Source organism: Pseudophryne corroboree, unplaced genomic scaffold, assembly GCF_028390025.1.
Source record: "Pseudophryne corroboree isolate aPseCor3 unplaced genomic scaffold, aPseCor3.hap2 scaffold_2316, whole genome shotgun sequence".
Taxonomy (NCBI): domain Eukaryota; kingdom Metazoa; phylum Chordata; class Amphibia; order Anura; family Myobatrachidae; genus Pseudophryne; species Pseudophryne corroboree.
Window position 1 is genome coordinate 1 of NW_026968969.1, and position 60,000 is coordinate 60,000.

Below are 60,000 nucleotides of genomic sequence, written 5' to 3' on the forward strand. Positions count from 1 at the left end.
AGGTTGTATCGGCTTTCCATATCAACCAACCTATTGTGGTGCCAGTGCCTACTGACTCAATTGCTTCAAAGGCCTTGGATGTTGTCAGGGCTTTGAAGATCTATATGAAGAGGACAGCTCGTCATAGAAAAACTGACTCTCTCTTTGTCCTCTACGATCCCAAGAAAATTGGGTTTCCTGCTTCTAAGCAGTCGATTTCGCGCTGGATAAGGTTCACTATCCAGCATGGGTATTCTACGGCAGAATTGCCGTGTCCGAAATCGGTTAAGACCCACTCTACTCGTAAAGTGGGTTCTTCCTGAGCGGCTGCCCTGGGTGTCTCAGCCTTACAGCTTTTCCGAGCTGCTACTTGGTCTGGTTCGAACACGTTTGCTAAGTTTTACCAGTTCGATACTTTGGCCTCTGATGACCTCAAGTTTGGTCAAGCAGTGTTGCAGGAGCCTGCACGCTCTCCCTCCTGTACTAACAGCTTTGGTACATCCCCATGGTACTAACATGGACCCCAGCATCCTCTAGGACAGGGGTGGGGAACTTCCGGCCCGCGAAGCCGTTTGGTCCGGCCCACCAGCTTGTGTCAGTGAGACAAGCTGCCGCTCAGTCGGGCGGCAGCGTGTCTCAGCTGTCAGAACAGGGAGACGGAGGAGAGCGCGGCTGTAGAATGGGAGCAGCGGCGTGTAGTACAAACCAGCCGCCGGTCCGTGAGCCAATCAGGAGCCGCGGCTGCCAGTCCGCGAGCTCTGATTGGCTCTCGAACCGGCGGCTGATTTGAAGTACTACACGACGACTCTTTCACCCGACAGCCGCGCTCTCCTCCGTCGCGTCCACGGTAAGCAGCACGGAGGGGAGGGCATTTGTTTACCTGGCACTGTGGGGGAATCTGTATACCTGGCACTATGGGGGCTGTATACCTGTCAATGTGAGGGGCATTTGTATACCTGGCACTGTGGGGGCATCTGTATACCTGGCACTGTGGGGGCATTTGTATACCTGTCACTGTGAGGGGCATCTGTATACCTGGCACTGTGGGGACATCTGTATACCTGGCACTGTGGGGGGCATTTGTATACCTGGCACTGTGGGGGCAATTGTGGATCTGGCACCGCACTATTGGGGGCATATGTGTATCACTTCCCATTTTAACTGGCCACACCCATTTTTTGGGGCGCGTGCACACACAGTAGCTCTAAGGGGCAGACCTACTGGGGGGCAGGGTAATTTTTTTACGTTTAAAATTTTTGTATGGCCCCCAAAGGATTTTATAAATATCCAAATGGCCCTCGGTAGAAAAAAGGTTCCCCACCCCTGCTCTAGGACGTAAGAGAAAATAGTATTTTAATTACCTACCGGTAAATACTTTTCTCGTAGTCCATAGAGGATGCTGGGCGCCCGCCCAGCGCTTCGTTTTCCTGCGTTGGTTTCATAGTTCAGTACTGTCTGGTTCCTAGGTAAGTTCTGCGTTATTTACTGTTTCAGCTGTTGTTGAGTTTTCCGGCATGTTGGCCAGATTTGTATGTTGTGTGAGCTGGTATGAATCTCACCACTATCTGTGTAATTCCTTCTCTCGAAGTATGTCGTCTCCTCGGGCACAGTTTCTAGACTGAGTCTGGTAGGAGGGGCATAGAGGGAGGAGCCAGCCCACACTCTTAAGCTCTTAGTGTCAATGGCTCCTGGTGGACCCGTCTATACTAATTATTAATTGTTACTAATATGGACCCCAGCATCCTCTACGGACTACGAGAAAAGGATTTACTGGTAGGTAATTAAAATACTATTATATAGGGGAGAAGGGACCGTACAGTGATATATGAGGGGGAATAACACAGCTCCCGGCACACACTGATATGTGATATTATTATTATATAGGGGAGAGGGGACCGTACAGTGATATATGAGGGGGAATAACACAGCTCCCGGCACACACTGATATGTGATATTATTATTATATATGGGAGAGGGGACCGTACAGTGATAAATGATGGGGAATAACACAGCCCCCGGCACACACTGATATGTGGTATTATTATTATATAGGGGAGAGGGGACTGTACAGTGATATTGAGGGGGAATAACACAGCTCCCGGCACACACTGATATGTGGTATTATTATTATATAGGGGAGAGGGGACCGTACAGTGATATATGAGGGGGAATAACACAGCTCCCGGCACACAATGATATGTGGTATTATTATATAGGGGAGAGGGGACCGTACAGTGATATATGAGGGGAATAACACAGCACCCGGCACACACTGATATGTGGTATTATTATATAGGGGAGAGGGGACTGTACAGTGAAATATGAGGAGGATTTACACAGCTTCCGACACACACTGATATGTGGTAGTAGTATTATATAGGGGAGAGGGGACCGCTATATGAGGGGGAATAACACAGCACCCGGCACACACTGATATGTGATATTATTATTTCTGCAGCGGGGCACACTGTGTTCCACAGGGAATTCATCGGGGTGTAGAGATGGCTCTTGATGCAGAGGCACCAACAGGCTAAAGCTTTAGACTGTCCCAGGATGTGTTGCGGTGCCTCCTCTATATAACCTAACAGGGGGCGCTAGGCAGCCTTGAAAAAGCTTTTTAGAAGACTTCATATGTCAGTGTGACATACTGTGCTACGGTTTCATCACGTCAGCGGCGTTGCATACTCCTGTTGGCTCTGTTCCTGGGTACTTGCTGCGAAGGTGCTACGGTTCCTAGGTATACCAACGCAGACGCTCTCCTGGATCGCGTGGCTGCTACTAAGGGAGGAGGTAAGAGGGTCCCCCAGGTGGGACCCGCCATTAAATCGTGTTCCGGTCTTGGCCTAAGGAGACGGATCGCGGCGCTGGCATGGATACTGTGGCCGTGCAGGGACCCCTCTATACCCGCCAGGGCATGGAAGCACAGGTTGGATAAGTAAAATATCCATTTTAATAAGGCTCCATAGTACCCGGTGGTGAGGACCAGCATAGGGGATAAGGTGCTTGACCTGTAGCCCCTCCCCCAGCTCCGGGTGCCATCTACTGCTAGTGATCCCGCCCTGGAGCTGCCTCACACTCTCCAACACATAACAGACCTTTGGGGATTACCCCAAATAGACATGATGGCCTCTCGTCTCAACAAGACGCTTTGACGTTATTGTTCCAGGTCGAAGGACCCACAGGCAGTGGCAGTGGACAGCGTGGTGTCTCCGTGGGTGTTCCAGTCGGTGTACGTGTTTCCACTACTCCCACTCATCCCAAGAATCTTAAAGCTCATAAGGAGAACAAGGGTTCCAGCGATCCTCATTGCTCCAGACTGGCCGAGAAGGGCTTGGTACGCGGACCTTCTGGATCTACTACAAGAAGAGCAGAGGCCCCTTCCTCTTCGAGAGGACCTGTTGCAGCAGGGGCTGTTCGATTATCAGGACTTACAACAGCTACGTCTGACGGCATGGAGGTTGAACTCCTGATACTAGCTTGGAAGGGCATTCCGAACAAAGTTATTCCTATTCTGATACATTACCATCGTATTTGGAAAAAATGTGTCTTGGTGTGAGTCCAAGAGGTTTCCTACGGTGGAGTTTCAACTGGGACGGTTTCTCCTCTTCCTGCAGGCCTGAGGTTGGGATCTGTGAAGGTCCAGATTTCAGCCCTATCCATTTTCTTCCAGTAACAATTGGCTGCCCTCCTTGAGGTTCAGACCTTTTTGAAGGGAGTTCTGCACATCCAGCCTCCCCTTGTACCGCCTGCGGCGCCACGGATCTTAACGTGATGTTGCAGTTTCTCCAGTCTAACTGGTTTGAGCCTCTGCAAGAGCTTGAGGTCAAGTTTCTTACGTGGAAGGCTGTCACTTTGTTGGCCTTAGCTTCTGCTAGACGTGTGTCGGAGTTGGGGGCTTTGTCTTGTAAGAGCCCCTACTTGATCTTTCATGCAGATAGAGCTGAGCTCCGGACGCGTCGGCAGTTTCTTCTGAAGGTTGTGTCGGCATTTCATATCAACCAACCTATTGTGGTGCCAGTTGCTGCTGACTCCTCAATTTCATCTAAGTCCTTAGATGTGCTAAGGGCTCTGAAGATATATGTGAAAAGGAGCTCATCACAGAAAATTTTACTCTCTTTTTGTCCTATATAATCCCCCAATAATTGGGTGTCCTGCTTCTAAGCAGACAATTTCTCGCTGGATCAGGGTCACTATCCAGCATGCATATTCTACGGCAGGATTGCCGTGTCCTAAGTCTGTTAAGGCCCACTCTACTCATAAGGTGGGGTTTTCCTGGGCGGCTGCCCGGGGTGTCTCGGCATTACAGCTTTGCCGAGCAGCAACTTGGTCTGGGACGAACACGTTTGCAAAGTTCTACAAGTTCGATACTTTGGCCTCTGATGATCTGAAGTTCAGTCAATCAGTTCTGCAGGAGCCTCCGCGCTCTCCCTCTCATTCTGGGAACTTTGATACATCCCCATGGTACTAATATGGACCCCAGCATCCTCTAGGACGTAAGAGAAAATAGGATTTTAATTACCTACCGGTAAATCCTTTTCTCGTAGTCCGTAGAGGATGCTGGGCGCCCGCCCAGCGCTTCGTTTTCCTGCAGTTGTTATCTGGTTCAGTACAACTTTGTTGTTAGTTATGTACGGCATTTTCTCATACGTCCTAGAGGATGCTGGGGACACTTCAAGAACCACAGGGTATAGACGGGATCCGCAGGAGACATGGGCACTTTTAGACTTTGAAGGGGTGTGAACTGGTTCCTCTCTCTATGCCCCTCCTCCAGACTCCAGTTTTAGAATTGTGCCCAGGGAGACTGGTCACATACAGGGGAGCTCTACTGAGTTTCTCTGAAAAGACTTTGTTAGGTTTTTTTATTTTCAGGGAGCGCTGCTGGCAACAGTCTCCCTCCATCGTGGGACTTAGGGGAGAGAAGTCAGACCTACTTCTAATGAGTTTAAAGGCTCTGCTTCTTGGTTACAGGACACCATTAGCTCCTGAGGGTTTGGAACATTAGGAACGCCTAGGGGTTCACTCCCAGAGCCCGCCGTCACCCGCCTTGCAGAGCCAGAAGTCAGAAGACAGGTGAGTAGAAGAAGACAGAAGACTTCAGTGACGGCTTTCTGAGGTACCGCACAGCGATCCCGCTGCGCGCCATGCTCCCACACACACAGCGGCACGACAGGGTGCAGGGCGCGGGCGCCCTGGGCAGCATAAAATCCTCATTTTCAGGCTGGCAAAAGTGGTATATAGTGCCTGGGCACAAAATCCGAACCCCCGCCAGTATATTATATTAAGAAAATAGCGGGGCTGAAGCGTGCCCCATTAAGGGGGCGGGGCTTAGCTCTCACAGCTCTCATCAGCGCCATTTTCTCTTCACAGAAGCTGCAGAGATGCTGGTCCTCTCCTCCAAACACTGCTATACAAGTAACAGGGTGCAAAACGGGGGGGGGGGGGGGGGTACATAATTTGGTGCAAATATAAAAGCTCTATTGGTCTGGGGCTTTATATTAAAGGTTCAGATCTGGGATTGAGCGCTGGGTTGTGAGCTGGCAAACTCCCTCTGTGTTTCTCTGACAGGCTTTACTGCGGGTCTGTCCCCTAGTTGCCCAGTGTGTCTGTGGGTGTCGGTACAAGTGTGTCGGCATGTCTGAGACGGAGTGCTCTTCCCAGGAGGAGACTGTGGTAGGGAGAGAAACGGCTGTGGGAGTGACCCTGTCAGCACCACCGACTCCTGATTGGGTAAATCTGTTGAATACCTTGAATGCTAATGTGGCTCTTATTAATAAGAGATTGGATAAATCTGAATCTCAGAACCAGGCATGGAAGAAATCTGTGGAGGATGTGTTATCACAGGTCCGGACCCCTCGGGGTCACACAAACGTTCATTTGCTCAGTTGGCAGACACAGATACCGACACGGACACTGACTCCGGTGTCGACTATAGTGATACCAGATTAGACCCAAAATTGTAAAAGAACATTCAGTACATGATTGTGGCAATAAAAGACATGTTACATATCACTGAGGACCCTGCTGTTCCTGATACTAGGGTCTGTATGTTTAAGGGAAAGAAACCTGAGGTAACATTTCCGCCCTCTCATGAACTGAATACCTTTTTTGAAAAAATGTAGGAAAATCCTGACAAAAAGTTTCTGATTCCCAAAAGGATTCAGGTGGCGTATCCGTTCCCCTCTGCGGATAGATATAAGTGGGAATCATCAGGTCAGGTGCTTCCCCATTGTGGACAAGGTCCTATCACGGTTGTCTAAAAGGGTGGCTTTACTGTCTCCTGACACTGCAGCCCTTAAGGATCCTGCGGATCGTAGACAGGAGAATACGTTAAAATCCATTTACGTCGCCACAGGTACGCTGCTCAGACCGGCCATTGCATCGGCGTGGGTGAGCACTGCTATTGAAAAGTGGGCAGATAACTTGTCATCTGATATAGATACCCTAGATAGGGATAGCATCCTGTTAACTTTTGGTTATATCAGGGACGCTGCGGCCTACCTAAAGGAGGCGGCGAGAGATATTGTCATTTTGGGATCAAGAGCCAATGCCTTGGCAATTTCAGCTAGGTGGGCATTATGGATTCATCAATGGAATGCTGATGCTGACTCTAAGAAAGCTATGGAGTCTCTCCCATATAACGGTAGTGTCTTGTTTGGTGAGGGTCTCACTGGTTTGGTATCTACTGCTACCGTGGGTAAGTCGTCATTTTTGCCTTATGTTCCTCCACAACAAAAGAAAGCTCACCACTTTCAGATACAGTACTTTCGGCCAAATAAATACAAAAAAGGCAGAGGTTATTCCTTCCTTGCCAATAGAGGAAGGGGAAAAGGTAAAAGATCTCCGGCCGTGGCAGGTTCCCAGGAGCAGAAGTCCTCCCCGGCTTCTGCCAAATCCACCGCATGACGCTGGGGCTCCTCTGCGGGAGTCCGCACCGGTGGGGGCACGTCTCAAGCTCTTTGTCACGATCCGGGTACTGAGACGCCATTTTCTGCCCGTTAGGTGCCTCCTGAGGTTGGCTCAGCAGGCTAGGGCCAGGCTTTAACCTTGGTTGTGGCCTGCAGCGCTGGTCTTAGCATCCACCCGGGTATGTGTACTCACGGAAGTGCGGTGCTCTCTGCCCCGCCGCGGCCGTCACCGCCGCATCCGAGGACCTATCCTGGATACACGTCCTCCATGTGTCTTTGCCATTCCTGTGGCCGCTGTGTGCATCTGGGTGCATGAAGCTCTGCTGTTGCGGCCTCCGCCGCCATTTTTACATGGCTAAAGTACTTTGTTCCCCTTCTGTGTGTGTGTGTTCATGGGCGCAGCCATGTTGGACTTCATCACATGACATTGTTCCTCCTATCCGCAGTGCTGACAGTGCTGGAGCCTAATTGCCCACCAATCCCTGCTAAGCTGTGGGTATAAATATCCTGGATTCACACCCAGAAGATTGTCAGTGCTTCTGTTTCCTTCAGCTACTCCAGTGTGCAGTTCTCTGTGGACTCTCTCTGCAGCTCAGCCTGACTCTCCAGTGGTTTCCTCCTGCGGTGCATTCCAGCTCTCCTGTATCCAGCTTGGTGAGCAGCCTGCTTCTCTGTGTTCCCGCATCCAGTGCTAAGTAGTGTGTATACTCCGGCTTCCCAGCAGCCACTCTTCATTTATACCCCTTTCACATCGCACAAATAACCCGGTATCGACACGGCAAATTGCCGTGTCGACACGGGTCAGTGTGCGATGTGAAAGCACTTTCTCTGAATTAGCGGGTCGCCTGACCCGGTAATTCAACCCGGTATAAAAGAAGGATTATACCCGGGTTGATTACCGGGTCAGGTGCGGTGTGAATGGGAGCCGTGTCGATGCGACACGGTTCCCATTCACAGCATAGGGAGAGGCGGCGCAGGAGATGAGCTCATCTCCCAGCGCCGCCTCCACCCCCGCCCCTGCTGCTGCTGCGTTCCCCCGCTGCTATGGCAACCGACCCGGTATATTGCCGGGTCGGAAAGCCAGCAGAAGGGAGCAAATGCCGGATCCCACCCGGTAAGGACACGTTTCTTTTACCGGGTGGGATCCGGCATTAGCGATGTGAAAGCGGTATTACATTTCTCAATTACCAGCGAACCCCAGCCTCACTTCTTATTTACCAGCGAACCCCAGCCTCATTTCTTATTTATCAGTGAACCCCAGCCTCATTTCTTATTTACCAGCGAACCCCAGCCTCATTTCTTATTTACCAGCGAACCCCAGCCTCATTTCTTATTTACCAGCGAACCCCAGCCTTATTTCTTATTTATCAGCGAACCCCAGTTTCATTTCCCATTTACCTGCAAACTTCAGCTTCATCTTCTGTTTACTCACGAACACTCACATTATTTACAGCTTCACAAATCATCCTCATCATCACGTTAATCCTCACCTGAGTCCTCAAGCTTTATACAGAACTTTTTATTCATTTCGGATTACTGGTCTCAACCAGCAGTATGTTCTTTATCCCTTGTGACAGTATTATTTCAATGCACCTTATTTGACTTTTTATTTAATAAAAACCTTCAAAGTTATTTCAGTTGTCGTGGTCACGCCTTCAGGCTTCTATTACTACTACTGTGCGCATGTCTAGGAGTCCACTCTCTCCTCCTACATTCCGGTACCAGTCAGCCCCTACAATTGAGGCTTCCAGTCACCGTCATCAGCCCTCAGTTGTGACACTCTTCAGTCAATTCTGGGCTCGTTCGGCCCTGGACCCATGGGTTTTAGAAATAGTGGCCCTCATTCCGAGTTGATCGGTCACAAGGAGAATGTAGCAGAGTTACACACGCTAAGCCTACGCCTACTGGGAGTGTATCTTAGCTTCTTAAAAGTGCGACTGAGGTAATCGCAATATTGCGATCACAAACCTCGTAGCAGTTTTAGAGTAGCTTCAGACTTACTCTGCCTGTGCGATCAGTTCAGTGCTTGTCGTTCCTGGTTGACGTCACAAACACACCCAGCGTTCGCCCAGACACTCCCACCGTTTCTCCGGCCACTCCTGCGTTTTTTCCGGAAACGGTAGCGTTTTCAGCCACACGCCCATAAAACGCCGTGCTTCCGCCCAGTAACACCCATTTCCTGTCAATCACACTACGATCGCCGGAGCGAAGAAAAAGCCGTGAGTAAAATTACTTTCTTCATAGCAAAGTTACTTGGCGCAGTCGCAGTGCGAACATTGCGCATGCGTACTAAGCGGATTTTCATTGCGATGCGATGAAAAATACAGAGCGAACAACTCGGAATGAGGGCCAGTGTCCCAGGGGAACAAACTGAAGTTTCAAGACGTTCCCCTCACCGATTTTTCAAATCGGCCTTACCAGTTTCTCTTCCGGACAGGAAGGCTGTATGCGATGCAATACAGAAGTTGTGACTAAATCAGGTCATTATCAGGGTTCCCCTGTCACAATAGGGAGAAGGCTTTTATTCAAGCCTGTTTGTGGTCCTGAAACCGGAGGGCTCGGTCAGACCAATTCTGAACCTAAAGTCCCTCAATCTTTACCTAAGAAAATTCAAATTCAAGATGGAATCTCCCTGAGCGGTGATCTCCAGTCTGGAGGAAGGCGTGTTGGTCGACATAAAGGATGCCTACTTACACGTCCCCATATATCCTCCGCATCAGGCTTACCCGAGGTTTGCTATTTAGGATTGTCATTACCAATTTCAGACGTTGCCATTTGGTCTGTCCACGGCTCCGAGGATTTTCACCAAGGTAATGGCGGAAATGATGGTTCTCCTTCGCAGACAAGGAGTCACAATTGTCCCTTACTTGGATGATCTCCTGATAATGGCGAGATCCAAAGACAAGCTGGAGCAGGACATTGCGCTCTCCCTGACAGTTCTGCAGCAACATGGTTGGCCCCTAAACTTGCCGAAGTCACAGTTGAATCCGACGAAACGGCTGTCGTTTTTGGGAATGATTCTGGACACAAAACTACAGAGTTTTTCTTCCAGAAGAGAAGGCTCTGGAAATTCAGGGTTTGGTCAAACAAATTCTGAAACCAGCGAGAGTATCAGTCCATCAATGCACTCGATTGCTGGGCGGCCTACGAGGCCATTCAATTTGGTAGATTCCATGCCAGAGTGTTTCAGTGGGACCTATTGGACAAGTGGTCCGGATCCCATCTGCACATGCACCGGAAAATAATCCTGTCCTCCAAGACCAGAATCTCACTCCTGTGGTGGCTGCACACCCCTCACCCCCTAGAGGGACGCAGGTTCAGAATCCAGGACTGAATCCTAGTAACCACGGATGCGAGTCACCGAGGCTGGGGAGCAGTCACACAGGGGGAAACCTTCCAGGGAAAATGGTCAAGCCAGGAAGTTTGTTTACACGTAAATGGCCCTTAAATCCTGAACGTTTATAACGGCCTTTTTCAAGCGGAACGTCTTCTTCGCAAGCTGCCCGTCCTAATACGTTCGGACAACATAACAGCAGTGGCGCACATAAACTGCCAGGGTGGAACGAAGAGCAGGGCGGCAATGGTAGAGGCCACAAAAGTTCTCCGCTGGGCGGAAAGACATACAAGCGCTCTGTCAGCAATCTTCATTCCAGGAGTGGACAACTGGGAAGCAGACTTCCTCAGCAGACACGATCTCCATCCAGGAGAGTGGGGTCTTCATCAAGAGGTCTTCACAGAGGTGACAATTCTTTGGGGAATTCCTCAAATAGTATGATGGCGTCTCGCCTCAACAAGAAACTTCAGAGATATTGTTCCAGGTCGAGGGATCCTCAAGCAATAGCAGTGGACGCGCTGGTGACACCATGGGTGTTTCAGTCGGTGTACGTGTTCCCTCCGCTTCCACTCATTCCAAAGGTGCTAAAGATCATAAGAAGAACAAAGGTTCAGGCGATCGTCATTGTTCTGGACTGGCCAAGGAGGGCTTGGTATCCAGATCTTCAGGAATTACTCTTAAGAGATCCCTGGCCTCTTCCGCTACGAGAGGATCTGTTACAGCAGGGGCCGTGCGTATATCACGTCTTACTGCGGCTACGTTTGATGGCTTGGCGGTTGAACGCCGGATCCTTGCCGAAAGGGTATTTCCAGTGAAGTCATTCCCACACTTCTTCAAGCTAGAAAAGTAGTAATGTCTAACCATTATCACCGTATTTGGAGAAAATATGTGTCTTGGTGTGAATCCAAGAAGGCTCCTACGGAAGAATTTCAGCTGGGGCGTTTTCTCCATTTCCTGCAAGCAGGTGTTGATGCGGGCCCAAAGTTAGGCTCGATTTAAAGTACAAATTTCGGCCTTATCGGTTTTCTTTCAAAAACAATTGGCCTTCCTTCCAGAAGTTCAGACTTTCGTGAAAGGAGTTTTGCACATCCAACCTCCATTTGTGCCCCTAGTGGCACCATGGGATCTTAACGTGGTGTTGCATTTTCTTCAGTCACATTGGTTTGAACCTTTACAGAAGGTTGAGTTGAAATTTCTCACTTGGAAAGTGGTCATGCTATTGGCCTTAGCATCCGCAAGGCGGTTGTCTGAGTTAGCGGCTTTGTCTCACAAGAGCCCTTATTTAATCTTCCATGAGGATAGAACGGAGTTGAGGATTCGTCAACAATTTCTGCTGTAGGTGGTTTCATCGTTCCACATGAACCAGCCTATTGTGGTGCCAGTGGCTACTGACGCCTTCGCGGAGTCAAAATCTCTCAATGTTGTCAGGGCCTTGAAGATTTATGTTGCCAGAACGGCACAACTTAGGAAAATGGAAACCTTGTTTATCCTGTATGCTGCCAACAAGATTGGAACGACTGCTTCAAAGCAGACTATTGCGCGCTGGATCTGCAATACGATTCAGCATGCTCATTCTACGGCTGGATTGCCGTTACCGAAATCAGTGAAGGCCCACTCTACCAGGAAAGTGGGCTCATCCTGGGCGGCTGCCCGTGGAGTCTCGGCATTACAACTCTGCCGAGCAGCTACTTGGTCGGGTTCAAACACTTTTGCAAAATTTTATAAGTTTGATACCCTGGCTGATGAGGACCTCATGTTTGGTCAATCGGTGCTGCAGAGTCATCCGCACTCTCCCGCCCGTTCTAGACCTTTGGTATAAACCACATGGTTCTTGAAGTGTCCCCAGCATCCTCTAGGACGTAAGAGAAAATAGGATTTTGATATCTACCGGTAAATCCTTTTCTCTTAGTCCGTAGAGGATGCTGGGCGCCTGTCCCAGTGCGGACTCTATCTGCAGTTATTAGTTATTAATTATGTTTACACACAGGTTGTGTTTCTGTTATAGTCAGCCTGTTGCTGACATGGTTCATGCCGTTGACTGGAGTTTCTGTTAAATGCCATGTTGTACGGCGTGTTTGTGGTGTGAGCTCTCACCTTAGCTTAACAATAAATCTTTTTCCTCGAAATGTCCATCTCCCTGGGCACAGTTCCTATAACTGGAGTCTGGAGGAGGGGCATAGAGGGAGGAGCCAGTTCACATCCCTTCAAAGTCTTAAAGTGCCCATGTCTCCTGTGGATCCCGTCTATACCCCCATGGTTCTTGAAGTGTCCTCAGCATCCTCTACGGACTAAGAGAAAAGGATTTACCAGTAGGTATCAAAATCCTATTATTACTTGGTAAGTAATGTTTCAGCTGTTGCTGAAGGTTTTCAAGCTCGTTAGCTTGATGTGCCCTGTATGTGTGAGCTGGTATGAATCTCGCCCCTATCTGTGTATAATCCTTCTCTCGAAGATGTCCATCTCCTTGGGCACAGTTTCTAGACTGAGTCTGGTAGGAGGGGCGTAGAGGGAGGGGCCAGCCCACACTCTCAAATTCTTAAAGTGCCAATGGCTCCTGGGGGACCCGTCTATAGCCCATGGTACTAATGTGGACCCCGGCATCCTCTACGGACTACGAATAAAAAGGATTTACAGGTAGGTAATTAAAATACTTTTTTTAATTACCTACCGGTAAATCCTTTTGTTGTAGTCCCTAAGGGATATTGGGCGCCCGCCTCTGTGCTGTGACTTTCTGCAGATTCTCTGTTATGTGTTACCTCTTCAGCTGTTGCTGTTTATGTTGCCAGCTGTTGCTGGCCAAGTTATGTTATGGTGTGCTGGTGTGTAAATCTCACCACACTTATTATTATGTTCCTTCTCTCAAGTATGTCATTTCTTGAGAGAAGGAACATACACAGATAGTTTTACCTATAACTGCCTGTGAGAGGAAGCATAGAGGGGAGGAGCCAGCACACCCAGTTGAAGAAATGTAAAGTGCACTGGCTCCTTTGGACCCCGTCTATACCCTATCGTACTAATGTGTCCCCAATATCCCTTATGGACTATGAGAAAAGGATTTACCGGTAGATATCAAAATCCTATTTTTGTCCCTTCTGCTCACTACCTGGGGGTAAATAATATCACACAACATATTAATCGTGAAATGAGAGGATAAAGAGTGTAGTAATACATTTGCAGGTGCGCACATAGCAGGGGATTCCTGTTGCCCAGATCCTTTCTGAAGTGAGATCATAGAGACCCTGCCTGTCTCCTCCCACATTCTTTAACTATTTACTGTTTCCTGGTGCAGCCAATCAGAATAGAGCGCGGGGAGCCCAGGATGTAGAGAGGGGACACAGCAATGAGTGAGGCATGAAGAGGGTGCTTCAGAAATGTTACGGCCCATATAGATAGTTACTGGTAGTGGGATTGTCTATCAGAGCATAATGCAGCTGTCTATATATTACTATAGAGATGTCATCCACGCCAGACACTAGTGTGACCCAATGTTGGTGATGTGTATACGTCCACTGTAGTACTTTCACTATCACACTGTGAGAGGCTGCTGCTATATATTGTTATATACCAGAACGTCATCTGATTAGTACTCAGGCTTATGCTCCTTCTACTGATATAAATGGTCAGATATTTGAATATGTTACATGTGTTTAATGTGATGTTATGTTAATTATTTTAATTATTATATTTATTTCTAGATAATTACGTGGTGCGGATCCAGAGACTTTGAGGATGGACATGGACCGGAGTCACACAAATGAGAGGATATTACATCTCACCCTGGAGATCGTCCACCTGCTGACTGGGGAGGTGAGGGGATCTGGGAGTGTCACAATGACATCACTTCTATCTATAGTAATAATACCGGGACATGACTAAGGAGGTGAGTGGATCTGGGAGTGTCACAGTGACGTCATTTACATCTATAATAATAATAATACAGGGACATGACTGGGGAGGTGAGGGGATCTGGCAGTGTCACAGTGACATCACTTATACCTAGAGTAATAATGCAGGGACATGACTGGGGAGGTGAGGGGATCTGGGAGTGTCACAGTGACATCACTTCTATCTATAGTAATAATACAATGACATGACTGGGGAGGTGAGAGGATCTGGGAGTATCACAGTGACATCACTTCTATCTGTAGTAATAATAAAGGGACATGACTGTAGAGGTTAGGGGATCTGGGAACGTCACAATGACATCACATATATCTACAGTAATAATACCGGGACATGACTGGGGAGGTGAGGGGATCTGGCAGTGTCACAGTGACGCCATTTACATCTATAGTAATAATACAGGGACATGACTGAGGAGGTGATGGGATCTGGGAGTGTCACAGTGACATCACTAATACCTATAGTAATAATACAAGGACATGGTTGGGGAGGTGAGTGGATATGGGAGCGTCACAGTGACATAACATATATCTATAGTAATAATACAGGGACATGACTGGGGATGTGAGGGGATCTGGGAGTGTCACAGTGACATCACTTATATCTATAGTAATTATACAGGGACATGACTGGGGAGGTGAGGGGATCTGGGAGCGTCACAGTAACATCACATATCTATAGTAGTAATACAGGGACTAGACTGGGGAGGTGAAGGGATCTGGAAGTGTCACAGTAACGTAATTTACATCTATAGTAATAATACAGGGACATGACTGGGGAGGTGAAGGGATCTGGGAGTTTCATAGTGCCATTATAGATCTATAGTAATAATACAGGGACATGACTGGGGAGGTGATGGGATCTGGGAGATTCACACTGACATCACTTATATCTATAGTAATAATACAGGGACATGACTGGGGAGGTGAGGGGATCTGGGAGATTCACAGTGACATCACTTATATATACTGTTTAGTAATAATACAGGGAGATGACTGGGGAGGTGAGTGGATCTGGGAGGCTCCACTTCTTATGATTCTGGACTCCAGGATGCACCTATTTAGACATATTCAGGATAATTAATAAAAGGTTTGTACATTTGGATGTAGCTGGTAATATGAGGTGTGACCTCCAGCCTCTGTGGATCCTTTACAGAAACAGTAGTATCACAGTGTTACCTCTCCTGCATCTCCACCACTCTCAGTGGGCGGCTGTTCTCAGTCCTCTGTTTTCCTCCAGCTCCCTCCACATCATCATCTTACTGTCTGCACTACTCTGTCCAAGGCACGTGATTCATCTGTGGGTGCCGACCATATACCGAGGACACTGAGTGCTGGGCCCACTGAGGATGGCGGGAGACGTGCTATATACACTCCACTATCCTGTATACAGGAAATGGTTCCATGTAAGATTGGAGTTGTCCTCATATATTACACTGTTGTGTTTTTTGCAGGTATTCCCTAAAAAGTGTAACTTCAAATAGGCAAACTAATTAATTTACTTTCAACGTTGTCTCTATCAATACACAGGGTTACACAGTAGTGAAGAAGACATTCCTTGACCATCTGACAACCATTAGCTGTGCCTCCATCACGGTGCCTCCACCTCAGTCACAGATACATGAGAGGGACGATGACCAGAAGATCCTGGAACTCACCAACAAGATCATTCAGCAGCCATCTGGAGAGGTGACTACTGGGAATGGGGCATTATACAGTAACACCAGGGGATGTGTCTGGGTGATGACTGGAGAGGTGACTGCTGGGAATGGGCATTATACAGTAACACCAGGGGATGTGTCTGGGTGATGACTGGAGAGGTGACTGCTGGGAATGGGACATTATACAGTAACACCAGGGAACGTGTCTGGGTGATGACTGGAGAGGTGACTGCTGGGAATGGGGCATTATACAGTAACACCAGGGGACGTGTCTGGGTGATGACTGGAGAGGTGACTGCTGGGAATGGGGCATTATACAGTAACACCAGGGGACGTGTCTGGGTGATGACTGGAGAGGTGACTGCTGGGAATGGGACATTATACAGTAACACCAGGGGATGTGTCTGGGTGATGACTGGAGAGGTGACTGCTGGGAATGGGACATTATACAGTAACACCAGGGGATGTTTCTGGGTGATGACTGGAGAGGTGACTGCTGGGAATGGTGCATTATACAGTAACAGCAGGGGATGTGTCTGGGTGATGACTGGAGAGGTGACTGCTGGGAATGGGTCATTATACAGTAACACCAGGGGACGTGTCTGGGTGATGACTGGAGAGGTGACTGCTGGGAATGGGTCCTTATACAGTAACACCAGGGGACGTGTCTGGGTGATGACTGGAGAGGTGACTGCTGGGAATGGGGCATTATACAGTAACACCAGGAGATGTGTCTGGGTGATGACTGGAGAGGTGACTGCTGGGAATGGGGCATTATACAGTAACACCAGGAGATGTGTCTGGGTGATGACTGGAGAGGTGACTGCTGGGAATGGGGCATTATACAGTAACACCGGATGGACGTGTCCGGGTGATGACTGGAGAGGTGACTGCTGGGAATGGGACATTATACAGTAACGCCAGGGGATGTGTCTGAGTGATGACTGGAGAGGTGACTGCTGGGAATGGGGCATTATACAGTAACACCAGGGGACGTGTCTGGGTGATGACTGGAGAGGTGACTGCTGGGAATGGGTCATTATACAGTAACACCAGGGGACGTGTCTGGGTGATGACTGCAGAGGTGACTGCTGGGAATGGGTCATTATACAGTAACACCAGGGGACGTGTCTGGGTGATGACTGGAGAGGTGACTGCTGGGAATGGGACATTATACAGTAACACCAGGGGACGTGTCTGGGTGATGACTGGAGAGGTGACTGCTGGGAATGGTGCATTATACAGTAACTCCAGGGGACGTGTCTGGGTGATGACTGGAGAGGTGACTGCTGGGAATGGGGTATTATACAGTAACACCAGGGGACGTGTCTGGGTGATGACTGGAGAGGTGACTGCTCGGAATGGGACATTATACAGTAACTCCAGGGGACGTGTCTGAGTGATGACTGGAGAGGTGACTGCTGGGAATGGGGCATTATACAGTAACTCCAGGGGACGTGTCTGGGTGATGACTGGAGAGGTGACTGCTGGGAATGGGGCATTATACAGTAACACCAGGGGACGTGTCCGGGTGATGACTGGAGAGGTGACTGCTGGGAATGGGACATTATACAGTAACTCCAGGGGACGTGTCTGGGTTTTGACTGGAGAGGTGACTGCTGGGAATGGGGCATTATACAGTAACACCAGGGGACGTGTCTGGGTGATGACTGGAGAGGTGACTGCTGGGAATGGGACATTATACAGTAACACCAGGGGATGTGTCTGGGTGATGACAGGAGATGTGACTGCTGGGAATGGGACATTATACAGTAACACCAGGGGACGTGTCTGGGTGATGACAGGAGATGTGACTGCTGGGAATGGGACATTATACAGCAACACCAGGGGACGTGTCTGGGTGATGACTGGAGAGGTGACTGCTGGGAATGGGACATTATACAGTAACACCAGGGGATGTGTCTGGGTGATGACAGGAGATGTGACTGCTGGGAATGGGACATTATACTGTAACACCAGGGGACGTGTCTGGGTGATGACTGGAGAGGTGACTGCTGGGAATGGGGCATTATACAGTAACACCAGGGGACGTGTCTGGGTGATGACTGGAGAGGTGACTTCTGGGAATGGGACATTATACAGTAACACCAGGGGACGTGTCTGGGTGATGACTGGAGAGGTGACTGCTGGGAATGGGACATTATACAGTAACACCAGGGGATGTGTCTGGGTGATGACTGTATCACTGTGTGTGTCAGGTTCCTATAAGGTGTCAGAATGTCACTGTCTATCTCTCCATGCAGGAGGGGGAGTATATAGAGGAACACAGGGGTCTGTACAAGGACGTGATGATGGAGAATCACCGGCCCCTCACATCACTGGGTAAGACGAGACTGTCATGCATTGTACAGGGGAGAGCAGGTATGGGGTCCCCTATATACACACATCATCTGATAATCACATATATACACTGTACTCAGTCACTGTGTGTCTCCTACAGATGGACCCAGTAACAGAGATACCCCAGAGAGATGTCCCCGTCCTCTGTATTCCCAGGATTGTACAGAGGAGAATCACAGGATCCCACAGAAGGATCAGGTAGGTGGGATTTAGGGTCTCGCCAATATACCAAAGTGACTTTTAACTGCTTCGTCTGTATTAAAACTGTGTATCATACACTGATATTATACTGTTTAATCTCAAGTAATGACATCAGACATTATTAGAAAGGTGTTTTTTTTGTGGGTTATTTAGGATGAATTTCTGACTGATAATAATGCAGAATATATAGTGGGAGAAGAAGAGACGTATTTTACTGATAATATGGCAAAACATACAGAAGAAGAAGAAGAAGAGTCGTATGTGACTGATATGAAAGAAGAATTTATAGAGGGAGAAGAAAAGACGTATTTTACTGATAACATGGCAAAACATACAGAAGAAGAAGGAGAAGAAGAAGAGACGTATGTGAGGGGGGATCAGCAGTGTAAGGAGGAGCAAATACCTACAGCCATCAGCACAGGTGAGTAATAAACACTTATTACAGAACAGTCACATGTTCTCCTTACTCAGTCACTGCAGCAGTTTCTTATTCTACACCCTCCTCTGTCAGTACAGACTAATGATGGAAATGTATCTGCCCAGTGGGAGATTCAGGAGCCATCAGCCCCTATTTCATTAACGTCCTAGAGGATGCTGGGGACTCCGTAAGGACCATGGGGATAGATGGGCTCCGCAGGAGACATGGGCCCTGGGCAGCAATATAAACCTCTTATTTGGCAAAAGAGAGCATATATACAGCTGGACACTGTATATATGCATGAGCCCCGCCAATTTTACTCTTTTAGCGGGACTGAAGCCCGCCGCCGAGGGGGCGGGGCTACTCCCTCAGCACTCACCAGTGCCATGTTTTTCTCCACAGCACCGCTGAGAGGAAGCACCCCGGACTCTCCCCTGCTTATACCATGGTAGAAGAGAGGGCTTTAAAGAAGAGGGAGGGGGGGGGGGCACATAATTCGGCACAGATAATAATAACAGCACTACTGGGTAAACATTAAATTGCTGTGTTTTTCCTGGGGTATTAGCGCTGGGTGTGTGCTGGCATACTCTCTCTCTCTCTGTCTCTCCAAAGGGCCTTGTGGGGGAACTGTCTTCAGATAAGAGAATTCCCTGAGTGTGTGGTGTGTCGGTACGTGTGTGTCGACATGTCTGAGGTAAAAGGCTCTTCTACGGAGGAGATGGAGCAAATGTGTGTGTGTGTGGTGTCTCCGTCGACAACGCCGACACCTGACTGGATATGTGGAGTTAAGTGCTGAAGAAAATTTATTGCACAAAAGATTAGAGAACAGACAGTGGGGTATATTTACTAAGGTCTCGATTTTGGCCGAGATGGTGTTTTTTCTTCCAAGTGTCATCTCAGGAATTTTTTTTTTCAAATAACTTTTTATTGAGTCATCATGAAAGTCACAAAAAGCAAATAAATCATAAGGTTATAATTCACAAACATTAAGATCAAGTAGTATACATCAACAATGTCTACATTAAGGGTATCAAGGTAACCAACTAATGTACACAATTACATGCGGTACAGTCGCACTGCATATAAGTAACTATTACTTATCCGCCGCACGACCAACGGAATCGTTTTTTTAGGCTGCGAAACCTTCAGCCGGAGCGTATTCTCAAAACGGGCCTATATGGGTACTACGCTATCCCCCGGGGCTGTGCTCACTACCTCTGACCTTTCTTAAGTCAGGGTCTTCAGTGCTTCGTTACTTACCTTAAACGGATTTCTGACTCTCGCGGACCTTTTGATCTGCTGTACTACTAATTGCTCCTTTTACCTTATACACTGTTAACGTGAGATGGCCTTCTCCCACGCCACCACGTGTTCACTTCACGGGTGTCCTTTGACGAGATCTCGATTTCCGGGGTTCACACAAAAACCTTTATTTGCATACACATGCTCTTTCTCTTCATATATACTTTGATTTTTCTGTACAGAAAATTTCTTTCATTCAGGTAACACAGGCTAATCCCAGAGGAGATGCAACGAGAGAAGGATCTTTTTTAAACTAAAATTTTGGAAACTGAACAAATCTGTGCTATTATCGCGTGGCTTCCGTATCGCCTACTAAAACAATGCTATCGTGTGATTTGTATCTAGTGGGCGTATCTGTACGCACATTGCGTAATTTACGCCACGTGTGTAGGCCTTTGCGTTGCGTACGCTGTCTCGCACTCGGTCAGAGACACGTGTACACAGGCCGGATACTCCCGCAGTAACACAAATAACACGCTTCTATAAACGCAAACGATATTTAACTATAATCGTTTACCAAGCACCACACAGTGTCTCCTGTATAACCTTTATAACTGGGTCAGGCTGCGTGCGTGTTTTACAATTACTCCCTTAAGTATTAATCTTACTTTTAACTAAATAGCAACAAATTTTCTCAGCACGTGATCAATGCCAATGGCAAACAGAAAGGTAGATATGTGAAAGTACACAAATGAAAATACAGGTGTGTTGCGTGTGCTATATGCACCAATACAGAAATTAAAACAGGTTTAAAAGACAATAGCTTAACGTTCTTAGCTTTCGGATTCGGATCCCACCAGCATCCCTACAAACCAAGCGGAGCAGACGCTTATCTAATCAGCACTACCATATCCCCGACCACCAAATGGTTAACAGGGGGATACTACCTTCCTGCCCTTTGCTGATGGATAAAGTCTGCCTGGTTCCGCTAGGCTGTGGATATGAGGAGGCCCGGACGATGCCCCCAATTGATAATGTCAATTATTACCTTAAAACATAAGCTATATACTATTTACGGACTAAGTACGCTATTGGCGCACTGAGTACCGTAAGGGTACGCACTTAGCGTAGCTGACGCTAGGCCGTGGGCGCGATGCACGAGCGACACGTATGCTCACAGAATCACGCTTAGTATCGAGCACGCTATAGGCGTCCCGAGCACCGTAATGCTACGCTATTGGCGTAGCGGACGCTGCGCCGTGAGTGAGACACGAGCGGCGCAGACGCTCACAGAATGTTACACAGAAAACCTTATTAACCACACACAGTAAGGGTAAGCTTATACTCTAAACCTTGGCAATGTAATACTACAATGATGTAACGCTTATTAACCTTGATAATATGTAAGCTGTTTGAGCGATTGAGACGCTAAGAAAACCCTTTACAGTAACTAGTGAAAACACAAGACCTGGTTTGGATTTAAAAACTTTGTGGATGATTCTTTAGAGTGAAAAGGGAAAACACTACAAAACTAACATCAAAATCTAAACAGAATAACAAGGAATAATATGAACAATAGCATACAATCGCAAACACGAGCAAACAGAATGAGAATAAATGGCAAACACAAAGGATAACAAAATGGCTACAGAGAACAATACATACGTGGGAATGATTCAAGAGCGCGTCCTGGATCCAGCCCTCATCATTCAATGAGAAAGCCTTTCAGAGAGAGTAAGTGACTGGCTCAGGCAATGGTGGTCCTTATATACACAGCATACAGTAACAATACAATGGTCCCTATAATCTCATTGTTCATTGGACACAGGAATGTGTCTCTGCATTATAACAAAAGGTCATAGGTGGGTTCGAGCAGGTGGGCTGTGTCTTTCTCCAACTGCTCAGGTGGGAGGTATCCTCAGGTTTCCCGCCGCATGGATAATGAACAGCAAATACAGTAAATGTCTATTAACTACTTTTGTACATAAGTATACGCAGGAGCGAGCAATCTCTTCCTAACCAACACCAAAATGTTACCATTAAAATACTCTACAGCTGGATACTAGACACCAACCTTTATCTGACCCTTCCTATCATGCAAAGAGGAATCTCTCTGTCCAAGAACCATTTACACTAAACATACTTGCTGACATTGTTTATGGGAATAATATCTATAAAACACACTATTTGTGTTAAATGTATTACGAACGAGTCGCACGCTAGACGCTTACAAACTCCGCCGTAAATACTCATCTCCATGCGCATGAGACGTTGGAGCGTCCCCTACGCAACCTGGGGGGATGCGTACGCACGGGAAAGTGGGTGCCCGAGCAGCGGTCATGTGCATTGGGGTTAGTACAAGGCATGTGAATCATGATATTTTTCGACTTTGACACTCAGCCAGCAGCAAAATCCTTAGGCCAGTATAATCTTAAAAAAGCGGGAAGACGGCGCTATTAAGGGGGCGGAGCTTCTCAGAGCGGACCCAGCAGCGTTCAGCGCCATTTTCCTGCCTGCAGCTGCCTGTGAAGAGTAGTCCGTCCAGAGCAACTCCAGTTATCTATATGGTAGAAGGGGGGGGGAGGCTGTGTATAGACTGTCACCTATTAAGGGGCACAGTCAGTGCTGTTTAAGGGTCTCCCTATACCTGGAAAGCGCTGTGTGTGGGTTGGCTCCAAACTCTGTCTCTTTGCCATTATTGGGAGGGGGGAAACTCTGTCTGCCCTTTAACCTGTGTGTATGTGGGGTTTGCAAGCAACCATGTCTAGAGACTGTCTCATATGCTGCATAGGATATATCTTCTCAGTATGATCCCATTCCATGTAATCAGGATTGCACTGTTGTAGCGCAGATCCCGTTTATGGAACCGGAGTGGTTTGCCTCTATTAAGGGGTTTATTTCTTAGATTTCGGAGAGGGTTGCATAGACTGAGAATGCAACTCAGGTATTGCAGTCTTCTATGGTAGTATGGTCCGGTTCTGTTCACTCGGGCCCCCCTGCGGTACACTATCAAAAACGTGCTCTTGCCCAAATTACGCAAGATGGCACGGATACCGATTCTGACACGGCAGACGGTGATGGGGATGTGTTGAGGGGAATGGCATCATTTGCTAAGGAGGTGCAGTTGATGATTGAGGCCATGCGGGATGTGTTGAATATTGCAGACACAATTCCTGTGTAGGTTGAGGAGGCTTACTTCACAGACATTAAGAAAGCCTCGCTAACCTTCCCTGCTTCTAAAGAATTAAATTATATATTTGAAAAATCCTGGGAAAACCCGGATAAAAAATTCCAGATCCCCATACAGGATTCTGCAAGGTTTCTGGTAGAATCCATGAAGGATCCGGGTTCCATGGCTGTGGGGATCTCCTCCATGTCCGTCTCAGCTCGCAGGGGTCTCTGGCCGCGCCAATGGTCTGCGGACGCGGAATCCTGGAAAAGTGTGGAGAACCTACCCAGGTCAGGCTCTTTTTGTGGAGGCGCTGGATGCGTGGATTGCCACAGCTACCGCGGGTAAGTGTCCTTTTCTTCTCTCAGCTGCACCGGCTATGAAGAAACTTTTTTCTCCCAACACGTCACGGTCCTTTCGGCCCGCTAGGACTAGAAAGAATAAGCCCTCTCACACCTTCTTTAGAGGTGGTCGTGCCAAATCCAAAAAACCTGCAACTGCAGGTTCCCAGGACCAGAAGTCTGCTTCTGGTGCCTCAAAGCCCTCAGCATAACGGTGGACCGCACAGCCTGGAGGTAGGTCAGGTGGGAGCGAGACTCCGGCATTTCAGCCACGTCTGGGTGTCGTCTGGCCTGGATCCCTGGGTACAGGATATTGTGTCCCAGGGGTACAGACTGGAGTTTCAAACTCTTTCACCTCACCGAATCTTCAATCAGGCTTGCCAGCTTTGCCGGCAGACAGAGCTTTTCTACTGGACGCTGTCCGAAAATTGGAACTGTTGGAGGTCATTGTTCCAGTTCCACCTCATCAGTTAAACAAGGGTTACTAAGCAAAACTTTTTAAGGTACAGAAGACGAATGGAGGAGGTAACCGGTTCGTTCAGGCCAATACTGAGCTCGTTAAACCCTTATCTCAAGGAGTTCAAATTCAAAATGGAGTCTCTGAGAGCGGTGATTTCCAAACTGGCGGAGGGGATGTTCCTGGTGTCCCTGGACATCAAGAATGCATACCTCCACATTCCGATGTGGTTGCCGCATCAGGCTTACCTCAGGTTTGCACTGTTAGCCGATCACTATTAATTTAAAGCACTGCCATTCGGTCTCTCCACGGCACCGAGGGTCTTCACCAAGGTGATGGTGGAGATAATGGTTCTCCTCCGCAAGCAGGGGGTGAACATAATTCCATATCTGGACGACCTGCTGATCAAGGCATTGTCCAGGGAGAAGTTGTTAAGGTCCATTGCTCTCACAACGCATCTGCTCAGGGAGCACGGTTGGATCCTGAACCTTCCAAAGTCTCATCTGGAGCCGACAAGGAGGCTGTCTTTTTCTGGGGATGATCCTCGACACGGACGTGCAGAGGGTGTTCCTACCAGTGGAGAAAGCGTTGGTGATACAAACAATGGTCTGTGATGTCTTGAAGCCTGCCCGGGTATCGGTTCATCAGTGCATCCACCTGCTGGGGAAGATGGTTGCCTCCTACGAGACTCTGCAGTACGGAAGGTTTCATGCTCAGTCCTTTCAACTGGATCTCCTGGACCAGTTGTCGGGATCCCACCTACACATGCACCAGAGGATACGTCTGTCACCAAAAGCAAGGATTTCACTCCTCTGGTGGCTGCAACTGCCTCACCTTCTGGAGGTTCGGGGTTCAGGACTGGATCCTTCTAACCATGGATGCAAGTCTCAGAGGTTGGGGAGCAGTCACTCAAGGGAAAACCTTCCAAGGAAGGTGGTCAAGTCAGGAATCCTTTCTTCCAATAAACTTCCTGGAGCTGAGAGCCATGTACAACAGCCTTCTTCAAGCAGCACACCTTCTGCAGGATCGGGCTGTTCATGCGCAGTCAGACAACGTGACCACAGTGGCCTACAAAAACTGACAAGGCAGAACGAAGAGCAGGGCTGCAATGTCAGAGGTGACAAGAATCCTCCTCTGGGCAGAAAGGCACACAGTGGCGCTGTCAGCAATCTTAATTCCAGGAGTGGACAACTGGGAAGCGGACTTCCTCAGCAGACACAATCTCCATCCAGGAGAGTGGGGCCTCCTCCCGGAGGTGTTCGAGGAGGTAACAGGTTGGTGGGGGGTTCCTCACATAGACATGATGGCCTCCTGCCTCAACAAGAAGCTGCAGAGGTACTTTTCCAGGTCGAGGGACCCACAAGCAGTGGCGGTGGACGCACTGGTAACACCGTGGGTGTTCCCGTCAGTGTATGTGTTCCCTCCACTTCCTCTCATTCCAAGAGTTCTGCAGATTGTAAAAAGAACAAAGGTTCTGGCACAATCCTCATTGCTTCGGACTGGCCAAGGAGGGCTTGGTACGCGGATCTGCTGGACTTACTGCTGGAAGATCCAAAGACTCTGCCTCTTCGGGAGGATCTCCTACTACAGGGGCTGTTCGCTTATCAATACTTACCACGGCTACGTTTGACAGCATGGCAGTTGAGTGCCAGATCTTAGCTCGGAACGGTATTCCGAGCGCAGTTATTCCTACTATGATACAGGCTAGGAAGGGAGTGACGTCTAAATATTACCATCGAATTTGGAAAAAGTATGTGTCTTTGTGTGAATCCAAGTGTCACGATCCGGGTATCTGGACGCCATTACCTGCCGTTCAGGTATCTTCTGAGACTGGCCCAGCGTTCCAAGTCCGGATCTCATCTGTGTCCACACTCTGTGCATCCCTCCTGTTGTTCTGAGACACTACTACAGCGACGCCATGTTTGAATCCAACATGGCGTCTCCCGTCCTCTGCGGCCTCCGCCGCCGTTCCTGTAATATTGCTGCAGGTTCTCAGAGTGGTTTATTATGCCTGCCGCGGTCTCCACGTGTCTCGGCATATAATTGCCATCTGGCGTCTCATGTCCTCCGCGGCTGGCGCCGCCATTATCACTATGTTTACACATTACATTTCTAACCAGTTTACCCTCCAGGTTCCAGCATGGGCGCAGCCATGTTGGATTTGATCACATGCTCCAATTCCTCCAATCCACCATCTCTGAATCTGCATAATTGCCTAGCTAATGCCTGCATAGCAGCAGGTATAAGTATCCTGTGTCTAGGCCAGATAGATGTCCGTGCTTTGAATGTCATACCTTGTTCCAGTCTCTCTTTCCTGTGGCTTGTTTCTCCAGGTTCCATTTCCTGCCTCCAGCATCCACAAAGAGACCCGCACCTGCTTTCCATCCTGCGGTGCAGCCTGACTTTACAGTCCTCTGTGGCTGTCCAGTTTCCAGCTATCTACTATCTGCTTCCAGCAGCCAGCTTTCAAACAGATTCCAGCTTCTACAAAACACCGGTGCTGATCCAGCGGATCATATCTACCAGCAGTATCCACTACCACCGGTAATCATCTATCAGCTATTCTGTTTCTACGCTCACTAGCATCTCACATCATCCACTCTGTAGTTCATCACCTGGCTGGTTCCATCCAGCACCCACTCCGTGACTTTAGTACCTGGCTGATTCTATTCAGCATCCACTCCGTGTTTTACCACCTGGCTGGTTCCATCCAGCTGATACAGCAGCTTACTCAAATTACCAGATTAACCTGTTACAACTACTGGCATGTTCCTCGGCTATCTCCACTACTACAACCAGGCCTGTGACAATGCTAAATTCCTTTGTCGTATAAACAACCCTTTATGAAGCTAAGAACACTGTACGCTGTTTACTTAAGAAGTACCGTAATGGTACGCTGTTGGCGTAACGATCGCTCGGCCGTAGGCGAGACGCTCAAGCGTCACGTTCGCTCGCGGCCCAGCGATCACAGGACACGTTATTGGTTATGTCTAGGGTAATGATTCGCTATGGCGTAGCTTACGCTCGAGACCACGAGGAGGTCACCAGCGATGCAGATGCTCACAACACTATACCTTTATGTTAAAACCTTATACCAATGAAATACACTGAATACCTTAATGTGAGTACAGGGTGTAAGTGCAACCTTGTGTAACCTGACTAACTACAAAGCTGCTTGAGCGTCACCGACGCTCAAGTGAACACTTAACACTATAGAAAATACACAGATACTGGTTTAGGTTCCAAAGCCTATTAACTGTATTATATCTAATATACTTGTAAAAGGGGATAACAGTACAAATGATACACTACAATATAACAAGGACTTCCTAACCACAGAACTAAACAATAAATACAAAAAGACAATACTACACTGACCTAAATGCAATACAGTACAATACTATAATACTATGAGAGATATAAGAGAAAAGAGGAGAGAGAGAGATAGAGAGAGAGAGAGAAATTGGCTCACAGAAAGACAATGATTACGGAGAGAAACTTACGCACAAAGGGTTTGATCGCCTGCGCCTCGATATCCAGCTCCCGGCTATCAGCAGATAACCGTTGATGAGAGAGAGTGAGCTGGATGTGGTCGGCCTGCCTATTTATGCCCCACACACAATGCAATCTCATAGTCCCTACAATCCCATTGTTCATTGGCCGAAGGAATTCGGCCCTGCATCATAACAAAAGGTCATAAGTTGATTCATATCAGTGGCCCTGGTTATGCAAAATAATGGGTGATGACTAACACATTCCTGTCTTCTGGAGAGCGATTGTTTGGCGAATACAAAACAGAATCCTGTCTGGGTTCTGTTCTATATTCATGATGTCCACTTTCAGTTGAGACAATGACATCTCAGCCCTCATTCTCCTGTATACAAATCCAGCCCCATTTGTAAACACAGGTGTTGGCCCTCCTTATTGAGTCTCAAAAACTCAGTGTAATTAAAGGCTATTGTACTCCGTCTGCGGGAAAGATACTGATTTGGAGTACAATTGATCTTCAATTACTATTCCTGTGTTTACCTTATGCATGTGTAGATATGAGGCCCTCTTAACATGCAAACTATTGTTTGGGGGATCTCTGAGGTCAAAGAGACATTTGAGACCCACTGATGCCTGTCTCCTACTGTTCAGATGCATGACTAAGTAAGAACAAATAATAATAAATAAATGGACATAACTTCTTATGTCCATAACTATTCGCACGAGCGATTAATACGCTCCAAACCAACACCGGAATATTGCTAATTAAATACTCTTCCGATGGGTACCAAACACTGCTGTATGATTCCTGTTAGACCCTTCGTACGATGCAAAGAGGGATTCCTCAGCTCAGGGACATTCTATTTTAACCAAACTTTCAGAATCTATCAAAGGGACCATGATCTATAAACTACATTAATTGTGAACAGTTGTAACGAATGGGTCGCACGCTACGACTACGTAAACTCTACCGTAAATACGCATACCGCGCCTGCGAGTGCACGCTATCGCGGGTATGCGCCTTCACGGGAGAGCGTACGCATGCGCAGCGCGGACCAGTGTGCGGTGCAAATATGGCAACGTGCATAGAGACATTTTTCTGACTTTGACAGTCCACCCTTTGGCAGTCAATAATAACTGCCACAAAACGTTTAAGGAGAAAAATGTAAGTCAGGGGTTAATTGATTTCCATGGTGGGGTAAGGAAGAAGAGAGGAGTAGGTGTGAAAAGGGTATGACCTAGTGAGAAAGCAGAAGCATGTGTGTATGAGTCCATGTTTGGAGGGTCATGTATCATCGTGCCGTACGTGTGGTAAATCAAGCTTCGAGGTATTGCGAAGTATACATTTGAATTCCTTCTTATCCTGTGGTACAGGTCTGTGGATGGGCTGTCAAACTCTACCGAGCTCATTTCGGCTGTGGTTGTAACAAAATGGGGAAGCACATTTTAGTTGATGATACATGAATGGGGGAGGTATGTGGTTGCTGATATCTGTGCCTGTATTCCCTATCGTCTATGTGTGTCGTTACCTGAGGGTTGTAGAGATGAAGATAAAGAACACTTATGGAGAATGCAATGATATTCTATGTCAGGGAAATGTACATCTGTCGTTGAGGTTGTGTTCGGTATCTGTTGAGAGTCGTCTTCTTTGCGCTGTATTGCTCCTTAGGCATGAGCAAATAGCTTTGTCTGAGCCATCAGATTTACAAAAAATGTTGGGCTAGCGTGAGTTTAAAAGTACTAGGGAAACTGGGGATCCATGGCAAAGTTCATCAAGTGTCCATATCATAGGTTATCAAAACTTCATCTTTGGTGCTTGTCTGTTGTCTTGTCTGTATACCGTCTCGTCAACTTCCTCGTCCAAGGGGTCTTTGTATCTTGGAGAAAAGCAGAAAAACAGGTGAAAGAAACGGACCGTATAATCGCATTTTCATCACATTCTGGTTTCTATCATTGGGTCATAAATCAAATCCAGGTTAATTACAGTTTCCTCACTCCTCAAGCTCATCACTTTTGTACTTTGTTTGCACCTCATTAAAGCCTGCCCGCATCTAAATATCAATCCAATCGATATAACGACACCCAAGATACATAGGAGAAACTTTCCAACATCCATTATGACTCCTTGAGCCCAGTCTCCTAAACCGGAGAACCAATTTCGCGGGTTCAACCATGACACCCAACCAGTCAGCTCATTACCTACAGCAGCAAGGGTGAGATTGTGTTTTCGACGAAATTCCCACTTCAATTGGAGAATATCATCCATCTTTTGGTCTATGACCTCTACCGGATCCTCGGTGCTATTTGTGATGTACGTGCAACACTTTATGCCGTACTGTGTTGCCAATGTAACACAATATCCGCCTGTTACTGCTGTAAGATAATTAAGAACCATCCTATGCTGAACTAGTTCTGTTTTATAAGCTTGAAGTTCTCTTCCAGTGTATCTAAACGTGTCATCATACATTTCAGTGATATTATCTAACAAATTGGCGAGTGCGGAAATGTATCTATAATTCATCACACCTCGAGCGGTGCGAGTGAAATCTAACGCTACCAGAACCTGAATCCCGGTGGATTCATGGATAAGATCAGAGGCCGGATGCTCTAACCTTTCTGACAGTTGTCTTTTAACTCGGTGCTCGTAATGAGTGTGAGTATAAGGAGCTTGGGCACCACGGTGTATGTCCTTCATTTTGTCATGTGTAACAGTCATCACTTCAGGCAATACTTTTCCAATATAACACAATCCTTCAGAGTTTGGGGCAAGCCACTTGTACGCCTTTCTCCCACATATGAAATATGCGTCATCGGGGAGAACATAGGGGACGGAGAAGGACATGACCATGTTACAAACCTTCCAGGTGAAATCTCCTGACCCTAATTCTTCCAACTGCTTAATGCACGTATCGGTTTGTACGATGTGTGCACAGTATCCTGGTGATACCTCTCCAACTCTAGTAATCCTATTTCCTAAGGTATATCGATACCGGAAAGATTTTCCTCTACTGGCTATGTGGCGTACGAGCTCTGTATCTGTAGGCATTCTATCTGCTCTGTGTGAAAAGGTCATGGTAAGGTTGCTCCATGACACTTCCCAATTTCCCGGCTTACGGGGATTGGAGATATTAAAACATATGAGGGACCTATCCACATGGTATTGGTGGAGCTTCAAACTAGGAGGGCTGGAGATGTTAAACCTCCGGTCCACCGGTCTCCCACCACTTAGCTCAAGTACCTCCCCTAACGTTAAAGGAAATGGTACTAGCCCTGATTTGCTATGCCCTTGAGGTACTTGAGAACATACCCAAAAATCTGTCTCATTTAACACGCTACCCACTAAGGAGTGATAGTCACTCAATGGATGCCGGTCCCTATGGTTATTAAAACTGGATTGGCATTATTGTTACCGAGCCTACTGATACAGTTTTCTTTTTTGAGCTAACAATCCTTCAAAGAAAATGTTTACAGATAACATGGTTGTTAGATCGTGCCCGGTACTCGCCTTTGCTTGGTGATTGGGTTGCTATTGGAAATTTACACCTCCGTCTCAGTCATTAGAGCCTTTCTGGATCCTTTCTCGACCTCACTGGTACTCTCACCGAAACAGACTGCTCTGGTCAACATCATGGTTAACGGGAAAATCCATATCGCAGTCTCTTGGGGCAAGTCCATCTTACAGGAGGAGAAAAGACGAAATTTGTAAAGGGGGTATAAGAAAACAGTTTGAGGGGGGGGGGGAGAACTCGTTACGATAATAAGTTCTCTCGTCTTGTTGTTCTTCTTGTTCTGCTGTCCTCTCAAAGGTGCTGTCTCTCAGTCTTCAAAAAACGATCATTCTGGTGATGCAATATTCCTTCCTAACCGACGATCTTTCTGTAAGGAGCAAAAATCTGGCATTACCATTGGTCCAACTGAGGGGTGACATACCATCTTTAAACCATGGAAACATGAGTGAGAAGAGAGAGAAAATAAAAAAACAAAAGAGATAGAGAACAATTCATGTGCATATATACATTACATAACTCGACAATAACCATCAATAAGAAAAGAGAAACAAAGCATTTTTAAACATTGTAAGAAAACATTGTTAGCATTAGAAAAACATTGTCAGACTTATTAGGCTGTCATATCTATGTGTCTAATGGTCTCCCTGAGCAGTCCCTTCCCACCAGCACCTGCATTACTCCACTGTCTGTATCTGGCCAGAAATACATTGTGGCGGAGGTCATGCTGGGGTTTGGTAGACTTCTGCAAGGACCAAGTGGATATGCAATGTGTGAATTCTTACCACTACTAGTCAGAGATGGGGATAGAGAGAGGGAGAGAAAAACATTTTTCACAAATACATTTACAACTTTTCACCTGGTCATTCCTGTGTCTTTAGTGAATGACCTCCCACTTCATTAACCGTTACTTCAGGCTTGCCTCCATTCCTAATAATCACCTTTCCTGCCTATGTGATCCTTGATTATAATGGTGTGTATTGTAATTTTGCTCATTTCTTGGTCTAGGGGGTCTAACTTTATGTGGGTTATTACAGTTGCTAGCACAATGCCCTTCTCTCCTACACTGATAACAAATCCTGGGCTTCCTCCACGTGTCCATGACCTGAGGTTTTGGTTGATTTGATGCCTCCTCAAACGCTCGGATGCTCATCATCATCAATCGTTTCCCCTGTACTTCCCTGATTCCTTGGATTTTATGATTATGGTGTTGTCTTTCTCTTGATCTACAATCTCTTGCAATGTGTCCCTTTTTATGACAATTGTAACAGATTTCCATATCTGGATTTCTCGCAGGGGTGTGTGGCTTTTGTTGGGGTGGTCTTGTGGTTTGGGCCTGTATATTTGCTGCCATTAACTTATCTCTTAGTGACTCTCTGTACCTGGTGATATTCTGGTCATGATTAATGACGGCCTCTCTTAGTGCGGCCACCGAGATCTCTCTCCAGTTTGGGTTGGTGGTCTGTACCCTTGTTTTTAATTCATCCTTTAAACCATTCATTAATACCTTAACCGCTATTCCTTTATGTTGTGCATTTGTCTTGATGTCTGCGATCCCAGTGTTTCTAGCCATTATTTGCAGTGCTCGATTGAAATAATTAGAAACATTTTCCTTTTCGTTTTGCCTTATGGAGAAAATTTCATTCCACTTGACAGTGGTTGGGAAATATATTCCTAACTGTCGGTTAATTTGCCTAATACATTCCTGATTGTGTTCCTCCATACAGGGTACCTCCGTGTTTAATTTACAATCAGCAATGAATTTTTCAGGGTCAACACTGGAGGGCAAACATGCCCTCAGCACTGTCCGCCACTCTTTGTTGGTGGGTTCTGTGGCGTTTCCTAGTTCTTTAATAAACCTTTGACATTTGGCTAGATTTTTCCTCGGATCAGGAAATTCAGACATAATTGATCTCAATTCGGTCCGGGACAAGAGACAGCGCATTGCACTGTCCTTGACGGGAATGATTCCCTGATCGTCAGTCTTCCCATTGGGGACTGAGATCACCCTGGCCAGATCGAGCTCAGTTACATCATCTTGTGTTGGTCTTACAATATGGGGTACATCTGTTTGTGCGTGATATGAAACATTGTACGTACCTGTGGACACGACCTCACCTGACCCTCCGTTAGGGGGTTCGATTATTGCCTTTACCAATTTTGTCGCGTCCACCTGGATGGCTTTTGTGATGGTTGCTGGAAGAGGTGCTGACATCGTTCTGGGCTCACTTTCTTGTTTGTATTCCTGAGGGAGGTTTGACATGGGGTGCAGCTTGCACAGGTTAATAGTTGTACATTCAACAGTATTACAATAATCATTGTTACATTTATTACACTTATTCTTATAATCTATATTACAGTTGCTAAGAGCGTTTTTATTGTTCACCCTTGTGTCTTTCTCTCCGCAATCAACCCCTCTCCTGATGCCACTGTCTCTCCTCTCAAGATAAGAGTCAGAAAAGTCAATAGACTCTTTTTGTAATTCACTTTCCTGTTGCCATAACTGTAAATATTCATAATGTTTATTTTGTCTCTTCGTTGGTTCAATGAGACTTATCCTCCTCCTTAAATTTTGTAACACTACTGGACTGAAGCTACCTATTCTTGGGAATTTGTCCCTGTCTTGTACAGTCATTCTCTCCCATTCATCACATAAAATTTCTGTGTGACTTCCGTATTTTTCACACATGATGTACCTTGCCGACCCAATTGATCGGTTCTCTGAATCAACCCGAACCGAGGTTGATCGCCCCCTACCTGAACAACTGGCCCCCATAATCTGCAGGCGTTGCTTATTCCTCCTTGAATATCAAGGCTTTCAGCGAACCCTTACAAACAAACCAAGAAGTCCTGGGCAGGCCGGCGGTGGCGGTTTATCAAGTACCCCACTTACTTCTCGCCCACGTTGGCCTGTGCTGCAATCACTGTATCCAGAGCTGCGGTACCCAACCCAGGGCCCCTGTGAACCTTTATTTACTGGGGCGCGTTCCCCAGCAAGTATCGGTTGTTGGATAGTTCCTGAGTGACCAGCGAACTTCCCTTCCAAAAATAAAAAATTACACAAATCACGTCAGAGTGTACAAATAGCGTTTGTGACCACTTTACTCTAATGGTATTAGGTCAGATTACTAACTACTGCACACAATTACGTGTGGTCCAATCGTTCAGTACACAAGCACTACTTGTTATGTACTGAGAGATCAATGGAATCGATGTTTCCGGCCGCGATTCCTTCAGCAAGAGCTTATGGCCTATATGGGTTCTGCACCAACACCCCAGGCGTTGTGCCACTGGACTTTTATAGCGGACCTCTTTGTCTATTTTGTGACCTCCTGGTCTTGTTCCTTATGACCTCCTGGTCTTGTTACCTTATGACCTCCTGGTCTTGTTACCTTATGGTCCGCTATACTCTAATGCTCAAATATTATTTAACCAGGGATGCCTCCCTAGCCACCGTATATGTCACTTACACGTATGTCCCTTGACGAGTACCCGGCTTTCCTTTTGGTTCCACCTTACAGTTATATAAACTTTTGTATACAAAACACACTCACTCAACACATGTACACTTTTGTTTCTATATCTATTTCTGCGCAGAAATTTGTCTTTAGCCCAACAGTGTTACCAATTAGGAGCAGGATCTGTTAAACTAAATTTCAGATTCTCCAAAAATAGACTTGCGTTATTTTCCGCGTCGCGTTATCTACCGCTGTGCGTTACTTATCGCCTTTGCGTTACTTCACTTTATCACAACTTGAGCTACGTGGGCGTAACCGGACGCTACGTTGCGTCTGCCTTTGGATTGCGTACGCTAGTCTTTGTTAGCGACACGTGTACGCAATGCAAAGATCCACCGTAACACAATATATTTTTATCAATGTAAATGATCCCTGATCATCTACCGCAATCCACACTGACTGCCTTGTATCTCAGACAAACCGTGTGTTTGTTCTATACTTTAACTATTACCTCTACTATGAAATAACAGCAAATCTCTTTTTAGCACTTTCTATCAACTATAAAATTGGCAAACAGGAATAGTGATATACGAAAATGAAACAGAAATGCAGATATATGCGTGCGTACGCAAGACAAAAGAAAAATAAACAGTTTTAAAAAGACACAAGCGTTTTGTTCTTACTTCCGGTTACCGGGTTCCTTCAGCACTCTTTATCTAAGCGAAGCAGACGCTTATCCCGCCAGCACTATGAGACAATCTCCCACCCTTTGCTGGGGGATAATGTCTGCTGATCTACCTAGTGCAGATGTGAGAAGTATAGGACGAGTTCCCAATTGACAATGCTAAATTCCTTTGTCGTATAAGCAACCCTTTATGAAGCTAAGAACACTGTACGCTGTTTACTTAAGAAGTACCGTAATGGTACGCTGTTGGCGTAACGATCGCTCGGCCGTAGGCGAGACGCTCAAGCGTCACGTTCGCTCGCGGCCCAGCGATCACAGGACACGTTATTGGTTATGTCTAGGGTAATGATTCGCTATGGCGTAGCTTACGCTCGAGACCACGAGGAGGTCACCAGCGATGCAGATGCTCACAACACTATACCTTTATGTTAAAACCTTATACCAATGAAATACACTGAATACCTTAATGTGAGTACAGGGTGTAAGTGCAACCTTGTGTAACCTGACTAACTACAAAGCTGCTTGAGCGTCACCGACGCTCAAGTGAACACTTAACACTATAGAAAATACACAGATACTGGTTTAGGTTCCAAAGCCTATTAACTGTATTATATCTAATATACTTGTAAAAGGGGATAACAGTACAAATGATACACTACAATATAACAAGGACTTCCTAACCACAGAACTAAACAATAAATACAAAAAGACAATACTACACTGACCTAAATGCAATACAGTACAATACTATAATACTATGAGAGATATAAGAGAAAAGAGGAGAGAGAGAGATAGAGAGAGAGAGAGAAATTGGCTCACAGAAAGACAATGATTACGGAGAGAAACTTACGCACAAAGGGTTTGATCGCCTGCGCCTCGATATCCAGCTCCCGGCTATCAGCAGATAACCGTTGATGAGAGAGAGTGAGCTGGATGTGGTCGGCCTGCCTATTTATGCCCCACACACAATGCAATCTCATAGTCCCTACAATCCCATTGTTCATTGGCCGAAGGAATTCGGCCCTGCATCATAACAAAAGGTCATAAGTTGATTCATATCAGTGGCCCTGGTTATGCAAAATAATGGGTGATGACTAACACATTCCTGTCTTCTGGAGAGCGATTGTTTGGCGAATACAAAACAGAATCCTGTCTGGGTTCTGTTCTATATTCATGATGTCCACTTTCAGTTGAGACAATGACATCTCAGCCCTCATTCTCCTGTATACAAATCCAGCCCCATTTGTAAACACAGGTGTTGGCCCTCCTTATTGAGTCTCAAAAACTCAGTGTAATTAAAGGCTATTGTACTCCGTCTGCGGGAAAGATACTGATTTGGAGTACAATTGATCTTCAATTACTATTCCTGTGTTTACCTTATGCATGTGTAGATATGAGGCCCTCTTAACATGCAAACTATTGTTTGGGGGATCTCTGAGGTCAAAGAGACATTTGAGACCCACTGATGCCTGTCTCCTACTGTTCAGATGCATGACTAAGTAAGAACAAATAATAATAAATAAATGGACATAACTTCTTATGTCCATAACTATTCGCACGAGCGATTAATACGCTCCAAACCAACACCGGAATATTGCTAATTAAATACTCTTCCGATGGGTACCAAACACTGCTGTATGATTCCTGTTAGACCCTTCGTACGATGCAAAGAGGGATTCCTCAGCTCAGGGACATTCTATTTTAACCAAACTTTCAGAATCTATCAAAGGGACCATGATCTATAAACTACATTAATTGTGAACAGTTGTAACGAATGGGTCGCACGCTACGACTACGTAAACTCTACCGTAAATACGCATACCGCGCCTGCGAGTGCACGCTATCGCGGGTATGCGCCTTCACGGGAGAGCGTACGCATGCGCAGCGCGGACCAGTGTGCGGTGCAAATATGGCAACGTGCATAGAGACATTTTTCTGACTTTGACACCTGGTAAGGATTTCTATCAAAGGACTTTTAACATCTGTTCTAACCTACCAGTGCTCTGCAATACCTTCTACGGCTACGTGTTCCAGGAACTGTTATTTGCCACTATCAACTGCTAATCTTGAATGCTGCTTTGTTGTATCACGGAGTCTGTTAATACACTTTTATTTTGAATTTTAACTTGGTTGTCATGGTCACACCTTCGGGTAATTATTCTGCACTTACATGTCCAGGGGTCTGATTAAACCTCCCAGGTTTAATTTTATCTCAGCTCCTACAACTGAGGCTTCCTCCCGTCAGCCTAAACCCTCAGTTGTGACACCAAGAAGTTTCCTGTGGTGGAGTTTCAACTTGGACGGTTTCTCCTATTCCGGGAAGCAGGTGTGGATATGGGCCTGAGATTGGGATCCCTCAAGCTCCAGATTTCGGCTTTATCCATTTTCTTCCAGAAACAATTGGCTGTCCCCCTGAGGTTCAGACCTTTCTGAAAGGGGTTCTGCACATCCAGCCTCCCTTTGTGGCACCAACGGCACCCTGGGATCTTGATGTGGTGTTGCATTTCCTGCAATCAGATTTGTTAGAGCCTCCTCAGGAGGCTGAAGTCAAGTTTCTCACGTGGAAGGCTGTCACTTTGTTGGCCTTAGCTTCTGCGCGACGTTTGTCGGAATTGGGGGCTTTGTCCTGTAAAAGTCCTTATCTGGTCTTCCATGAAGATAGGGCGGAACTCAGGACTCGTCAACAGTTCCTTCCTAAGGTTGTGTAATTTCAACCAACCTATTGTGGTGCCAGTGGCTACTGACTCCTCAGTTGCTTCAAAGTCCTTGGATGTTGTGAGGGCTTTGAAAATTTTTGTGAAGAGGACTGCTCGTCACAGAAAATCGGACTGTCTGTTTGTCCTGTATGATCCCAAGGAAATTGGGTGTCCTACTTCTAAGCAGACAATTTCGTGCTGGATCAGGTTCACCACCCAGCATGCATATTCTACTGCAGGATTGCCGTGTCCAAAATCTGTTAAGGCGCACTCTACTCGTAAATTGGGTTCTTCCCGGGCGGCTGCCCCGGTGTCTCAGCTTTGCCGAGCGGCTTCTTGGTCTGAGTCGAACACGTTTGCTAAGCTTTGCAAGTTCGATACTTTGGCCTCTGATGACCTCAGGTTTGGTCAAGCAGTTCTGCAGGAGCCTGCGCGCTCTCCCGCCCGTTCTGGGTGCTTTGGTACATCCCCATGGTATTAATATGGACCCCAGCATCCTCTAGGGCGTAAGAGAAAATAGGATTTTAATTACCTACCGGTAAATCCTTTTCTCGTAGTCCGTAGAGGATGCTGAGCGCCTTATCCTGCAGTGATTATTTAGTTCAGTACTGCCTGGTTCCTAGGTAAGTTCTGCATTCTTTACTGTTTCAGTACGGTTTCAGTTGTTGCTGAGTTGTTCCGGCATGTTGGCCAGATTTGCCTTGTTGTGTGAGCTGGTATGAATCTCGCCACTATCTGTGTATTTCCTTCTCTCAAAGTATGTTGTCTCCTCGGGCACAGTTTCTATACTGAGCCTGGTAGGAGGGGCATAGAGGGAGGAGCCAGCCCACACTGTTAAACTGTTAAAGTGCCAATGGCTCCTGGTTGACCCGTCTATACCCCATGGTACTAATATTGACCCCAGCATCCTCTATGGACTACAAGAAAAGGATTTACCGGTAGGTAATTAAAATCCTATTTATATTCCTGCTCTCCCCCTCACATCATGTCACTGTGTGTTACCAGCCCAGAGATCTGACCAGTCTCCTCCCCACACTCTCTGGTGTATCTCATACATCAGGAGCCATCAGCCCCTATTATACTCCTGTTCTCCTCCTCACATCATGTCACTGTGTGTTACTAGTCCAGAGACCTGACCAGTCTCCTCCCCACACTCTCTTGTGTATCTCATACATCAGGAGCCATCAGCCCCTATTATACTCCTGCTCTCCCCCTCACATCATGTCACTGTGTGTTACCAGCCCAGAGATCTGACCAGTCTCTTCCCCACACTCTCTGGTGTATCTCACACATCAGGAGCCATCATCCTCTATTATACTCCTGCTCTCCCCCTCACATCATGTCAATGTGTGTTACCAGCCCAGAGATCTTACTAGTCTCCATGGGACGCTATCATAGTAATTTTATCACATGAACAATGATGGGAGTCCTCATGTGACATTACCCATAATCCTGTCTGTGCTCTACCACATTATTCTTTATCTTCCTTGTGTATTGATATCTTAATATATAGTACTTTAATATATTTGAAATGACACTGCAATACCAAAGCAAAGTATCAGGTGATTCCCTTCTCCCTAAGATCTACACCGAAGCATCCACCTGAGTTAGTAGCTGGACTCCGGCTGGCCAGAAGGACATATTGATGCTGATTGTGGCTCTCAGCTGCTGGCTATGGTCCTGATTCAGAGTTCTGCGCTGTTGCGTGGCTTCATACCAATTTCTGATTATCAGTAATCTGTGGTTGTGCAAAGTCCGCCATGTTTAGAATGGGCCTTGCGCTGTTGTTCGGAGTCCCCCTCTGCCGCTCCCTGATTGACAGGCTGAGGTGTTGAGGGCGTGTGGAGAAGGCGGACTGAAGACTGTGTTATTAGAAGGTACGTCGCCCTCGTTTTCTAGGAGGGGAGAGCCAAGGGACTTCATGTCACCACGCAGACTACTTGGCCTTGCAGCCCCGCTTCCATTGGCCAATTGCACAAGCTGGCCATCTGTGGGGTTACGATGGTCACGATGTTGGATCGCAGTGCTGGGATCACAGCTACATGCAGGATATGTCTCTTCTACTGAGATGCCTTGTGTACTCCCATTCCATGCCATTATCAGTCAGATGTGTTCCACCTAGCATGGTGTAGGTGTGAGTGCCATTTCCAGTGGTGGTGGCCGCTTTAGTCAGCGTAGAGCTGGGGGCAGAGCGTTTATAAGACATGTCTGACTCAGAATACTGTCTGATGTCCACATGAGATTTCCATTTGTGGTAGGCAGTTGGAATTGCGGCCACATTCCAAGCGACTTTGACTGAGGCCCTCTGTGTCCACCTGTAGATCTTCATTGGACTAGGATGTTTTGCTAATTTTTCTCATGTCTATTCAGCTCTGAAGTAACCAATGTGTATGGGGGTGAGGGACAGAATCTGAATGGCCATTATGGTTGGCATCTGATTATTGAAGCTTCCTGTCCTATGATGCCAGCTGGGCCGTGTGTATGTTCAGAAACTGTTACTCACCAATGTCTGCTTTTGGGTCCATGCAATATGCTTGGTGACGTGATTGTGTTACATTTTAAGCTAATGTTTTACTTATTCAACAGTTGTATTTATATATAATAAAAAAATGTAAGAATTTTCTCCTGCAGGGTTCACAGGTTATCCACAGGATAACATTGGGATATGATGAAGCGACAGTGGATTTGCACCAAATGGTCAAAGCTTTTCTGCCTCTCAGCATGCAACGGGCCCGTCCATATATCCCTGCTCCCTGGCTCAGGGAAATCAGTTTTTTGTTTGGTGTGGCAGGAGCCGGACCATGGTCAATGGGCTGCTGGTTTTTAGCAGCCATAAGCTTTCTTATTTTATTTCTATAGTCTTACTATTTTTTTTTTTGAGTGCTCTTTTTAAAAAGCGTCTTATACGTGCCTTAGAAAGAGTCGCTCCTACAACTCCCCACCTAGTCGCGACAATGCTTACCCGTGAGTACAGTTTTGTTTCGGCAGGCCTTTGTTGGATATACTAGCAAGTCCAGCAGACGTTACCAGACTGAGGCCGGAGTACGGGTAGAAGGTAAGGCATCTGTTCTGCTTAGAGGGGGAACACGGACACAGCCGCACTGTTTTTGGAGTATACTACCAAACAGTCGCTAACATTTGGGGTGCTCCAGCGCTAGGCCTTAGGAATCATAGGCTCCAGGGGTAATTTAAGTCCGCAATCCCTAGGGTTGATGTCAGCAGTGAGGAGTCATGACCAGTTTCCTCCAAGTCTCCTGCCATGAACTGTTTTCCCGCTTCCGCCTGAGACGCTGTGTACTAAGGGAACCCAGTTGCAGCATATGCGGCTGTGTGATTGGTGCGTCAGTGTTCACTTGGGTGTCTGTGTTCACTATAGATTTATGGAGCGGCTATGTACACTATTAGCATCTGGATCCACTCAGCGTTCGCCAACGTATTGATCGGTGCTGGAAGCGGGGTGAGTCTCCCTGTATCCCACTGTACTGAGCATGGGTAATACAGCACTACATCTCTATCTACCTTTTGATTACGAATAGTTGGATAAGTGCTATTGCATATGAGTCTGATCATTATTACTGTTGTTTTCTTTTGCTATGCGTCTGAATACAGTTAAATCTTATATAAAGTAATGCAGTAATATGTTTCTCCTACATACTTAAAATGTATTTGTAATTGATTATGTGCTCATAATTGCTTATTATACTAATGTATAATCTATGACTGATTGCTAGTGTGATTGCTGACTTTACTATAATTCTGTCAGTTTTTTCTGTCTATTCCGATCCTCAATGCTGGTGCAAAGCAGGGTAGGGTCGGATTGTATGTCACTTTAACAAAATTTAAAGTGATTTCAGTCACAAATTGTGTAGTACACTGTGCAAGTGTCTGATTATTTATCATGTCTAAGAGCGGCAAGGGAGAGGAAAATACACTCACAGCAGCACCAACACTCGTATCATGTTTGTCTTGCAAAGTTGGGTTAACCTTTCAGGATATGGTTCAAGATGGTTTGTGTACAAACTGTTTTAGCTTTGACCAAGGTCTCTTGAAATATACAAGGCAGACACAGGTGCAAGTTGATCCCCCTTGGGCTATGTTTGCACAGACTTTGTTTGCAGCAATAGAGTTTGTAGCTAACGAGTAGGGTGGTTTAGAGGAAGTATAATGTCTTAACTGTAAGTACATGTAAAGTTGTGAGGTTGAAAGGTGAAACTTCTCTTGTAACTGTTGGAAAGAGAGTATTTGGCCTCCAGAGTCGAAGCCGTCGCAGATAGCTTTAATTCCTATACAAGCCCAGTCATAAAATCATCTGTTATGTAGGGTGAGCTGGTATAGTCTCTACCCACTCTTCTATTAATCGTTATCCAAGCCAAATATGTATCTTTAAAAAAGGGATGATTTAGTATATGAGGAGGAATACATTTTCTATGGAGATGTAACAAGGCAGTAGGGGCGTAGGGTGAGAATAAAGTATCATCAAGAGTGGAATTTGTGAAGTGAGTGTGGTTTAGTAGCCAGTCTGTGGCATATTGGAAGAACCCAGCACAGGAAAAAGCTTGAATATCTGGTAGGGCCATTCCACCGAGGGTTTTCGGTTAGACCAAGCGTAAACGAGAAATTTTAGTTTTTTTGGGATTGCCATATGAATTTTATGAACGCTCTAGAACATATGGTAGTATCAGCTTTGGACATGGCAATCAGGAGCATCTGTATGCAATATGAGAGATTATGAGATATTACACTCTTAACAAGCGCAATTCTGCCTAGTAGTGAGAGAGGTAAGTGCATCCATTTCTGTAGTTGAGACAAAATAGATCGAATAATGGGGGAGAGATTTAGGCCATACAATTTTTTTTATCTTAGTAGGAATATGGATTTGAAAATATTTTAAGGAAGTGCGGGATACATGAAATTGCGATAACGCAGACGATGAGAACTGACCCTTTGTGCGGGGGTACCCCAGCAGTGGATGAGGCAGATATCTGATAAACTTACCCTTTGTGTGGGGGTATTGGAGTTAAAGATATAACTCACTGGCCTGTGAGAGTAGTAGGGGGATTGGCAGCTTCATGTGGTTACAGTTATCACGATTCCCAGCCGACATATGCAAGATGAAATATAATATAGGGAAAGATAAATGCCGTTGGCTGGCTATAAGAGTTGCAGAGAGTAGGAGGTAAGTATGGTGGTATAGCCCAACTCTCCAGGGTGCCTGGGCTGTCTCCAACCTCCACGGGGCGCAGGAGACATAGGGTATCTGAGGGAACTGAGCCAGGAATAGCTACTGGGCCCTCTGCCCAGGCTGCAGTCCAAAAGGCTGCTCAGGTCTTTGTAACAGTGCTATGGAGCGTATGTATGAAAGCAGCTGTAGAACTGTGGAGGCAGGGGGCCACTCACCAGCTGGAAGCTATATGGAGAGAGCAGGGCACTAGTCCTCAGGCTCCGGGGGCAGCCATGCAGGAGGAAGCAAGATCCCAGGATGGCCATCTGCTGGGGGGGACACCACTGCCGCAGTGTCTCCAGCAAGCCGCAGGTCCCCGCCGGGCTCTCTTCAGATAATCCGTCGATGGCCTCACTGGCAGGGATGCTCAGCGGGTGCCGTGGGTTCACTCGGTCCCTATTCTATGGCGAGCGGGAGCAATCCGTCAGCCGCGGCATCCCTGGATGGCTACAGTCGCCGTTCCCGGATATCAAAGTCCCGGCTTTGAGAGGACAGGAGGGCTGCAACCTGCAGGAGTGAAGGAGTCGCTCCCCAGCTCCTCTGCACCACTCTGCCTGGATCCGGAGGAGGCCAGGGGGAAGACAGGGGCTGTTAAAAGGTAATTGAGGTTAGAAAAAAGGGGTATATTAGAGGGGAATTATGGGAGCTCGTAGGAAGCATGTCCTCCCTCAATCATCAGGCCATGCCCCCCCAGAGGACTGGTTTCTAAATCAGAAGATAAGCCATCAGCCTGATGGGGCGGGCCTCCACCTGCTGGATCCCAGGGTGGGAGGTCAATTTCTTCAATTTGCACAGATCTGGCATCAGTCTACAAGAGACGCCTGGGTGCAAGAAGTGATATCTCTTGGTTATGCATTTGCTTTCAGGAAGCTCCCTCAAAGGTATTTTTTGTACCAGCCTGTCTCTGGTAGAGATGAAGGCCAGGGCTTTGCAAGAGGCAGTTCAGAAATTGCTTCAGTCAGGAGTAATCATTCCAGTTCCTTCTGCACAACAAGGACAGGGTTTTTACTCCAACCTGTTTCTAGTCCAGAAGATAAATGGGTTGTCCCGGCACATACTCAATCTCAAAGTGCTGAACAAGTACATTTGGGTGCCTCGTTTTCATATGGAGACTTTACGTTCCATCAATTTGGCCATGGAGCCAGGGTATTTTTTGGAATCCCTGGATATCCATTATACTTACCTACATGTTCCTATAGCCCAGTCCCATCAGCGCTATCTCAGGTTCACTATCCTCCAACAGCATTTTCAGTTCCAGGTCCTGCATTCCGGATTGGCCACAGCCCCCATAGTATTTTCCAAAACTATGGTGGTAATGGCAGCTTATCTCTGCCAGCAGGGGATAAGAATTTTTCCATACCTCAACGATATTTTTCTCCTGGCACAGTCTCAGGACTTGCTTCTGCGTCATCTGCAACAGACAATAACATGTCTTCAGAAGCACGGGTGGCTCATAAATTGGGCGAAATCGTCTCTGGTTCCGTCAAAGTGGTGGACTCACTTGGGAGCTGTATTGGATTTGAGCCTCTGAACAAAATATCCAAAGTTCAGTCAATTATTCAAGAGCTGCTACATCAGAGGTTCTCAAACTCGGTCCTCGGGGGCCCACACAGTGCATGTTTTGCAGGTCTCCTCACAGAATAGCAAGTGAAATAATTGGCTCCACCTGTGGACCTTTTAAAATGTGTCAGTGAGTAATTAATACACCTGTGCACCTGCTGGGTTACCTGCAAAACATGCACTGTGTGGGCCCCAGAGGACCGAGTTTGAGAACCTCTGTGCTTCATAGTCGAAGGGTATCCATTCAAGCAGCAATGCGTGTGATGGGATTGAAGGTTTCAACATTCGACATGTTAGAGCAGGGGTGGCCAGACTTTTGGAGTCGGTGATCTACTTTGAAATCAGAAAAGCTTTTATCTACCTAGGCGGGATACTTGCGCGTGCCCAAAAAAGGGCGTGACATAACAAAAGGGGGCATGGTATAACACTAAATAACACATTGGCCACCACAGGTAAAAACCTCAAACACATATGCCCCCACAGTGCCAGATACACATATGCCCCCACAGTGCCAGATATGCCCCCACAGTGCCAGATACACATGCCCCTAGAGTGCCATGTGCCCACAGTGCCAGATATTCCCCCACAGTGCCAGATATGCCCCCACAGTGCCAGATACATATATGCCCCCACAGTGCCAGATACACACATGCCCCTACAGTGCCATGTGCCCACAGTGCCAGATATTCCCCCACAGTGCCAGATACACATGCCCCCCACAGTGCCAGATACACACATGCCCCTACAGTGCCATGTGCCCACAGTGCCAGATATGCCCCACAGTGCCATATGCCCACACTAACATTACTTTATCTAACGCTGGCTGGCTTGAGTGCATTCCCTCTGGCTGGATCCCCGCTGGCTGGCTGGATCCCCACCACTGCTGTCCTGCTGCTGCTGGCGCTGAGCTGACTGGATCAAACCAGATCTAGCAGGCGCACAGGATCCTCACATCGCGTTCCCAGTTGTGCATTGTGCGGGTGCATGGCTGATGTCATGATGTCACCCACACAATGCATCAATGGGAACGCTCCAGACTCAGAGAGGCGGCAAGTCACACTTGGATCGCGATCTACCGGTGAGAGCTCCGCAAGCTACCGGTAGATTGCGTTCAACGTTTTGGCCGCCTCTGTGGTAGAGTATGCTCAGTTCCATTCGAGGCCTGTGCAACATCTAATCCTTACCAAATGGAATGGTTTTCATCAGACAATAAAAACGCAGACTATGGTCCTTACTCTGGAAGTAAGGAGGTTGTTAGCCTGGTAGCCTAGTGACTGCAGACATCCCATCTGGACAAAGGGAGACCCTTTTGGATCTCAGATTGGGAAATTCTGACAATGGATGACAGCCTACAGGGCTGGGGAGCAGTGTCAAGAAGGTCTTGTTTCCAGGGGCAGTGGACAAGGAAAAAAGTTTCCTTCCAATAAATATATTGGAACTTCGGGCCATATACATGGTGCTGATTCAGGCAAAGGACATCCTTCAGGGGAAACCAGTTCAGATCCGCTCGGACAATTCAACGGCATCATCGAGGAACTCGCAGCCAAAAACAATGAAGGAGGTAAGTCGCACATTAAAGTAGGCAGAACTTCATCATCCAGTCTTGTCCGTATTGTTTGTCCCGGGAGTCCTAAATTGTGAAGCGTATTTTCTCAGTCGACACGCCATTCAGGCAAGCGAATGGGCGCTACACCCGGAGGTCTTCCAGACCCTGGTCGACAGGTGGAGGTTGCCGGAGATGGATCTCGTGGCGTCCTGTCAGAACAACAAAGTTCTCACATACGGGTCAAGAACAAAGGATCCCAGAGCGATCTTTGTGGATACCCTGTCAGTGAGATGGGACTTTCATCTGGCTTATGTGTTTCCTCCAATCACCCTAATACCCAGGGTGGTGAGAAAGATAAAGCAAGGAAAGGGTGCCGTGATACTAGTAGTTCCGGCTTGGCCCAGAAGGCATTGGTACACAGATCTGCAGAGAATGTCGATGGATGCCCCACTTTTGCTTCCTCAACGTCCAGATCTACTGATGCAGGGTTCTTGTTATCACAGACACCTGGAGCGACTGTCTATGACAATGTGGCTCTTGAGACCTCTATCCTGAAGTCAAGCGGATTCTCACAACAGGTAATTCAAACAATGCTCAGAGCAAGGGAACCTTCCTCAGCTCGCATTTATCACAGAATATTGTAAGCCTATATTCAGTGGTGCAGTGAACGGAGATTTGACCCTAGGTCTTTCAGAGTTTCCAGGGTCATAGCATTCCTTCAGGCAGAAATGGATAAAGGTTTAAGGGTGGCTTCCTTGAGAGTGCAAGTATCAGCATTGACTGTATTCCAAAAGAAAATTGCCAACCTACAGGATGTGCACACTTTATCCCAGGTAATGCTGCACATTCAACCTCCTTTTGTCCTCCTACAGTGCCTTGGGACTTAAGTGTAGTCCTAAAGGCCCTTCAAGTTGCCCGATTTGAACCACTTAAAAAAGTGGATCTTAAATGGTTGACAGCTAAAGTTCTCTTTCTACTGGCCCTGGCTTCAGCTAGAAGAGTTTTAGATTTAGGGGCATTGTTATGTGGTCCTCCATTTCTGCTTATTTTTTTTTATCCATATAGAGCAGTTCTCAGAACTAAATCTGGGCATCTTACTAAGGTGGTGTCTAAATTCCACCTTAACAAAGAAATTGTAGTCCCGGCTTTCCAGGGGCCGGGCCTTTCTGCATCGTTGGATGTACTCCGTGCCTTAAGGATCTACATAGATTGTATCAGTGCTATCAGAAAGACAGATTCTTTCTTTGTTCTCTACGGATTTCACAAGAGATGATAGCCTGCTGATAAGCAGACACTGGCGAGGTGGCTTCGGAAGACTATTTCAGAAGCATACTGATCAAGCTGATCTCCATGTGTCGGCTAATGTCTCTGCTCACTGTACTCATTAAGGTAGGTCCATCATGGGCATCCAACGTGGTGCTTCAGCAGAACAGATATGTAAGGCAGGCACATGGTCTTCCATTAACACATTCATTAGACATTATGCCGTTGATACCGTTGCCTCTTAGGACGCTGAATTCGGGCGAAGGATTCTCCTGTCCAATCAGGAGCGTCCCTACCACTGAATTGCTTTGGCACATCCCAATGTTATTCTGAGGACCCTGCTGGAGAAATATGCGTTATGGTAAGAACTTACTGTTGATAACGATATTTCTCCTAAGTCCACAGGTTCCACAGGGATCCCACCCTGAAGCACCTGATTTGAGGATCCTTTTACTCACCTCTTCCTTTTTGTACGGAAAGGTGTCCATGTGTGTGTGTTCTTCTCGCCTGATTAGGGCTCTCTATGATCCTCCTGCCTTGAGCTTTGAAAAACAACTGATTTGCCTGAGCCAGGAGGCGGGCTTATATGGATGGGCCCGTTGCATGCTGGGAGGCCGAAATACTTTCATCGTTATGTTGCAAATCCGCTGTCGCTTCTTCTTATCCCAATGTTATCCTATGGATCCTGTGGACTTAGGAGAAATACCGTAATCAACTGTAAGTTCTTACCATAATGTATATATTTCCATATCTCTCCAGCAGATGGACAGAGGGGCAGGAATACCTCGGAGGGACATCTAACTTTGTTTCCAGATTTTAAATTAGAAGAGAAGAACATCACACGAGATTCTGCAGGAGAAAACCTTATTACCCCAATTATACATCCAGTGCCTCATAGCGCAGATATATCATCTGATCCCTCTAACCATGAGGAGGGTAACATTAATTCAGATGTTTCTACACATAGTGCAGCTCCTACAGATGCTACAGTCATTCCCTCTTCTGAATTTGTTAAATCCTGTAATAATCAGTCAGTTTTTGTTAGACAGAAGAATCACACAAGTAAGAAACAATTTTCATGCTCTGAGTGTGGGAAATGTTTCAAATATAGAGCAAATTTTGTTGAACATCAGAGAAGTCACGCAAGTGAGAAGCCATTTCCATGCTCAGAATGTGGGAAATGTTTTACAAAGAAATCATCTCTTATTATGCATCACAGACTTCACACAGGTGAGAAGCCATTTCCATGCTCTGAGTGTGGGAAATATTTCAAATATAGAGCAAATTTTGTTGAACATCAGAGAAGTCACACAGGTGAGAAGCCATTTCCATGCTCAGAATGTGGGAAATGTTTTACAAAGAAATCATCTCTTATTATGCATCACAGACTTCACACAGGTGAGAAGCCATTTCTATGCTCTGAGTGTGGGAAATGTTTCACACAGAAATCTGCCCTTGTTGTACATCAGAAAAGTCACACAGGTGAGAAGCTGTTTCCATGTTCTGAGTGTGGGAAATGTCTTGCACATAAATCCACTCTTCTTGCACATCTGAGAATTCATACAGGTGAGAAGCCATTTTCATGCCCTACATGCGGGAAATGTTTTACAAAGAAATGCAAAATTGTTGAGCATCAGAAATGTCACACAGGTGAGAAGCCAATTTAATGCTCTGAGTGTGGGAAATGTTATATGCGAAAATCCGCTCTTGTTGTACATCAGAAAAGTCACAGATGAGAAGCCATTTTCATGTTCCAAGTGTGGGAAATGTTTTACACGTAAGTCAAGTCTTGTTACACATCTGAAAAATCACACAGATAAGAAACCATTTCCATGCTCTGAGTGTGGGAAATGTTATATGCGAAAATCAGCTCTTGTTGTACATCAGAAAAGTCACACAAGATGAAAACCATATCGGTGATCTGACTGACATGAAAGAGTTTTGCAACATCTACCTATTGTAAAAGTCATTGATAGTAATATGTACAGTTCCGTTAAAGAGTGAATTCTCAAATGTATATTAACATTACATAACAGTTTTGGAGGGCAATTCAAAACTTGAGTCTTTGCCATCCACAAAGTGGAATGGTCGTCATCGACATAAGACTGGAACACATCGCACATGTATGGATCTTATTGCAGTCTCTTAGATGTTGGTGTCTGCTATATATTTTCACCACATTTTGGCCAAAGCCAAGGAATTGATTTGTGTTAACTGTGATATTATTTCCATCCAAAAGTTGCGACAGGTATACAGCCAGCTCCAATTGAGGAGCCTGTCGTTTTCTCCGGCTGAATGATGTGATAACAAACTCTTTCATCCCTGTGGGAGGCTGGACACAATAGGTATTGTGCGTGGTGTTAGGAGCCTGGACATTTTAAAACTGAAGCCAACTCAAGCTCCTCCTCATACACACAACGTTTCCTACCAACATCAGTTTTTCTTAGTGCTGGTGTTCCAGGATGCGCTCCATCTAGTTTTGAGTTTGGCAGATTTTATGTTTTTTTGTTTTCTCTTTGGCTGATAGAGAGGTAGGTGGGGGAGTTCTTTCTCCTTCTCTACTACCTCCAGGGGCAGGGGGCCTTTATCTTGTCTCAAACATACCTTTCATGCCCAGAAAATAGGAAGAGAGTGTGTTGGATCTGATACAACACCACCCCCGTCCAGTGTGCCGTAGTTGAGGCATGCCAGATTGGTCGGACAGCCAACCAGGCCCGGATCAACACACAGACATTAGGCATACTGAGAAGAAGGACCATCAGGAAAAGCCCTTGGTGGAAGCTCATAGGTTATGCTTCAGGGTTAAATGGTTAGATTTAACTTCAGATGCTTGGGTAAAAGACCTATGCATGGGTTTCTTTTTTTAAATCTTATTCTAGATCTACCAGTGTTTGGCTTTACAAGAGGTTATACAAAAGTCCCGATACCTGCCGGCAGAGAGGTGGGAGGTTTTTTTGTCAAACCTTTTCCTCGTGCAGTAGCCAGACGAGTAATTTTGGTAACTGCACTCGAGAGTCTTTACTAAGGTTTGAGAACAGTAGTTTCTCCAGAGATTCTGTTAGATCATGTCATAGTAACAGAACAAGAATTCATTTCCCATGGTTGGGTAATATATTGTTTAAAATCAAATATAGTTTTAGCTCAAAATAAGCTTTTCCTGGGCAGTGTGACTGATACCAGATTCAGGAGGGGTTTTCTTTCTGGGAAACAAGATTCCATTCTTACAAAAATGGCTCTTGAAAAAGAAGGCATTAAAGCATTGTGCGAAATTGTCTCCATCTATGAGGCAAATCCGTTCACCCAATTTCACTCTTAGAAGTTCCAGATAAAGATTTTATGGAAATGCTACAGATCCCTATCCTCATCTGTAATCTCATCTCACCATTGAGTTCACTGTTGTAGACAGGTTATTCTTTTATGATGTCAGAACAATAGACCTTAATCTATGAAGTTGAGGGACAGCACAGGTTTCAGGGCAAGTGGACGCTGGAGGAGCCTTCATTCCACATCAGTGTTCTGAAACTTTGAGCTGCCTTCAGTGCCCAAAGATCTCTTTACATAGACCTTTTCTTAGCTGAAGTCTACATAAAGGGTCAGGTAGTCTAAGTCAATTTAGACCAAGGGTGGCCAACCAGTTAGAGCCAAAGAGACAAAAAAATCCAGTTAGGTACATCAAAGAGCCGTCATCAAGCCAAAGGTACACGTGCAAAAAAGGGGTGTGGCCTTGTGCCTGCTAGACCATGCCCCGGTATAAAATACATTGAAAAGGCCACTTCCACATAAAATTATTGAAAAAGCCAGATTCACATAATATATTTCAGCTCCCCTATGTGTCACTCCAGCCAGCACCCTGCTGCATCACTCCAGCAAGCTCCCGCATATGTCACTCCTGCCAGTTCCCCGTGAGTCACTCCTGCCATCACCCTGCTGCATCACTCCAGCCATCCCTCCCATGTGTCACTCCTCGTACCACCCTTCTGTGTTACTCCAGCCAGCTCTCCCATGTGTCACTACTTCCAGCACCCTACTGTGTCACTCCAGCCAGTTACTACGTGTGTCACTCTTGCCACCACTCTTTTATGTCACCCCTGCCAGCTCCCTCGTGTAACTCCAGCCAGCTCCCCCTTGTATCACACCAGCCCCTACAACTCGTGACATTGAAGCAGCCTCTTATGTGTCCTCAGTTTGCCTATATTATCCGGCTCCCTCAATTCTCAGTGACCGTAGTGCTGCTGTGTGTCTGGCTGGAGTGCAGCAGTTTCCAGATATATTGTGGTCATGTGATTTTGAGTGTTGGGGAGCCACATTTGAATAAAGAAAGCCTCATGGGGCTCAAGAGCCACTGGTTGGCCACCACTGATTTAGACCGTGCTATTGCAGTAGCATTTTTGAACCATCAGAGGGGATACCAAGATTACCCAGACCATGGAGACATAAAGGACCTTCCTTTGGGTGGAGAAGAATGTGTCGACTCTCACAGCTTTGCATTTTCCCAGTGTGAGCACTGGGATGCTGACGATTTCTGCAGACAACCTAAAAATTTGGGGGAATGGTCACTTCATCCAGATGTTTTCCAACAGATAGTGGACAAATAAGTTCAAACAGATATTGATATGATAGTCCAGAATGAACTTCAAAGAAATACATTACTGTGCCAAGACGAGATCTGGAGTCAAAGTTTGTTGACATACTGATGGTCTTTTGGATTTATCCCCTCATTTATCATGCTCCAGAAGGTCCTGGAAAAGGTAAAGAGCATGGCATACTTGTTGCTCTAGAATAGATTTACCAATTGGTTACTGAAATACAAAATCATTTTAGATAATGTGAAAAAGACCACAATGAATGCTAGGTGTCCTGCATCACCCAAATGTACTGTAAGTTCCCATTTTAACCTTTAAGTTAGCACAACTTTACAGGAGGTTCTTGTTACAGGGTAAAAGTGGGGGTCTGAAAGTTCAGATTTTAGCCATGTCAGTGTTTTTTTTTTGTTTGTTTGTTTTTTTGCAGAAAAAGTCTTTCCCCCTTTTCAAGGCCAGTTCTGAACCTCTGTTTAAAGCCATTTTTTAAAGATACCCCACCAAAGAAAAAGTTGGGATGCCCTTGTTATAGATCATGCTATTTTTACTGGTGTTCTTGTGTAATTAAATTTAAAACAAAATAAAATAACGTTAGAGTTTCAGTTGATAAGAATGTATTCCTGGCTTTATTTCCTTTGTCATCCATATATTTATTGGAAAAGTTGCCATAAAAGATGGTCAATGTATCTTGCAGTTTTTGGCAAAGGGTCATCAAAGATGTTTGGTGAATTTATTGGTAGTATATAACCAGTCTAGTTGGTGGGGTATGTATAGGTGATAAGTAATGTTAACTTTTGTAAAAATGGATGAACCCTCCCCTAGTGAATGTGAAACTAGAAACATTTATAAACCTCGGATTGCTGTAGCTTAGGAATCATAGTTTAGAATACTCCACTAACAAATGACTCCGTAGTCAGCACGTCCTCTTCTTTTTACATTATAAGAGCTCCTATGGTTTAGAATTGAGAGTTCTAGTGTTAGCCTGTTTCCAAGTGCATCTTTCTTTTCTCTTTTGTTGTATGTTACCTGTGATCATCCTTAGAAACTTCTGAAGCTGAAGATGTTGATTGTGCAGTAGAATGTGTTGCCAAGGTGCAACAGAGAGAGGAAAGTGATAGATTGAGGTGAAGCTGGTGGGGTTAACGTCAAAAACCTAAAAATGCCTGGATAAGATGTTTTGTGTGAAATTATGTTATGTTTCTCTTACGTCCTAGGGGATACTTGGTATCCATTTAGTACCATGTGGTATAGACAGGTCCACTGGGAGCATTGGGCACTTTTAAGAACATGATAGTGTGGGCTGGCTCCTCCATCTATGCCCCTCCTACTAGACTCGGTTTAGAAAATGTGCCCAGAGGAGCCGGTCACGCTTCTGGAAGCTCCTGAAGTTTTCTGCATTTATTTTCTAAGTCTGTTATTTTCAGGCAGGACTTGATGGCACCAGCCTGCCTGCTTCGTGGGGGGTGGGGGTGGGGAGGCCCAACCTCTCTCAGGGTTAATGATCCAGTTCCCCGCTGACAGGACACTAGCTCCTGAGGGAACTATTCGCAAGCCCCACCACGGCGAGTGTACACTCCCGCAGCACGCCGCCACCCCTAACAGAGCTAGAAGAATGAAGAGTGGTGAGTACAAAGCCGGCGTCCTGGTTAGCGGATCGCCGGCCATTATGGTGGTATTAGGGTACAGAGACGCACGACTTCTGCATGGGGCAGCTGGGTCTCCAGACTCGGTACACAGTGCAGACGCACAGCTTCTGAGGGGGCGAACTCAGTGTCAGTACACTAGATGTGTACACAGTACCCAGACTGGCAATACAGACTTAAAAGGGGGACTGACTCCATTTTAGGCACAAAATTACCTCAGCCAGTATAAATAAGAGCGGGAAGACCGCGTGTCATTGAAGAGGCTTCAATATGAGTGGATCCAGCAGCTGACAGGCGCCATTTTCCCTACTGCAGGTGACACAGACACTGATTGACAGGGACGCGCAGCTCCTCCGGAGAGACTCCAGATTACTTCAGCGGTACCAGGGGGTCATAGCAGGGGGGAGCGATTTATTAGTGTACTAAATCCCTAATCTAGGTACATAGTCTGCGAACTGGCTAAACTTGGCATTAGCGATAGGGGCGCTGTGTGCTGGTTCCAAACCTCTGTGTATCCCTGAAAGGGCTGTTTGTGGGTTAATTGTGCATTTATCCTTTTCCTCTGTGTATAAGCTGTCACTATACAGTATGTCAGACAATGAGTCAGACAGTGTTCTTCCCCAGGGGGGGTCACTAGTGTGTACTTAGTGTAGTGTCCCTTCCCAGGCTAGTGGGGCTGAACCAGCGTGGCTGGACTCCATTAGGGGGGTGATCTCTTCAATTTCTACTAAGCTATCTCCGAACGAGAAATAGGTGCAATACTTAAGACAATCTATGACTGAGTTTCGGAAAAGAGACTCCGTACTCTAGTCAGTGTCTCAGTCCCCTGCCATTTGTCCGCAAAAACGTACTTTGGCCCATGTCCTGCAGTCTGACTCTGATGATGAGGGGTCTGACATGGAGGTGGGTGAGATGGACTCAGAGGTGAGGGAGGGTACTCTGTCATGGAATAGAGGCTCTCATAGAAGCTATCAGAGAAGTTCTGACTATCCCTGATTAGGTGACAGGGAAGATTGAGGAATCTCATTTTAATATAAAGAAGAAGTCCTCAGACACTTTTCCTGTGTCTAAGGAACTTAATACCCTGTTTGAAGAACCGTGGGTTAATCCAGATAAGAAATTTAAAATCCCTAAACGGTTGTTATCATCTTTTCCTTTTCCTCCTGATAGTAAAAAATTGAAAAATCTACCAATAGAGGATGCATCGTTATAGTGGATGCATCGTTATCCAGGCTATCACGGAAAATTGTACTGCCTGTACCAGGTGCAGCCTCCCTAAAAGACGCGGATGATCGCAAAATTGAGACTACTCTCATCTTTGTATACAGCTGCAGGGCTGGCCCAGAGACCCACCATAGCATGTGGGTGGATTACGCGAGCCATTGCAAAATGGTCAAGTAACATTATTGAGGGGTTAGATACCTTGCATCAAGAGGAGATTATTTTGCTCCTGCAACATATACAGGACTCTGCAAACCTTATGGTGGAAGCCTTAAAAGAGATAGGCTTTCTTAATACACGTACTACAGCTATGGCAGTGTCAGCATGCAGGGGTTTATGACTATTCCAGTGGACTGCGGATGCGGACTTCAGGAAAGGCGTGGAAGGCCTATCTTTCACAGACGAGGCCTTATTTGGAGATGAACTCTACAAATGGATCTCCAAAGCTACGGCAGGTAAGTCCACATACCTTCCTTCTGCAGCTCCCCCAGCTAGGAAGACCTCTTCAGTTCCCAACCTACAGTCCTTTTGGACAGCAAAATTTAGGGCAAGGCCAACGGTTCCTCTGCCTCAGCCAGAGGGGCTAGAGGTAAACCACAGAAACCTGCTACTACAGGTTCACCGGAACAGAGTTCAGGCTCTGCTTCCTCAAAACCTTCCCCATGATGGTGGACCGCAATGCCTGGAAGACTGTCAGGTGGGAGCCTGGCTAAAATGATTCAGTCACATATGGACAAGATCGTGCCAGGATCCCTGGGTCATAGACCTTATATCCCAGGGCTACAGACGAGTTCCAGGACCTCCCACCTCACCCCTTCAAATCAGGCTTACCAGTTTCAGAGAGGCAAGAATAACCTTACAGGATGCCATTCAAAAACTGTTACAGATCCAAGTTATTGTTCCAGTTCCACATCATCTACGAAACAAGGGTTACTATTCCAGCTTGTTTGTAGTACCGAAGCCCGACGGTTCGGTAAGACCGATTCTGAACCTAAAATCATGGAAACCGTTCTTACGAGTGTTCAGATTCAAGATGGATTCTCTGAGACCGGTGATCTCAGGTCTGGAGTAGGGGGAATTCCTAGTGTCTCTGGATATCAAGGATGCCTACCTTCATATTCCAATCTGGCCACTTCACCTGGCTTATCTACGTTTTGCACTGCAGGACTGTCACTATCCGTTTCAGGCCCTGCCATTTGGTCTCTCCACGGCACCGAGGGTATTCACCAAAGTGATGGCAGAGATGATGTTATTACTCCGCAAACAGGGAGTGAACATAATTCCGTACCTGGACGATCTTCTGATAAAGGCACTGTCCAGGGAACAACTATTGGAGAGCATTGCCCTCTAGACCAGACTACTTCTGGATAATGGGTGGATTCAGAATTTTGAAAATCTCACCTGGAACCAACACAGAGGCTTCAGTTCCTGAGAATGATACTGGACACAGTCCCCGCCTTCAGGGGGAAAATATTGGCTTCCTACGAAGCAATTCAGTACGGAAAGTTTCATGCAAGGCACTTCCAGCTGGATCTGTTGGACAAATGGTCCGGATCGCATCTTCACATGCACCAGAGGATTCGTCTGTCCCCAAAAGCCAGGATCTCCCTCTTGTAGTGGCTACAAACATCTCACCTTGTCTGGGCCGCAGGTTCAGGATTCAGAATTGGATTCTACTAACCACAGGTGCAAGAGTATCTTCATTATGGAGTTGTCATACCTAAGCCATCTCAAACTTCATATAGCTTGGGTGCTAAAAGTGTTAGTAAAAGTACAAATTGTAAGAAAAAAAATATGGACACTTATTTCTAAAATCTTTTTTAGTGCCACAAAATAGCAAAAAATGTTGAAAATTGAATAAGTATAAGGAAGACGGAAAAAAATAAAAAGCAAATATTTTTATTTATAGGAATCAATCTCAAATTTTATTGTACTCTTGTTTCTAAATTCAAGAACAAAAAAACTCAACAACAAGACAACAAAATACTACTCTAAATTAGATAACATTAAAAGTTAAAAATCACGCTAAGTTAAAATCAGATTTTTTGTTAAATTGAGGTATGATGTCTCTAGACTTCAACCTGGTTCTAATGTATCCATCTCTTTCGGGTTCACAGACTGCTGCAGCAGCCTCTGTTACTAAACGAACACATCGTTCTACCCCTTGCGTGTGACACAAAAATCTGGGGAATGTCACTAACTCTTTGTTGGTGATACATCTCTCGATATTTTCACGGCTGATCGATCATGTTAAGGGTGGTTCATAATCATCATTGGTGTAGCACTTGTGACCTATCATTTCGAAATATTCCGAAGCATGAAAGTTCAGCTCAGGTACCTTGAATTTTCTGATTTGCTTCATAACTTTGTTCTCGTTTCTAATCTGTAAGATTTGGTGAAAAGCCAGTTTTCTAATATTCACTCTGTTATAAGTTAGCATAGCTAGCAACATATTTTCGGTTTGCCCGAAATACGCATTTCTCTGCATCACAGGATCAACAAGTTTTTTCAAACTTTCAGGAAGGTATCTTCTGAAGAAAATCAATTTCCACAGATTTCGGGGTCCATTCCAAACTTCTGGCAGCGTTTTGATTTCAAACCAAACTGGTGCGGATACTTTTACTATATAATTGGTTAGAATTACCAGATTCTCTGTTGGGTCTTCAGTGCTAATAAACAAGCGAAGTATCCAACATGCAGTTGTCAGCCACCTTGAATGGGACATAGGGCCTAGTTGAAGATTAGACAAGTCTTGTGTACACTTGCCAGAAGTAACAGCCTCGACAATTTTATAGAGGTATTTCTGGCCACCACTCAGCTGTTTTAAATCGATATTGGGCATTGGATTTCCTTCAATTGGTTCATACTTAACAACAGGTAAAGCGCAATCTTTTAAAGCTTTTCCAATGGGACCAGCAAAAGAATTCGGCCCATGTGTCACTCCATCTAAGTGGATTAACAAGTGTCTTAGAGGAAGCTCATTTAAATGAAGACACACAAACCAGTGAAGAGGCTTCCTGTAGTGAGTTTCCAGCATTAGTATAATGCCATTTTCGTAGCCAGTGTTCACAAATTTTTGCGTCACATCCTATTGAGACTAAACTCTTTGTTTTGTAGTCTTTTTCGGACAAGTAATTGGTAATAGGTTTGGCGATATTAAGAGAGTTTCCTGAGGATGGCATTACGTGACCCAGGTATTTTGAATTTGGTTCACAAACTAAAACCACATGTACTTTGATAACTGTTACTGGATGTCTCACACCATCTTTGGTAATCATTTTCTTAGACTTGTCCTTCCTGCCATCAAAGTAAATCGACTGTATCATGGGAGTCTGATCATCAGTATCGATACATTTCAAGTGAGACCGGATTTTCTGCCTTTCCCGTCTGATCTTACTGCGGTTTACAAGAGAGATTGAGATTATACCCCAATCCTGGAGCAGTGCAGATGACACAGCTGCTGCACCCCGATCAGATATCCCCCATCTGTCACATTTGCGCGCCAAAGTTGGGAGGCTCTTGCAAATTTGAGCATTGGTAACAGATGTAAGCTCTGAAGGAACTAAAGATGAGTTTGTAGCAGTACTACCTGAAAAGATATTCTTGACAAGCTGCAAAAACATCAGTGTTAAAACCGAATAGCCAATTTTAAAGCTCAAAACTATGTTTTATGGTCCTGTGGCACCTCAAGTGAATCAGTTTGGGAGGTAATTTTTATTTAAGAGCACTGTAGTATCAGTCTTAACATTTTTAATACCCAAGCTTATTGAAATAATGGAATTCACGGAAATGAGAAAAAATAGAAATGTTATACCTTTTTTCAAAACTTTTAACACCCTGTGGCACCTCAAGATGACATCCAATTTTGAGGCGATGTTAGGTACATGGAGGAACAACTTTCTCACGCCCAAACATTTTTTTGATTTCTAAAAAAAGTGAAAATTAGATTTCTCACTTCACCCTAATATACAATGCCCTTCAGCAAGCTGCATTTCTTCAGAATCATGCTATTCAGGTCCAGTCGGACAATGTGACAGCAGTGACATACATAAACCGACAGGGTGGACCGAAAAGCAGAGCCGCAATGTCAGAGGTGTCAAGAATTCTCTGGGTGAAAAAATACGCAGTGGCGTTGTCGACGGTCTTCATCCCGCAAGTAGACAACTGGGAAGCAGACTTCCTCAGCAGACACGATCTGCACCCGGGTGCATGGGGCCTTCACCCGGAGGTGTTCCAGTGGTTCACATGTCGGGGATATCCACAAATCGAAATGATGACCTCTCGTCTCAACAAGAAGCTCGAGCGGTATTGCTCCAGGTCAAGAGACCCACAAGCAGCGGCGGTAGATGCTCTGACAACTCCGTGGGTCTACCAGCTGGTGTACGTGTTTCCTCCACGTCCTCTGAGCCCAAGAATTCTAAAAAGAATTAAAAGGGAAAAGGTTCAAGCAGTCCTCTTTGCTCCAGACTGGCCAGAAAGGGCCTGGTATGTGGATCTTTTGGAGATGCTCCTCGAAGATCCGTGGTCTCTACCTCTTCGCGAGGATCTTCTACAACAGGGCCCGTTCATCTATCAAGACTTACCGCCGCTACGTTTAACGGTATGGAAGTTGAACGTCTGATTCTAACGAGGAGAGGCATTCCTGACAAGGTCATTCCGACTATGATCCAGGCTCGAAAGAGGGTATCGTCTAAACATTACCATTGTATCTGGAGAAAATATGTCTCTTAGTGTGAGAGCAGACAATATTCTGCAGTGTAATGTCATCTGGGACGTTTCCTGCTTTCTCTGCAGTCGGGAGTGGATGCGGGCCTACGTCTAGGCTCCATAAAAGTCCAGATTTCGGCCTTGTCTATTTCTCTTACATCCTAGAGGATGCTGGGAACTCTGTAAGGACCATGGGGTATAGACGGGCTCTGCAGGAGACATAGGCACGCTAAAGACTTTAGATGGGTGTGCACTGGCTCCTCCCTCTATGCCCCTCCTCCAGACCTCAGTTAGATCCTGTGCCCAGAGGAGACTGGATGCAGGGGAGCTCTACTGAGTTTCTCTGAAAATACTTTTTGTTAGGTTTTTTATTTTCAGGGAGCACTGCTGGCAACAGGTTCCATGCATCGTGGGACTGAGGGGAGAGAAGCTTAAATGATAGGCTCTGCTTCTTA

The 60,000-nt window shown here is 46.2% G+C and overlaps 1 protein-coding gene across 3 annotated transcripts; it reads left to right on the forward strand.

Moving 5' to 3' along the window:
* Positions 1 to 13,917: 13,917 nt before the first annotated feature.
* LOC135010247 (gastrula zinc finger protein XlCGF48.2-like) lies at positions 13,918 to 52,587 on the forward strand. 3 transcript variants are annotated; one of them, XM_063952339.1, is made up of 6 exons: positions 13,918 to 14,025; positions 15,651 to 15,809; positions 18,046 to 18,124; positions 18,243 to 18,340; positions 18,497 to 18,764; positions 48,154 to 52,587. In XM_063952339.1, the coding sequence occupies exons 1-6, from the start codon at positions 13,948 to 13,950 to the stop codon at positions 49,059 to 49,061; spliced, it is 1,590 nt and encodes a 529-aa protein (XP_063808409.1). In that variant the 5' UTR covers positions 13,918 to 13,947; the 3' UTR covers positions 49,062 to 52,587. The 3 variants fall into 3 exon arrangements, with proteins under 3 accessions (XP_063808409.1, XP_063808410.1, XP_063808412.1); XM_063952340.1 differs by having other exon boundaries at positions 48,157 to 52,587; XM_063952342.1 differs by having other exon boundaries at positions 14,012 to 14,098.
* Positions 52,588 to 60,000: the final 7,413 nt, after the last annotated feature.

Coding starts and splice junctions, on each gene's coding strand:
- LOC135010247 (XM_063952339.1), top strand. CDS start 13,948: ATGGACATGGACCGGAGTCACACAAATGAGAGGATATTACATCTCACC. Junction 15,810..18,045: donor TTCAGCAGCCATCTGGAGAG/GTGACTACTGGG, acceptor CTCTCCATGCAG/GAGGGGGAGTATATAGAGGA. Junction 18,125..18,242: donor CCGGCCCCTCACATCACTGG/GTAAGACGAGAC, acceptor TGTCTCCTACAG/ATGGACCCAGTAACAGAGAT.